The 72,089-nt window shown below is 47.9% G+C and overlaps 1 protein-coding gene across 1 annotated transcript; it reads left to right on the forward strand.

Moving 5' to 3' along the window:
- The first annotated feature begins 25,755 nt into the window (after positions 1–25,755).
- Positions 25,756–37,946, forward strand: LOC125516772 (lysine-rich arabinogalactan protein 19-like). Its single transcript, XM_048682090.1, has 3 exons — positions 25,756–25,881; positions 36,677–37,327; positions 37,483–37,946. The coding sequence occupies exons 1-3, from the start codon at positions 25,756–25,758 to the stop codon at positions 37,594–37,596; spliced, it is 891 nt and encodes a 296-aa protein (XP_048538047.1). The 3' UTR covers positions 37,597–37,946.
- The last annotated feature ends 34,143 nt before the right edge of the window (positions 37,947–72,089 follow it).

Consider the following 72,089-nt stretch of genomic DNA (forward strand, 5'->3'; position numbering starts at 1 on the left):
CCATCATCATCTCCTCCCACGAGGGCTCTGTTCAACGCATCTGCATCCCAGCATGCTACCTGCTGGACATACCCTGCATGGTGGCTGCCTGGCTGACATCCCGTCAATTCGATAAACTCGATCAGCTTGAGTTCTACCATGACTATGTATGTAACAAAGCACGAACCGATGTATATGTGCCCTCACCACCAATGTCCATCATTTGGTTTTGCTCCCCTCTCCACACCGCAACCTTTTCCCGGTGCCATCTAGCACACAATATGGTACAAATGCTTCGACCCCCACTACTAAAAAACTTGCGCTTGTGGTGGTTGATCTGTCGGAGGCCGCAGTGCACAACATCATCCAGTCCAGCTGCCCTACCTGGAATGCTAGCTGCTTGTTTTTGCAATGGAAATTTGTATCCGTTGTCTCAAAATAAAGTCGCCCACCTTGTAAGCATGGGAATTTGTTTTTTTGGACATGATCTCATCATCGAAGATGCCCCTTCACTTCAAGGTTGCTCCTTGATTCTGGTATAGTACCTTCGCAAATAACTATAGTCTCTACGCCTAAACTGGAGACCCTGGGTGCAATTCATAATCCTTTTAGATGGTTCAAGATGGTGTTTGGCTCCACATAACTTTTGTAATCTGCCTTTTTCATTTGTGCGCATAAGTTAAGTATCATCTTGGAATACACTTTTGGTCCTAATATTATGTTCTATGCTCAATGAAGAGCTTGTCCATCGTATCAGTGGTGATGGATTCTGTGAAAACCTTACATATCAGTATGTGGTGTTTTGATCTGAACATGATTATTGGCTTGATGCAATGCTTTCCATGTCTTGAGAATTTGTATATAATGGTGATGATTTCACGCACATTGAAAGCCCATATATAATGTACTATAAATAATCGTTGAGCTATCACTCTTTCAACATAATCTTTTTAGACATTAACTATTTTCAATTTTCATCTCTATTTAGCCACTAACACATGTAGAAAAAGGTATAACCAATCGATTGTTCAAGAAGCACCGGGATTTTCTCAGATCTCATGACATTTGTTTGAAGACAGTAACACTGGAAGGATATGCATCCAACAATGCAAACACTAGCTTTTTCACAGTCTTCATGTTGAATGCGAGGGCACTATTGTCCGTGAGGATTAAGTTTTTGGACAAGAAATTTCTTACGGCTCTATGTGTTGAACAACATAAAAAGAAGTTTTAGGTGGACCTAAGGGATTCTGATCATGCTCGGCTTCTATTTACAACAACTTGTCATCATGTACCAGTAGAATTTGAGGCCAAAGATCTTGATTTTATGGAATAGACTGATCCATTTGATTGTGACTGCCGAAAACTTTGGTTGAGTTAGATGTCATTGTCCTGTTCAATCTGTATTTTGTCTAAACCTGATGAGCAATTAATCCTCGTGCTTTTGTATTTTTTGTAAGCTAGGGTTAGATATTGTTTCCCTTTTCAACTCGGTTTTGACCCATATTTTATTTCATACTAGACCAATGGCTTGCCATTTCTTTCATTAAGACATAAATATTATAAACATAGGGAAAGAACATCACGCTCACGGGATCCTCGAGATCTTTGTTCATTACAAAACCCGCAAGTTTTTAGCGCCCACCAGCGCCCACAAACATATTTTCAGCTAGCACACCAAATGAGTTGTAATTCTTTATAAGAAAAGTTACATGGTAGTGATAGATTTTGATTTGTCATTTGGGACCCACGAGGAAAAAGTGTCGGATTACGGGTTTCGGCAAACCCTTGAGGTTCGAACACTGGGGCGCGCACGAAGATCTCTCTCCCCCTAGCTCACACTCTCGCCACGATCTCATAGCCTAGCATGCCGAACCCGAGGAACAAGGGACACAAGAGTTTATACTGGTTCGGGCCACCATTGCGGTGTAATACCCTACTCCAGTGTGGTGTGGTAGATTGCCTTGCAGGCTACGGATGAACAAGTACAAGGGAAGAACAGCCTCCTGAGGAGAGGTGTTCTTGAGATCTGTGAGCTTGTGTGTGTGGGCATGGTCTCATTTTTCTCCCCCTTCTATGGTGGTGGCTATCCCTATTTATAGAGGCCCTGGTCCTCTTCCCAAATATTAGGCGGGAAGGGATCCCACAAGGGCCAATTTGAAGGGGGACAACTTGTACAAGCTATCCTGACAAAAGGTGGTCTTCACCTGCCAAAGGCTCTGGTGGTGACACCGTCGTGGGCTCCGCGATGACCTTTGTCCTGCCGCCCTGCTGGTCTTGGTCTTGTTGCACCGATATGGAAACCTTTGCCTAATGCCTCAGGACTCCTCGTCTGCGCCTGGCCCTTTAGCACCAAGGAGGCAACTGGTACTCTACGCCTGGTGGCGCCCGCCTAGCCTTGTTCATCACGGCTCACATCACGACAACCTCACGAGGTGCCCCTCCCCTTGATCTCTCCACTCCTCGCGAGCCAGCCAAGTGAGGCTGCCCCTGAGGAGGTCTTGTGTCGTCCGCCTCGCAAGGATTGGCCCCTCGCGAGGGTCTTGAGTGTTTGCTGATGAAGATGGGCCATACTAGGCCGCTGGATGAGCCACGCACTAGGCCCCAGGCAGGCAAGTCTGGGTACCCCCGTTCCCAGGATGCCGACAGTAGCCCCCAGGCCCAAGGCGCGCTCATACTTGGCTTCGCGGCGAACCCAAGGGTCAAGTGCAGAGCACGGCGGGCCCCAACAACCTGTGGCCTCGATCGACACATGGCGACTGACGGGACATAGGCGCCTCCACTTCCCCACGCGGCCTCGATTTCCGCCTGGCTAGGCAACCACTATTGCCTTCGTAGCTCTGCCTCCTTTACAGGCAGCACTCTCTACCGCTCCCTCATCTTCCGGAAGGCAGCGGATCTCTTCCCCCAGTCCAGTCTGACACCAACTCTCCCCGCCGCCATGGCACCAAGACAGCAGAAGAAGGGAAAGAAGGAGCCCCGTACCTCGGCCCCCATGATGCCGGTCTTCGAGCCCGCCATAGAGTGGTCGGTGGTGCTCAACCAAGAGGCGATGGGCAAGGTGCGCCCGGCGCTTGCCACCAATTTCAATGAGTGGGGGGCGACAGTGGCCTGGCCTGCTTCCTGCGCCGAAGTTGACAGGACGGCCACCGATGTCCCCATCCATCTCCATGCGCTCTAGGCAGGCTTGATTCCCCCCTTCTCCAATTTCTTCAATGCGGTGCTCTCATATTACCAGATCAACGCGCCGCATCTCGATCCCCAATCCATCATCCTCCTTGCTGTATTCGCCTTCATCTACGAAACCAGGGTGGGCATTACCCCTTCCATGTCCTGCTTCACCACTTCTTCTCGCTGCACCTGACAGATCCTCTGCAGCACTCAGGGTGTGTATCCCTTCAGGCCGTCGCGGCAATAGCCGGTTCGGGGATCGACTTCAAGCTCTCGCCGGTCGTCGGAGGCTTCAAGAAGAGGTGGGTGTTTGTGGACGTTGGCGTGCGCAGCCCACTGCTGCTGCTCCCCCAGATTCCAGCCACTTCGAGCTCCGGCTGGGGGCACGCGAAGCTCACCGATCGGCGGCTCGCCCATGTTTGGCTCCGCTTGCTAGGCTGAAGGACCTCGGAGTGACGATGCCCATGGTGGTGAAGGAGTTCATCCGGTGTCACATCGCTCCGCTTTAGCGCCACTCTCGGCAAATGTGGACCTTCTCTGGCTATGGGGACTGCATGAGGCTTCAGGCTCCGGCTCTTCCTCCTGAGGCATGGCGCACGATGCTCGAGATCCTGATGGACGACCCGATGCCAGCCAAACTGCCAAAGGAGGGTTGTCTTTTGTACTACTGCTCGAACAAGGTGGAGTTCATTAAGCAGATGCTCCTCTTCGACGAATGGGGACCACGCCTAGTTGGCCTTGAAGGGCCTCGCAAGAGCCCTGTCTTCATGCCCCCCCCCCCCCCCCTACCGCGAGCGTGATGCCCGCCCCCGGAGCGGGCACAGGGGGGCGGGCGCTGTCGAGCGATGGCAGCGCTGCTGCTAAGGACCCGACACCACTCGGGGTTCCTGAGGTGCCGTCCCCCGGGACCTTGGAGAGTCGTCCTAAGGAAGCGGCCTGGGGGACGACGCAGTCCAATGCTCGCATGGCCGGAGCCGCCGAGGCCCTGGTGAACTGCCACGAGGCGAGTACCGAGGTCTCCCTGCGGTCCAGCACCCCTGAGGTCGCCTCCTCAGGAGTCACACAATCTGCGCTCGGCCTTGGTGACCGCGCCCAGGGCTTCAGCCGGCTCCAACTGAACTTCACGGCGCTCCACAAGAGGAAGGGCTCTCCAAGCTGCAATGGTGACGCCTACTGGCCATTGAAGCAGAGGAAGTACATTGCTATTGACGAGTGAGTACCTTATCTTTGTAATTTGTTGAGTACCGCTTCCCCTCCTGACTGTGGTTCCTCAGGGTCCCTTCTACTAAGGTGACGAATTCTCCTGAGAAGCAACCTCCTCCTGCCTTGAGTCCTCCGCTGACGTTGACCGCCCCAAGCCAGCCGACACAGTTGGCGTGAGGTCGGCCAGAGAGGCAAGCACGCCGGCTTGGCGTCTCGACCCCGCGTTCTTGCTGTCCGTCCTTCATGGCCTTGCCTGGGATGCGAGAAGTGTGCCAAGGGCTCCTCCTCTAGTTATTGATCGCGACTGGGTGGCCTCGGCTCTAGCCTCTCCTTCGGCTAATGAGCCTCTGCCCCTCAGGGCCCCCGACGGGGCCCGAAGGATGACTGGAAAGGTGCCAGCCTCCAGCCCCCTGATGGGAGGAGGCGAGCCACCTCTAACCTCTTCAACGACTCCTGGAGTGGAGGATAGACCCGGTCGTGCTTTCGAGCTTGCGCGCAGGCAGGGTGCTATCCGTCACGAGCTCTTCCAAGAAGCAATGGGTGCTCTAAGCCGACTTGGGGAAGTGCTCGTGGACATGGACGCCCGCCTTGAAACTGAGGGTCTTCGGCTAGTGGATGAATGGCGTTAATTGAAGGTGGCCATCAACCTCGGGCGCCTCCAGCGTGAGCACGCCAATGCAAAAGCGGAGGCATCCCCCGCAACCTCGCGCGAGGCCAGCGCCCAAGCCTTGGAGGAGGCCAGGGAGGCAGACCACTACTACGAGGTCGCCGAGAAGCGCAGGAAGGAGCTCCAGGCCCTGAATGCCTCCCTGGAGCAGCAAGTGGAGGCACATAGAGCTGCCTTGGCATCAATGAAGGGGGCGCTGTCCGACGAGGAGAAGATCTTGAAGCACGATGAAGCGCTAATGCTGGAGGCCACAGAGCGCGGCCTCGAGCTTGAGTGGTTGGAGACGAGGGAGCGTCAGGTCGCTCAGGTGGAAGAAGCCGCCAGCAAGCGCGAGGCCGGGATCCAGGAGGAAGTGGACCATAGGGTGGCGGAGGCTCGCGCTTGATATGTCTCCTTCGTATCTATAAATTTCGATTGTTCCATGCCAATATTCCACAACTTTCATATACTTTTGGCAACTTTTTATACTATTTTTGGGACTAACATATTGACCCAGTGCCCAGTGCCAGTTCCTGTTTGTTGCATGTTTTTTGTTTCACAGAGAATCCATATCAAACAGAGTCCAAACGGGATAAAAACTGACGCAGGTTTTTTTGGAATATATGTGATTTTTAGGAAGAAGAATCAACGTGGGACGATGCCCGAGGGGGCCACGAGGCAGGGGGCGCGCCCCAGGGGGTCAGGCGCGCCCTGGGCCCTCATGGCCACCCCGTAAGGCGGTTGGTACCCTTATTTCGCCGCAAGAAAGCTAATATCCGAATAAAAATCGTGTCCAAAATTCAGCCCAATTGGAGTACGGATCTCCAGGAATTTAAGAAACGATGAAAGGCAGAATCAGGGAACACAAAAACAGAGAGAGACAGAGAGACAGATCCAATCTCGGAGGGGCTCTCACCCCTCCACCACCATGGAGGCGATGGACCATAGGGGAAACCCTTCTCCCATCTAGGGAGAAGGTCAAGCAAGAAGAAGAAGAAGGGGAGCTCTCTCCCCCTCTATCCCGGTGGCGTCGGAACGCCGCCGGGGCCATCATCATCACCACAATCTACACCAACAACTTCACCACCGCCGTCACCAACTCTTCCCTCCTCTATGCACTGGTGTAACCCCTGTTTTACCCGCTTTAATCTCTACTTAAACATGCTGCTCAATGCTATATATTGTTTCCCAATGATGTATGGCAATCCTATGATGTTTGAGCAGATCCGGTTTGTCCTATGGGTTTATTGATGATCGTGATTGGTTTGAGTTGCATGTTTTTATTATAGGTGCTGTCCTATGGTGCTCTCCGTGTCGCGCAAGCATGAGGGATCCCCGCTGTAGGGTTTGCAATATGTTCAGGATTTGCTTATGGTGGGTGGCATGAGTGATAGAAACACAGACCCGAGTAAGTAGGTTGTTTGCATATGGGAATAAAGAGGACTTGATACTTTAATGCTATGGTTGGGTTTTACCTAAATGATCTTTAGTAGTTGCGGATGCTTGCTAGAGTTCCAATCATAAGTGCATATGATCCAAGAAGAGAAAGTATTTTAGCTTATGCCTCTCCCTCAAATAAAATTGCAATAACGATTACCGGTCTAGTTATCGATTGCATAGGGACAAATAACTTTCTTGTGTGACAACAAGCTCTCTACTAAAACTAATTTAGTTGTGTATTTATTGAAACAGCCCCTACTTTTTATTTACGTGCTCTTTATTATCTTGCAAACCAATCCAACAACACCTACAAAGTACTTCTAGGTAAAGTGAACGTCAAGCGTGTGTAGAGTTGTATCGGTGGTCAATAGAACTTGAGGGAATATTTGTTCTACCTTTAGCTCCTCGTTGGGTTTGACACTCTTACTTATCGAAAGAGGCTACAATTTATCCCCTATACATGTGGGTTATCAAGACCTTTTTCAGGCACCGTTGCCTTCGAGTTATAGCGTGGGGTGAATATTCCCGTGTGTGCTTGTTTGCTTTATCACTAAGTAATTTTTATTTTCTGTTCTAAGTTGTTCTCTATCTTTAGTTATGGATATGGAACACGAAATAAAAAAAATAGGTTTCCTTGCTACTCATGGAGATGGGGAACCTTCTAAAATCCTCGATGCTCATTATGTGAAAGATATTATGTACTACTTTGATAATCCTGAGAAAAACTCATTCAACTTTATAATGGTTGTAACGTTCGATCAATGTGAATACTTTAGGGATTATCGCTTGACTCAAAAATGGAAACTATTATGGGATCAAATTTATATGTTGCATTGGTATGCTCGGCAACTATGCTTGAGATATGATTATACTTGGTGCTCTAGGATGAAGGCTCCACACCTTCCCTTTTCATGTGAATTTAATGAGGATGAAACCTTGGCTTCTTATGCTAATGGTATATACGATTATTATGATGTGGAACAAATAGAAGAATTCATTGCTTTTATGGGTGCTTATGAAATTGAATCTTTGTTTAAAGAGTTTGAAGATTTTGGTGATTCAGTTTATAGACCTGAAAATTTATCTATCCATAAATATTGCTATGAGAATTATAAATACAATTATGATATCTAAGAACTTATTGAGAAAGTGTCCGCTGTCCGAGAAGAGAGTAATATTTTGCAGGAGTCTATGGAAGAAGAAATTGAAGAAACTATGAGCTCATTGTATGAAAAAGATGATGAGGAGAGCAAGGAACAAAAGGAGGAAGAGCGGATTTTCTACCCGTGCCCACCTTCTAATGAGAGTAACTCTTCAACTCATACATTGTTTAATTTCCCTTCGTGCTCACCGAAGGATGATTACTATTATGATTGTGATGATCCCGTTGATTCTTTTGAAATATCCCTTCTTGATGATGCTTGCTATGTTTGTGGCCAAGATGCCAATATGAATTATGCTTATCGAGATGAAATTGCTATAGTTCCTTATTTTAAACATGAAATTGTTGCTATTGCACCCACGCATGATAGTCCTATTATCTATTTGAATTCTCCCGACTACACTATATCAGAGAAGTTTGCCCTTATTAAGGATTATATTGATGGGTTGCGTTTCACTACTACACATGATGATTTTGATAGATATAATATGCATGTGCCTGCTGCTCCTACGTGCAATTATTATGAGAGAGGAACTACATCTCCGCCTCTCCATGTTTCCAGTATGATAAAATTGCAAGAAACTGTTTATACTATGAATTGGCCTTTACTATGTGTGCATGAATTGTTCTTTTATGACATGCTGATGCATCGGAAGAGAGTTATACTTTGTCATTACATGATATATGTTCCTTTGTGCTCACTACTAAATCACAAATCATTGTTAATTAAAATTGGCTTTGATATACCTTGGGATCTGGGTGGATTCATTACTTGAGCACCTTATGCCTACCTTAATGGCTTTAAAGAAAGCGCTGCCAGTGAGACAACCCGTAATTTTTAGAGTGTCATTTATTTCTGTTGAATGCTTTTATATAGTTTAATAACAAAAAAATAAAGAGGGGAACCCAAAACTTTTCAAAAAGGAAAGTGAAAGTGAGAGAGACAAGCATTGTTGAAGTGGGGGAGCTCCTTGAACTTTGTTCATGCACACAGAAACTTTGTAAATCTTGGTTACAGAAAATTTTCAACAAAAGTAATTATCCCCTTGTAAAATTCCATTGTATTATAACAATAATGTGCCAAGATTTTCCTTTAGGATGTTAACATTGCTTGTTGGTTTGTGCGGTGCAGAACAGAAACTTTGGCTGTAGTGCGCAATTTTACATTTTTTACTGGAACGTCAAACGGATCTGAGACTTTTTGCACTGTCTTTCTATACAAATTGTTTATTTTTCATAATTGTTTCAGAATTTTGGAGTACCAAAAGTATGGTGAATGTTCAGATTACTACACATTGTCATGTTTAAGATAGATTCTGTTTTTGATGCATAGTTTGCTTGTTTTGATGAAACTATCAGTTTCTATCAGTGGATTAAGCCATGAAGAAGTTATATTACAGTAGCTACAATGAAAAAACAAAATATTAATTGGTTTGAAACAGTACTTAGAGTAGTGATTTGCTTTATTATACTAACGGATCTTACCGAACTTTCTATTAAGTTTTGTGTGATTGAAGTTTTCGAGTTTTGTGTGATTAAAGTTTTCAAGTTTTGGGACAGATCGCGATTGATGAAGGAATAATGAGTGGCAAGACCCTAAGCTTGGGGATGCCCGAGGCACCCCAAGGAGATATTCGAGGACTCCCAAGCAACCAAGCTTGGGGATGCCCCGGAAGGCATCCCCTCTTTCTTCTAACAATCATCGGTAATTTTACTTGGAGCTATATTTTTATTCGTCACATGATATGCATAAATCTTGGAGCGTCTTTTGAATTTAGTTTTCATTTTTTTATCTTATGCACCATGCTGGTATGAGATAGTCCATGGTTGATTTATAGAATGCTCTTTTTACATCACTTATATCTTTTGAGTATAGCTTTATAGAATGCTTCATGTGCTTTGCTTATATCATTTGAAGTTTGGATTGCCTGTTTCTTTTCACCTATAAAACCTCCATTTGTAGAATTCTCCTTTGCTTCACTTATATTTATTAGAGCGTGGGCATATCCTTTGTAGAAAAATTAAACTCTCTTGTTTCACTTATATTTATTTATAGAGATGACAGGAACTGGTCATTCACATGGTTAGTCTTAAAATCCTACATAAAACTTGTAGACCACTGAATATGATATGTTTGATTCCTTTCAATAGTTTTTTGATATAAAGATGGTGATATTAGAGTCATGCTAGTGGGTAGTTGTGGATTGTTGAAATACTTGTGTTGAAGTTTGTGACTCCTGTAGCATGCACGTATAGTGAACCATTATGTAACGAAGTTGGAGCATGAGGTATTTATAGATTGTCTTCCTTACGAGTGGCGGTTGGGGACGAGCGATGGTCTTTTCCTACCAATCTATCCACGTAGGAGCATGCGCGTAGTACTTTGTTTCAATAACTAATAGATTTTTCCAATAAGTATGTGAGTTCTTTATGACTAATGTTGAGTCCATGGATTATACACACTCTCACCCTTCCATCATTGCTAGCCTCCTCGGTACCGTGCATTGCCCTTTCTCACCTCGAGAGTTGGTGCAAACTACGTCGGTGCATCCAAACCCCGTGATATGATATGCTCTGTCACACATAAGCCTCCATATATCTTGCTCAAAACAACCACCATACCTACCTATTATTGCATTTCCATTGCCATTCTGAGATATATTGCCATGCAACCTCCATCATCATATTCTATTCCACATATAGTGCTATATCCATGGCTCACTCTCATGTATTGCGTGAAAGTTGAAAAGGTTTTTCAACATCAAAAGTAGGAAACAATTTCTTGGCTTGTCATCGGGGTTGTGCATGATTTGAATATTTTGTGTGGTGAAGATGGAGCATAGCCAGACCATATGATTTTGTAGGGATAACTTTCTTTGGCCATGTTATTTTGAAAAGACATGATTGCTTTTTTATGATGATTGACGTATTATTGTCTTAATGTCAAATGATAGATTATGGCTTTGAATCACTCGTGTCTTAATATTCATGCCATGATTTGATTACATGATCAAGATTATGCTAGGTAGCATTCCACATAAAAAATTATCTTTTTTATCATTTACGTACTCGAGGACGAGCATGAATTAAGATTGGGGATGTTGATACGTCTCTGTCGTATCTATAATTTTTGATTGTTCCATGCCAATATTCTACAACTTTCATATACTTTTGGCAACTTTTTATACTATTTTTGGGACTAACATATTGATCCAGTGCCCAGTGCCAGTTCCTATTTGTTGCATGTTTTTTAGTTCGCAGAAAATCCATATCAAACAGAGTCCAAACGGGATAAAAACTGATGGAGATTTTTTTTGGAATATATGGGATTTTGGGGAAGAAGAATCAATGTGAGACGATGCCCGAGGGGGCCACGAGGCAGGGGGCGCGCCCGAGGGGATCAGGTGTGCCCTGGGCCCTTGTGGCCACCCCGTAAGGCGGTTGGTGCCCTTCTTTCGCCGCAAGTAAGCTAATATCCGGATAAAATCGTGTGCAAAATTCAGCCCAATCTGAGTTATGGATCTCCGGGAATTTAAGAAACGGTGAAAGGGCGGAATTAGGGAACGTAGAAATAGAGAGAGACAGAGAGACAAATCCAATCTCGGAGGTGCTCTCGCCCCTCCGCCGCCATGGAGGCCATGGACCAGATGGGAAACCGTTCTCCCATCTAGGGAGAAGGTCAAGGAAGAAGACGAAGAAGAAGCGGAGCTCTCTCCCCATCTCTTCCGATGGCGCCGGAACGCCGCTAGGGCCATCATCATCACCGCAATCTACACCAACAACTTCACCACTGCCATCACCAACTCTTCCCCTCTCTATGCAGCGGTCTAACCCCTCTTTAACCCGTTGTAATCTCTACTTAAAATGGTGCTCAATGCTATATATTATTTCCCAATGATGTATGGCTATCCTATGATGTTTGAGTAGATCTGTTTTGTCCTATTGGTGAATTGATGATCGTGATTGGTTTAAGTTTCATGCTTTATTATTGGTGCTATCCTATGGTGCTCTCCGTGTCGCGCAAGCGTGAGGGATACCCGCTGTAGGGTTTGCAATATGTTCATGATTTGCTTATGGTGGGTGGCGTGAGTGATAGAAACACAGACCCGAGTAAGTAGGTTGTTTGCATATGGGAATAAAGAGGACTTGATACTTTAATGCTATGGTTGGGTTTTACCTTAATGATCTTTAGTAGTTGCGGATGCTTGCTAGAGTTCCAATCATAAGTGCATATGATCCAAGAAGAGAAAGTATGTTAGCTTATGCCTCTCCTTCAAATAAAATTGCAATAATGATTACCGGTCTAGTTATCGATTGCCTAGGGACAAATAACTTTCTTGTGTGACAACAAGCTCTGTACTAAAACTAATTTAGTTGTGTCTTTATCTAAACAGCCCCTAATTTTTATTTGCGTGCTTTTTATTATCTTGCAAACCTATTCAACAACACCTACAAAGTACTTCTAGTTTCATACGTGTTCTAGGTAAAGCGAACGTCAAGCGTGCGTAGAGTTGTATCGGTGGTCGATAGAACTTGAGGGAATGTTTGTTCCACCTTTACTCCTCGTTGGGTTCGACACTCTTACTTATCGAAAGGTACTACAATTGATCCCCTATACTTTTGGGTTATCAAGACCTTTTTCTGGCGCCGTTGCCACGGAGTTATAGCGTGGGGTGAATATTCTCGTGTGTGCTTGTTTACTTTATCACTAAGTAATTTTTATTTGCTGTTCTAAGTTGTTCTCTATCATTAGTTATGGATATGGAACACGAAATACCAAAAAAAATAGGTTTACTTGCTACTCATGGAGATGGGGAACCTCCTAAAACCCTCGATGCTCATTATGTGAAAGATATTAAGTACTACTTTGATAATCCTGAGAAAACCCCATTCAACTTTATAATGGGAGTAGTTGGATGAACGTGAATACTTTAGGGATTATCGCTTGACTCAAAAAGGGAAACTATTATGGGAACAAATTTATATATTGCATTAGTATGCTTGGCAACTATGCTTGAGATATGATTATACTTGTTGCTCTAGGATGAAGGCTCCACACCTTCCCTTTTCATGTGAATTTAATGATGATGAAACCTGGTCTTCTTATGCTAATGGTATATATGATTATTATGATGTGGAAAAAATAGAAGAATTCGTTGCTTTTATGGGTGCTTATGGAATTGAATCTTTGTTTAAATAGTTTGAAGATTTTTATGATTCAATTTATAGAACTGAAAATTTAGCTATCCTTAAATATTGCTATGATAATTATGAGTACAATTATGATACTGATGAATTTATTGAGAAAGTCTCCGTTGTCTGAGAAGAGAGTAATATTTTGCAGGAGTCTATGGAAGAAGAAATTGATGAAATTGTGATTGGATGAAAAAGATGATGAGGAGAGCGAAGAACAAAAGGAGGAAGAGCGGATTTTCTACCTGTGCCCACCTTCTAATGAGAGTAACTCTCCAACTCATACATTGTTTAATTTCCCTTCGTGCTTACCGAAGGATAATTTCTATGATGATTGTTATGATCCCATTGATTCTTTCGAAATATCCCTTTTTGATGATGCTTGCTATGCTTGTGGCCAAGATGCCAATATGAATTATGCTTATGGAGATGAACTTGCTATAGTTCCTTATGTTAAACATGAAATTGTTGCTATTGCACCCATGCATGATAGTCCTATTACCTATTTGAATTCTCCCGACTACACTATATCGGAGAAGTTTGCCCTTATTAAGGATTATATTGATGGGTTGCGTTTCACTACTACACATGATGATTTTGATAGATATAATATGCATGTGCCTGCTGCTCCTACGTGCAATTATTATGAGAGAGGAACTACATCTCCGCCTCTCCATGTTTCCAATATGATAAAATTGCAAGAAATTGTTTATACTATGCATTGGCTTTTACTATGTGTGCATGAATTGTTATTTTATGACATACGATGCATAGGAAGAGAGTTTGACTTCGTCATTACATGACATATGTTCCTTTGTACTCACTACTAAATCAAAAATCATTGTTAATTAAAATTGGCTTTGATACCTTGGGATCCGGGTTGATTCATTACTTGAGCACCTTATGCCTACCTTAATGGCTTTAAAGAAAGCGCTGCTAGGGAGACAACCTGGAAGTATTAGAGTGTCATTTATTTCTGTTGAGTGCTTTTATATAGTTTAAAAACAAAAAAAATAAAGAGGGGAACCCAATACTTTTCAAAAAGGAAAGTGAAAGTGAGAGAGACAAGCATTGTTGAAGTGGGGGAGCTCCTTGAACTTTGTTCATGCTCACGGAAACTTTGTGAATCTTGATTACAGATAATTTTCAACAAAAATAATTGTCTCCTTGTACAATTTGTATTATAAAAATAATGTGCCAATATTTTCCTTTAGGATGTTAACATTGCTTGTTGGTTTGTGCGGTGCAGAACAGAAACTTTGGCTGTAGTGCGCGATTTTACATTTGTTACTAGAACGTCAAACAGATCTGAAATTTTCTGCACTGTCTTTCTATACAAATTGTTTATTTTTACTAATTGTTTCAGAATTTGTGGAGTAACAGAAGTATGGTGAATGTTCAGATTACTACAGACTATCCTGTTTAAGATAGATTCTGTTTTTGATGCATAGTTTGCTTGTTTTGATGAAACTATCAATTTCTATCAGTGGATTAAGCCATGGAAAAGTTATATTACAGTAGCTACAATGCAAAAACAAAATATGAATTGGTTTGCAACAGTACTTAGAGTACTGATTTGCTTTATTGTACTAACGGATCTCACCGAATTTTCTTTTATGTTTTGTGTGATTGAAGTTTTCAAGTTTTGGGAGAGATCATGATGGATGAAGGAATAAGGAGTGGCAAGAGCCTAAGCTTGGGGATGCCCGAGGCACCTCAATGAAATATTCAAGGACTCCCAAGCAACCAAGCTTGGGAATGCCCCGGAAGGCATCCCCTCTTTCTTCTAACAATCATCGGTAATTTTACTTGGAGCTATATTTTTATTCGTCACATGATATGCGTAAATCTTGGAGCGTCTTTTGCATTTAGTTTCCTTTTTTTAATCTAATGCACCATGCTGGTATGAGATAGTCCATGGTTGATTTATAGAATGCTCTTTGCATTTCACTTATATCTTTTGAGTATGGCTTTATAGAATGCTTCATGTGCTTCGCTTATATCATTTGAAGTTTGGATTGCCTGTTTATTTTCACATAGAAAACCGCCATTTGTAGAATGCTCCTTTGCTTCACTTATATTTGTTAGAGCGTGGGCATATCTTATGTCGAAAGAATTAAACTCTCTTGCTTCACTTATATCTATTTCGAGAGATGACAGGAACTGATCATTCACATGGTTAGTCATAAAATCCTACATAAAACTTGTAGATTACTGAATATGATATGTTTGATTCCTTGCAATAGTTCTGCGATATAAAGATGGTGATATTAGATTCATGCTAGTCGGTAGTTTTGGATTGTAGAAATACTTGTGTAGAAGTTTGTGACTCCCGTAGCATGCACGTATGGTGAACCGTCAAATAACGAAGTTGGAGCGTGAGGTATTTATTGATTGTCTTCCTTATGAGTGGCAGTCGGGGACGAGCGTTGGTCTTTTCCTACAAATCTATCCCCCTAGGAGCATGCACATAGTACTTTGTATCAATGACTAATAGATATTTGCAATAAGTATGTGAGTTCTTTACGACTAATGTTGAGTCCATGGATTATACGCACTCTCACCCTTCCATCATTGCTAGCCTCCTCGGTACCGTGCATTGCTCTTTCTCACCTTGAGAGTTGGTGCAAACTTCGCCGGTGCATCCAAACCCCGTGATATGATACACTCTATCACACATAAGCCTCCTTATATCTTCCTCAAGACAGCCACCATACCTACCTATTATGGCATTTCCATTGCCATTCTGAGATATATTTCCATGCAACCTCCATCATCATATTCTATTCCACCTATAGTGTGATATCCATGGCTCACGCTCATGTATTGTGTGAAAGTTGAAAAGGTTCAAGAACATCAAAAGTATGAAACAATTGCTTGGCTTGTCATCGGGGATGTGCGTGATTTGAATATTTTGTGTGGTGAAGCTGGAGCATAGCCAGACCACATGATTTTGTAGGGATAACTTTCTTTGGCCATATTATTTTGAAAAGACATGATTGCTTTATTAGTATGGTTCAAGTATTATTATCTTTTCAAATGATAGATTATTGCTTTGAATCACTCGTGTCTTAATATTCATGCCATGATTAGATTACATGATCAAGATTATGCTAGGTATCATTCCACATCAAAAGTTATCTTCTTATCATTTACCTACTCGAGGACGAGCAGGAATTAAGCTTGGGGATGTTGATACGTCTCCATCGTATCTATAATTTTTGATTGTTCCATGACAATATTCTACAACTTTCATATACTTTTGGCAACTTTTTATACTATTTTTGGGACTAACATATTGATCAAGTGCCCAGTGCCAGTTCCTGTTTGTTGCATGTTTTTTGTTTCGCATAAAATCCATATCAAACGGAGTCCAAACGGGATAAAACTGACTGAGAATTTTTTGGAATATATGTGATTTTTGGGAAGAAGAATCAACGCGAGACGATGCCCGAGGGGGCCATGAGGCAAGGGGCGCACCCCAGGGGGTCAGGCGCACCCTAGGCCCTCATCGCCACCCTGTAAGGCTTTTGGTGCCCTTCATTCGCTGCAAGAAAGCTAATATCCGGATAAAAATCGTGTCAAAAATTCAGCCCAATCGGAGTTACGGATCTCCGGGAATTTAAGAAATGGTGAAAGGGCAGAATCAGGGAACCCAGAAACAGAGAGAGACAGAGAGACATATCCAATCTCGGAGGGGCTCTTGCCCCTCCGCCGCCATGGAAGCCATGGACCAAAGGGGAAACCCTTCTCCCATCTAGGGAGAAGGTCAAGGAAGAAGAATAAGAAGGGGAGCTCTCTCCCCCTCACTCCCAGTGGCGCTGGAACGCCGCCGGGGCCATCATCATCACCACAATCTACTCCAACAACTTCACCACCGCCATCACCAACTCTTCACCCCTCTATACAGCGGTGTAACCCATCTTTTACCCACTGTAATCTCTACTTAAACATGGTACTCAACGCTATATATTATTTCCCAATGATGTATGGCTATCCTATGATGTTTGAGTAGATCCGTTTTGTCCTATGGGTTAATTGATGATCGTGATTGGTTTGAGTTGCATGTTTTATTATTGATGCTATTGGATGGTGCTCTCCGTGTCGCGGAAGCGTAAGGGATCCCCGCTGTAGGGTTTGCAATGTGTTCATGATTTGCCTATGTTGATGATTTTCTTGTGGTGGGTGGCATGAGTTATAGAAACACAAACCCGAGTAAGTAGGTTGTTTGCATATGGGAATAAAGAGGACATGATACTTTAATGCTATGGTTGGATTTTACCTTAATGATCTTTAGTAGTGGCGGATGCTTGCTAGAGTTCCAATCATAAGTGCATCTGATCCAAGAATAGAAAGTATGTTAGCTGATGCCTCTCCCTCAAATAAAATTGCAATAATGATTACCGGACTAGTTATCGATTGCCCAGGGAAAATAACTTTCTTGTGTGACAAGAAGCTCTCTACTAAAACTAATTTAGTTGTATCTTTATCTAAACAGCCCCTACTTTTTATTTACGTGCTCTTTATTATCTTGCAAACATATCCAACAACACCTACAAAGTACTTCTAGTTTCATACTTGTTCTAGGTAATGTGAACGTCAAGCAAGCATATTTGTTCTACCTTCAGCTCCTCTTTGTGTTCGACACTCTTACTTATCGAAAGAGGCTACAATTGATCCCCTATACTTGTGGTTTATTAGTGCTAATCTTGCCAATAGGTACAACCTGACGCTGAAGCTTGTGGAAGCTGAAGTTGAGGGCAGGACCACCGCCCTCAGGACAAGGTTGGCTGAGGCGGAGCAGCGCGAGAAGGCTGCTGCAACTGCCTTGATCTCCATGCAGGCCGAGTTGGCCTCCGCCCGTGCTGAACTGGTCCCGCTTCAGTAGCGAGTTACCGCTACTGAGTCCCTCGCGCAGCCGAGCGGGGAGGAGGCGATCCACTGACAGATGTTGCAGCGCGAACACACCCCCATGCTCCAGGACATTAGGGTGAGGGCCAATACCAGCCATCTTCGCTTCTTCACCGACATCGTGATGCGCTTGGAGGACCGGGCTGAGAGGGATCGCGAGCTTGCTGAAGAAAAGAGCCGTGGCCTCCTTGGGTGCGTGTTTTCCCGCGTCTTCAACCATCTTTAGAATGACGACCCCAACTTCGACGCCACCATCACCCTAGTGCCCGGAGCTATCTAAGACAAGCTGGCGCGCCGTGTGGATGATAACGTGGATGCTCTGGTCAGAGCTTTCGCTTCTAATGACGACGCAGTGGTGGTCGTGGCGGATGAAGGAGACATGGTCGATGATGGTGACAACTATGCTGGCGACAACGCTAGTAGCATGTCCAGGAGCGATTCCGAAGATGCTGCGAGCGACATGTCCGATTGAGCCTGCGCTCCTTGTTTTGAACATGCGCACAAATGCTTGGGCATGGCCCCCGAATATGTAAGTGCATTTTGGGGAGGAGGAGCCCCTCATCTAATCAGAGTATTGTTTTATTCCCTGAGCCAGACTTAAGGCGTGCTTTTGTGAGTTCTCAAGTTCCTCCGTGAGCTTCCTGCAGTAACTTACGTCAGTCTAGGTAGGCCTCAGACTAGCCTTGTATTTTTCGATGTGTAGTTCTATTGAGGGGAGTCCTCCACGGGCTCGCGAGGTTTCGGGCTTCTGAGGAGCCTGCTGGTCCACCCGAGAGGGCCTTGCGAGAGACGAGCGTTAGATCACAGTGAGATCCGCGCGCATACCACGCCTAGCCCCCACTAGTGAGGCGCTCTTAAGGGAGGGGCAGTAGGAGCTAGCCTCGAAACAAGGCACGGAGCCAGAAAACTCACGAAATCAACGTGAATGAGAAAAGATGCCCCCCATGCTTGCCAATGAAAATACGACTGCGAGTTCAAATCCAAAAGGCGGCAAATCGAGCTACAGAAAAGTGGTTGAAACCAAATGGCCGTGTCTGGCACCTAGCTATTCTTCTTTTCTTCTCACTAGCGCGGAGCCTAGTGCTATCACTGGACGTGAGCATAGTCATTGAGGGACAGTGTCGACGGCCAGTGCTGAGCATGGTTCTTCCACTAGGACGTGGGCGGGTGCCCCCGAGGCCCGAGGGTGGCTCTCCGGAGACTCCGGGGCCTGTACAGCCCCACTCATTATTATGTGAGAGTGTCACGGGCGGAGACCTTCACAGGCGCGAGCCTTGCTTCATATCGCCAGACGAGGGCCCCGCCTTGCGCCACCCTCGACCACCGTTGGGGCGTCCGGAAACCAGGATGATGCCAAGGGGCAAAGGGGATGCTAGTGGCGCCCTCGGCGACCATGGGCCCTCTGCCGGGGGGAGGGCTCGCCGGCACCTCCCTAGCAGAGGACCTACCTCTGAGCGACGCCTTGTCCCGTGGGACATGTGGGAGGGCCTTGCTCCGGACCCCTTCCGTGCAGCCCCCAGTGCGCTGCCCCTAACTGGAGTGGGGCTGCCGTGTTGGCATCGCTATTCGCCGCTGCGGCCTGGTCCACCTGCGACCCATGGTTAGCGTAAGCCTGCTCCTGAGATATCAGTGGTACCCTGCGGTGGTTGTCGTTGGTGTGGTCGGCGAGGCTCCTGGGTAGCTCATGGAAGGCCTTGGCTTCCAGCATCTCTCCTTCCCAGCCTGGCTCGAGGAACGTGCAGGGGTCGTCCTCTCGCATGTACTCCTGATCCACCATGCGGGGCACATAGGCTTCCTGAGCTGCCTCTCCGGAAGCTCCACCGAGGTGCCCTATGCCCCACGCCGCCGAGCCCGGTGCGCCTCCTAGGTGGCTGTAGGGTGGCACTCGATTGGGACTGTGAGAAGCAACTCCCGCACCTCCGCCCACCAGGGAGAGGCAAGGGCGCGGCTAGATGTCCGGCCCCGCTAGGCATGCTGGCACTGGCGAGCCCTCCTGGTGCACCTGGGAGCAAGCGGGCGTAGCAAGGCCCGTCGTGCGACATGGCCACAACTTGAGATGTAAGTAGGGAGTAGAAAGGCGGCGTACCCCTGGGTGCAGCATCGAACAGCTCGGCGACATGTTCCAGCTACACATCACGGCCGCTCTCCATGAGACGGCACCGCAGAGCTCCCGCGCCACCACGAGCGCGGCTCGCATGTTCGCCTGTTCCCGTCGAGTGTCTGGCGCCGTCAGTACTGCGTAGCTTGAGGATCTTGCGGCGGCCCACGGACGCCGCGGTGTGAGGGTGGAAGGCATTGATCTGCGCCGCCCGCGTCCCGTGGAATTCAGCGGTGTGCGGGCCGCCTGGAGCGCGGAGTTGAGGTCTCCTTGGGCGGACGGTGCCGCACTAACGGGCCAAGTAGCTCACTGGTCGGCGTTGGTCCTCGCGTCGCTGGACATCGAGAACGCAGGGTGTTGGCGGATCAGCTGACGGTAGAGATGCTTCAGCGCACCCCTACATGGCATGCCAAATGTTGGATTACAGGTTCTGACAAACCCTTGAGGTTCAAACACTGGGGTGCGCACGAAGATCTCTCTCCCCCTAGCTCACACTCTCGCCACGATCTCAAAGCCTAGCACGCCGAACCCTAGGAACAAGGGACACAAGAGTTTATACTGGTTCGGTCCACCGTTGCGGTGTAATACCCTACTCCAGTGTGGTGTGGTGGATTGCCTTGCAGGCTGCGGATGAACAAGTAAAAGGGAAGAACAACCTCCTGAGGGGAGGTGTTCTTGAGCTCTATGAGCTTGTGTGTTTGTGTGGATGGTCTCATTTTTCTCCCCCTTCTATGGTGGTGGCTAGCCCTATTTATAGAGGCCCGGGTCCTCTTCCCAAATATTAGGAGGGAAGGGATCCCACAATAGCCAATTTGAAAGGGGAGAACTAGTACAATCTATCCTGACAAAAGGTGGTCTTCGGCTGCCAAAGGCTCTGGTGGTGAAGCCGTCGTGGGCTCCGCGATGACCTCCGTCCTGCCACCCTGCTGATCTTGCTCTCGTTGCACCGATATGGAAACCTTTGACTAATGCCTCGGGACTCCTCGTCTTTGCCTGCCCCTTTAGCATCAAGGAGGCAACTTGTACTCTGCGACCCCTGGCGCCCGCCTGGCCTTGGTTATCATGGCTCAAGTCACGGGAACCTCACGAGGTGCCCCTCGCCTTGATCTCTCCGCTCCTCGTGAGCCAGCCTAGTGATGTTGTCCCTAAGGAGGTCTTGTGTCGTCTGCCTCGCGAGGCTTGGCCCCTCGCGAGGGTGTTGAGTGTTTACTGATGAAGATAGGCCGTACCAGGCCGCCGGATGAGCCACGCCCTGGGCCGCGGGCAAGCAAGTCTGGGTACCCCCGTTCCCAGGGCACCAACAAAAAGCCTATCCATGGCGGTGCCGACTCGATAGCAAACATTGAGAAACCTGGTTTTAAAATTACTGTAAATCCAAAGCTCGCCTCAAAATCATGAAACATTGCATGGTGTTATGACATTGCAGCAACATGTTGTGGTAAAAAATTAGTCCAATTTGGGACAAGTTTTGGTACAAACTTCGTACAAACCGGAGCTTCTCTCAAAAAGGCTCATGGTTCCGAGACAGACCTTGTCACCTATGTGTGTGAAACGACATACGCTGTCTCTTCCCTCCTTGATTTATTTTACAAAGGCAACATGCAACTATATATAGTAGTGTCGTCCTAAAAATATGAAATTATTCACGGTTCGTTTTGCCTTTCTATAAATTATTTGAGTTTCCTAGGCATTTTGGAACGTACTTTCGTGTGTGCAAAGGTCATGTGTGTACTAGCAACATATGTAATTCGATGTTCGATCTATTTATGGAATCAAGTCCTTATAAGTTATAAGTAAATATGTTGTTGTTCTGTGTGCAATGACATCGCACACGGACAATACTGGGGAACCCGTTGGTGATGATTTCATCAATTGCTGACAATTGTATACCACCAAGCGTTTGCCCACAACACACACGGCTTATTAGTAGCAATCGTTTGTTCTATTATCGATCTTCGCACACATTTCTGATTACAGACCTCTTTACCATGTATCACACACATCTTGTTATATTGAACCATTTCTATTCTCTTGGCTCAAAGAAAATAGTTCATCCGAGTGAACCGCATGCTGTATATCGCACACACCTTCATCTGGCTGACCGTTTCTTTTGTGTTACCTAATCACAAACAGTTCATCTGAGCGAGTCGTATGCTGTATATCGCACACACACCTTCATCTAGCTGCCCGTTTCTTTTGTTCCTCATCATCACAAACAGTTCATTGAACTAAACTGTATGCCTTGCATCGCACACGCAAGTAAAATCTGAACCGTGTTTGATGCATCCTCCATCGCAAACGTTTGCACCTTTTTTGACGAGTTTTTTACATCCCCGTTTGTGATTAGTGCATCGAACACAGTTTCGTGAAAGGGTCTCTGATCGTAGTGTCGCGTTAGCAGCATCCTGCAGTAGTGACATCTCGTAATGTGTTTCAACTTGAAATTTTGTGTGGCAATAAAACATCAACCTCTTAACATCCCTCATTTTTTTTCAAAATTTTTTGAAACTTCAAAACATCTTTTTCTCGTGGTTTTCACCAGTTTCAACCTAATGTTGGTTTCCGTATGATATTCTCCCCCCCTGCTGCACGCGTGATCTGAGTCATGCATTTTGATTGGCCAGAACCCAAATCCCACAGATCGTACGTGTGCACCATTGGATGCTCCTAGATCAAACGTCAACCCCGAGCCCTTTCAACGGCACATGAAGTACATGGGTAAGCAATGTGCGCATGCGTCGTGTAGCTCACGCCTCCTTCTCTACTAGGTTTTCATTCAAAACAGCACATGCAGTTCATCTCATCCAAAATCAATTAGTTTCATAAAAAATCTATTTTAAGATTCATGGAATTATCCATTGTAAAGGTAAAAACAAAAAGTGACAATTCATTTAGAAAAAAAAATTGGGCAATTAAGATATGGAAGATTCTAGAGAACAAACGAGAAGTGCTTGTGTTTTGAGGTTTGTGCACTATGCTTAAGTTCAACCATGGAGTCTTCTAGATTGTACTTGTGGTAGAATCTGGTGGAATGTAGATGATATCCAACGGCCAGTAGTGCTCGGATTTGCCATCTATGTACCGTCAGATTGGTTTCATCGAACGACCAACTTTCAAAGTTATTCACACACTATATAGGTGTATAGGTGTGTGTGTGTGTGTGTGTGTGTGTGTTTGTCACATGCTAGACAAAATAAAGTTTGAGCGCATGCGTGGGATGACCCCGTGCAACATCCTGGATGTAACATTCCATAATTGTAACTCCAACTCTTGCCATTTCCATCTATGTTTTATGTTTGTCCTGCGTGGTTGGGTTTTATCTTCGTTTTGCATTTTGTTCATGCCATGCATTTCATATCATATCATCATGTGCATCTCATTTGCATTCGTGTTCGTCTCATGCATCCGGTCATTTTCCCCGTTGTCCATTTCGGAATCCGACACTCACACATGCACCCGTTGCACCTCTCAGATCTCGTTTCATGAGTGGCAGAAAAATGTTCTCGGAATGGGCCGAGATTTGTCAAGTGGACTTGGTAAATCACCGATAGGCCGCCTGTCAAATTTCGTTCCATTTGGAGGTCGTTTGATGCCCCAACGGTTAACCGTGTAACCGCCGAAACCCCTCTCTCCTTGCAGCCCAACACCCCTCCACAACAGCCCACTAGCCGATCTAAACCCCCTCCATGATCTCCGTCGTTGGATCATGATCGTGTGGCGAAAACTACACCGAAAAACTACTCTCCTAGCTCCCTCTACCTATAAAATGGCCTCCGCCATCAAAATCCTGGAGCAAACCCTAGTTCCACCCTCTCCCTCCGCACCGGACACGTCGGTCGGTGTCGGACGCATCCAGCCGCCGCCCCAGGCCAACCCCGTCACGCCATGTGGCCTCCGCCTGCTCCCACCGCCGCCATCCCAAAACGCCCGCGCGGGGCCCTCCCGGCCTGCGCGCCCGAACCGCCGCCCGCCGCCCTTCGCCGCCCGCGCCCGCCTGCGTCACCGCCTCACCCCGCTCCGGCCACCGCCCGCCGCCTCGCCAGCCGCCGCCCGCGCCCTCCTACACCGCCGTCCGCCACAGCGCCCCTCGCCGGCGTCGCCTCCGGTTAGATCCGAGCCGGCGCCGCCCGAATCCGGCGAACCGGACCTCCCCGGCCATCTCCGGCCACCCCCTCGTCGTCAACCTCTGCATCGGCCGGCTCCAGTGAACTCGGCCTTGCCTCGGTTCGCAGGCCTGGATGAACCCTAGATCTTGGGGTAGTTTTTCTCTCTAAGTCCCTAGGAAACCATCTCATGCGTGCCCCTTTGACATACCATAACTTCGTGCTCGTAGCTCCGTTTTGTGCGTATGATATGTCAAAATGTTCATCATGTGATGCTCTTCATACTAGTGTCATTTGGATGCATGTTACTGTCCATATTGATGTCCTAATCATCCTTGCAAAAGTGCTAAATGATGTTGTCTGCTGGAATCCATCATAACTTGCTGATTTGTCTTTTTCATAGCATTTTGTGCGTGCTTCTTTTGAGCATCATGTCTACATGTTTTAGGAGCATCTTCATGCCATCTTTACAGTGGTGCAATCCTTGTATTTTTATGTGCCCTGTGGTGACTAGCAAAAGCATGTAAAGTAGGCCACTTGATGTTGTTGTTTTCAGCTACTTAGTTTTTCTGCTATCTTGACTTGTTGCCACAAGTAAATCCGTGCATTTTTGAATGAAGTTCAATGGTGGAGTTTTGATGATATGGTTATGCTCTATCCATTCATGTCTCTATTTATAATTATGGGGTACTGTAGCTTGTCATTACCATGGTCTCCTTTTGCTAAATATTGTTGCTGTCAGTTTGTTAACAGGAAGTGCATTTTTCCATGTGTTTTTGCTAGTGATCCATGCACCCTATGACTATGCTCTTACGATGTTTAGCTTCATAGATGTGTCTTGTTACTGTTACTTACCTTGTGATGCCATGAAATGCTTTGTGGTGAGTTCCATGAGCTTCCAATGTTGCTATCATGAATCTGTTTCTGCCATGTCTTGTTTTTCCACTGTCTGAATCTGTTCATATCACTTGCCATGTTTGCATTGATGCTACCATCTTTCCTATGCATCTTTGGATCATGTTTAGTAAGGGATTATTTTTCATTGCCTTTAGTACTAGCATGCCGTGCTCAAGTTTTCCATGATAGGTTCTTGTAGCATGTAGTTTACTAGCTCTAAACTTTGCTACCTGATGCTGTCTATGCCATGTTCAGGATTTTCCTTGGGCCTGCAAACTATTGCCGAAGATTTGTTGAGAATTTCTCAAAGATTTCTAAGCCTCTTTCCAACCTCCTCCAGAAGCATGTCAAGTATTCCTGGACTCCTGAGTGTGACGTTGCTTTCAACACTCTCAAAGAGAAACTCCTCACAGCTCCTGTCCTAACTCCTGATGAGTCCAAGCCATACGAAGTTTTCTGTGATGCCTCGTTGCAAGGTCTCGGTGCGGTGTTAATGCAAGAGAAGAAATTTGTGGCCTATACTTCTCGTCAGTTGAAGCCGAATGAAAGGAACTACCCCACTCACGATCTTGAGTTGGCGGTAGTTGTCCATGCATTAATAACATGGAGACATCTCTTGTTGGGAAGGCAAGTGGACATTTTCAGCAATCACAGGAGCCTCAAATATATCTTTAATCAACCCAACCTCAACCTCCAGCAAACTCGTTGGGTCGAAATGATTCAAGAGTACAATGCAAGTATTGAATACACTCTAGGCAAGGCTAATGTGATTGCAGATGCTTTGAGCAGAAAGGCTTATTGCAATAGCTTAATTCTCAAGCCATTCCAACCGGATCTTTATGAAGCATTTCGAAAGCTCAACCTCCAAGTTGTTACTCGAGGTTTTCTTGCCAACCTTCAAGTCACTCCAACTTTGGAAGATCAAATTCGTGAGGCACAACTCCTAGATGGCATGGTGAAGAAGGTGAAACAGGGTGTTGCCAAGGGCTTACCCACATACATGTGCTATCACATTGATGACAAGGACACCTTATTCTTTGAGGACCGGATTGTGGTTCCTAAAGGTGATCTAAGGAAGGTCATAATGAACGGAGCACACAGTTCTATTCTTTCCATTCATCCAGGCAGTTCGAAGATGTACCATGACCTCAAGCAATCGTATTGGTGGACTCGAATGAAACGAGAGATTGCTCAATTCATGAATGAATGTGATGTCTGTCGAAGGGTGAAAGTAGAACATCAACGACCAGCTGGTCTCCTCCAACCTCTTGCTATTCCGCAATGGAAGTTTGATCATATCGAAATGAACTTTGTCACTGGATTTCCCAAGTCCAAGCGTGGGAGTGATGTTATCTTCATTGTCATTGAGAACGTTACTAAAGTGGCTCATTTCCTTCCAATCAAAGAATCTATCACGGCAACTCAGTTGGCAGAGCTATATAACTCTAGAATTGTCTCGTTGCACGGAATTCCGCAATTGATCTCTTCAGACCGTGGAAGCATTTTCACTTCCATGTTCTGGGACTCCTTCCAGAAGGCCATGGGCACCAACATTCGCTTCAACAGGGCTTTCCATCTCCAACAAGTGGCCAAGTCGAGAGAGTCAATCAAATCCCCGAAGACATGCTCAGAGCTTTTGTCATCTCTTTTGGTATGAAGTGGGAAGATTGCCTCCCATATGCCGAGTTCTCCTACAAAAACAGCTTCCAAGCAAGTACGGGCAAGGCCCCATTTGAAATTCTTTATGGCAGAAAGTGTCGTACTCCTCTCAGTTGGTCTGAGACTAGTGAACGCCAACCTCTTGGCAATGACTTGATCACAGAAGCTGAAGAAATGTGTAAAGTCATCCGTGAAAATCTCAAAGCCACGCAATCGTGCCAGAAGAGCTACTATGATAGCAAGCACCGTGACTTGGCTTTCAAGATCGGAGAGCATGTCTACCTCCAAGTCTCTCCCATGAAAGGCACTCAAAGCTTTGCTATCAAAGAGAAGCTTGCCGCGAGATACGTGGGTTCTTTCAAGATCATTGCCAAAAGAGGCGACCTCGCCTATGAACTTGAGCTTCTGTCCAACTTCTCAAATGTGCACGATGTGTTTCACGTGTAACAGCTTCACAAGTGCTTCAAGACGCCCGAGCGCACTGTCAACTTCAAGGAGATTGACCTCCAAGAAGACTTGTCTTATCATGAGCATCTCGTTGCCATTCTTGAAGAAAACGAGCGCAAGACTCACAAGAAGTCAATCAAATTCCTGAAAGTTAAGTGGTTCCACCATTCCGACCAAGGAGTTACTTGGCAGCGCGCGGATCACCTCTGTTCTGAATATCCGAAGTTCTTTCAGTCCTAGATCTCAGGTCAAGGTCCTCTTGTAGTGGTGGAGAGTTGTAACATACTGGATGTGACATTCCATAATTGTAACTCCAACTCTTGCCATTTCCAGTTAGGTTTTATGTTTGTCCTCCGTGATTGGGTTTTGTCTTCGTTTTGCATTTTGTTCATGGCATGCATTTCATATGATGTCATCATGTGCATCTCATTTGCATTCGTGTTCGTCTCATGCATCCGGTCATTTTCCCTGTTGTCTATTTCGGAATCCGAAACTCACACATGCACCCGTTGCACTTCTCAGATCTCGTTTCGTGAGCGGGAGAAAAATGTTCTCAGAATGGACCGAGATTTGTCAAGTGGCCTTGGTACATCACCGGTAGGCCGCCTGTCAAATTTCGATCCATTTGGAGGTCGTTTCATGCCCCAACGATTAACCGTGTAATCATCGAAACCCCTCTCTCCTTGCAGCCCAACACCACTCCACAACACCAACTAGCCCATCCAACCCCCTCCATGCTCTCCATCATTGGATCAAGATCGTGCGGGCATAAACCGCACCTCAAAACTCCTCTCCTAGATCCCTCTACCTATAAAAAGTCCTCCCCCGTCAAAATCCTGGAGCAAACCCTAGTTCCACCCTCTCCCTCCGTGTCGGACGCGTCCAACCGCCGCCCAGGGCCAACTCCGTCGCGCCACGTGGCCTCCGCCCGCTCCCACTGCTGCAGGCCCGCCAGGCTCGCGCGGGGCCCTCCCAGCCCACGCGCCTGAGCCGCCGCCTCGCTCCGCTTCGGTCTCCGCACGGCCACTGCCCGCCGCTGACTGCGCCCTCCTGCACCACCGTCCGCCGCAGGACCCCTCGTCGGCATCGCCTCCGGTCAGATCCGGGTCGGCGCCGCCAGGATCTGGCGACCCGGACCTCCCCGGCCTTCTCCGGCCACCCCCTCATCGTCCACCTCCGCACCGGCTGGCTCCGGCGAACTCGGCCTCACCTTGGTTCGCACGCATGGACGAACCCTAGATCTTGGGATAGTTTTTCTCTCTAAGTCCCTAGGAAATCCATCTCATCTGTGCCCCTTTGACATGCCATAAGTTCGTGCTCGTAACTTTGTTTTTGTGCGTATGATATGTCAAAATGTTCATCGCGTGATGCTCTTCATGCTAGTGTCATTTGCATGCATGTTACCGTCCACATTGATGCCCTAATCATTGTTGCAAAAGTGCTAAATGATGTTGTTTGCTGGAATCCATCATAACATGCTGATTTGTCTTCATAGCATTTTGTGTGTGCATCTTTTGAGCATCATGTCTACATATTTTAGGAGCATCTTCGTGCCATCTTTACAGAGATGCAACCCTTGTATTTTTATGTGCCCTGTTGTAACGCCCTCGATGCGGCTATATCTCCCACGTGTCGAAGCACGAGTTAGAGGCATAACCGCATTGAAAGCAATGTCGCAAGTGAGGTAATCTTCACACAACCCATGTAATACATAAGGGAAAGAGATACATAGTTGGCTTACAATCGCCACTTCACACAATTACATGAATAAAGCATTACATCATCCAAATACAATCAAGGCCCGACTACAGAGCCAAAATAAAAGAAGAACCCCAAATGCGACAAAGGTCCCTTATCGACCCCAACTAGGCTCCACTACTGATCAACTAGAACAAAACAACACAAAGGACAAGATCTTCATCGAGCTCCTCCTGAGCTTGGTTGCGTCATCTGCACGGACTCATCGGCACCTGCAAGCTGGTTTTGGAAGTATCTGTGAGCCACGGGGACTCAGCAATCTCACACCCTCGCGATCAAGACTATTTAAGCTTATGGGTAAGGTAAAGGTATGAGGTGGAGCTGCAGCAAGCGACTAGCATATATGGTGGCTAACATACGCAAATGAGAGCGAGAAGAAAAGGCAAAGCACGGTCGATAAAAGTATGATCAAGAAGTGATCCTAGAACAACCTACATCAAGCATAACTCCAACACCGTGTTCACTTCCCGGACTCCGCCGGAAAGAGACCATCACGGTTACACACGCGGTTGATGCATTTTAATTAAGGTCAACTTCATGTTTTCTACAACTGGACATTAACAAATTCCCATCTGCCCATAACCGTGGGCACGGCTTTCGAAAGTTCAAATCCCTGTAGGGGAGTCCCAACTTAGCCCATCACAAGCTCTCACGGTCAACGAAGCATATACCTTCTCCCTAGACATTCCGATCAGACTCGGCATCCCGGTTCTACAAGACAACTTCGGCAATGGTAAAACAAATCCATCAACACCGCCCGAATGTGCCGACAAATCCCGATAGGAGCTGCACATATCTCGTTCTCAGGGCACACCGGATGAGCAGTCCGTACAACTAAAACCAGCCCTCGAGTTTCCCCGAGGTGGCGCTGCAAGGGGCTCTAGTTTGGACCAACACTCAGAGGAGCACTGGCCCGGGGGGGTTAAAATAATGATGACCCTTGGGCGCGCGGCCCCCAAGGGAAAAGAAAAGGCTAGGTGGCGAATGGTAAAACCAATGTTGGGCATTGCTGGAAGAGTTTTATTCAAGGCAAACTGTCAAGGGGTTCCCATTATTACCCAACCGCGTAAGGAACGCAAAATCCGGGAACATAACACCAATATGACGGAAAACTAGGGCGGCAAGAGTGGAACAAAACACCAGGCATAAGGCCGAGCCTTCCACCCTTTACCAAGTATATAGATGCATTAATTAAATAAGATATACTGTGATATCCCAACGAGTAAACATGTTCCAAAAAGGAACAACATCTCCATGTTCCAACAAGGAACAAACTTCAATCTTCACCTGCAACTAACAACGCTATAAGAGTGGCTGAGCAAAGCGGTAACATAGCCAAACAACGGTTTGCTAGGTCAAGGTGGGTTAGAGGCTTGGTTCAACAATATAGGAGGCATGATAAGAAAGTGGTAGGTATCGCAGCATAGGCATAGCAAAAGCGCAAGCAACTAGCAAGTAAAGATAGAAGTGATTTCAAGGGTATGATCATCTTGCCTGAAATCCCACAAGGAAGAAGAACGAGTCCATGAAGAAGACAAATGGACGCAGTCGAACGGGTCCTCACAAATAACGACGTTATCGGAACCAACCCAAAGAAGCAAACACCGGAAAGAAGCACACAACATAGTAAACAACCAACACATGAACATGGTATGATATGCGGGATGCGGTATGCGATGCATATGCATGATTTGCAAGGGAAAGAATGAACCTGGACTCAACTTGGAAATCCAAGAGTGCCACTGGAAAGAGGAGATGATTTCGCTTGAAATCGATATAAAGATCACCGGAATCGGATGCACGGCTTGGGAAAGGCAAGCAAAACAAATATGGCACCGATCTGCGATAAACCGCAAGTAGCCATCTAAATGCATCAAGATAATTATGCTACATCACTCAAACATGGCAACAAAATACATGGCATGGATCCACTCATAATGCTTGACAAAAGATGAACACTGAGCTACGGCCAATTCATCCATTAACAGGTTCAAACATGCTTATGTGATGGTTGTTTGCTATGTTGTTTGCTTTTTCCGGTGTTGCTTCTTCGGGTTGTTTCCGATAACGTCGTGTTGTGAGGATCCGTTGGCTACGTCCGTTTGTCTTCTTCATGGACTCGTTCTTCTTCCTTGCGGGATTTCAGGCAAGATGACCATACCCTTGAAATCACTTCTATCTTTGCTTACTAGATGCTCGCTCTTTTGCTATGCCTATGTTGCGATACCTACCACTTGCTTATCATGCCTCCCATGTTGTTAAGCCAAGCCTCTAACCCACCTTGTCCTAGCAAACCGTTGTTTTGGCTATGTTACCGCTTTGCTCAGCCCCTCTTATAGCGTTGTTAGTTGCAGGTGAAGATGAAGTTTGTACCTTGTTGGTACATGGATATGTTGTTCCTTGTTGGAACATGTTTACTTGTTGGGATATCACAATATCTCTTATCTAATTAATGCATCTATATACTTGGTAAAGGGTGGAAGGCTCGGCCTTATGCCTGGTGTTTTGTTCCACTCTTGCCGCCCTAGTTTCCGTCATATCGGTGTTATGTTCCTGGATTTTGCGTTCCTTACGCGGTTGGGTTATAATGGGAACTCCTTGACAGTTTGCCTTGAATAAAACTCTTCCAGCAAGGCCCAACATTGGTTTTACCATTTGCCACCTAGCCTTTTTCTTTCCCTTGGTTAGGCCTGCCCAAGGGTCATCTTTATTAAACCCCCGGGCCAGTGCTCCTCTGAGTGTTGGTCCAAACTGAGCGATGTCTAGAGCTACCAGGGGCAACTCTGGGCTGGCCCACCCGACGTCTGGCTCATCTGGTGTGCCCTGAGAACGAGATATGTGCAGCTCCTATCGGGATTTGTCGGCACATCTGGGTGGCTTTGCTGGTCTTGTTTTACCATTATCGAAATGTCTTGTAACCGGGATTCCGAGTCTGATCGGGTCTTCCCGCTAGAAGGAATACCCTTCGTTGACCGTGAGAGCTTGTGATGGGCTAAGTTGGGACACCCCTGCAGGGATTTGAACTTTCGAAAGCCGTGCCCATGGTTATGGGCAGATGGGAATTTGTTAATGTTCGGTTGTAGAAAACCTGAAGATGACCTTAATTAAAATACATCAACCGCGTGTGTTGCCGTGATGGTCTCTTCTCGGCGGAGTCCGGGAAGTGAACACGGTGTTGGAGTAATGCTTGACGTAGGTTGTTTTAGGATCACTTCTTGATCATAGTTTCTCGATCATGCTTTACCTTCTCTTCTCGCTCTCTTTTGCGAATAGGTTAGCCACCATATATGCTAGTCGCTTGCTGCAGCTCCACCTCATACCTTTTACCCTTCCTATAAGCTTAAATAGTCTTGATCGCGAGGGTGTGAAATTGCTGAGTCCCCGTGACTCACCGATACTTCCAAAACCAGTTTGCAGGTGCCGATGATACCGTGCAGATGACGCAACCAAGCTCAAGGAGGAGCTCGATGAAGATCTTGTCCTTTGTGTTGTTTCGTTCTAGTTGATCAGTAGTGGAGCCCAGTTGGGGTCTATCGGGGATCTGTGTACCATTTGGGGTAGTCTTCTTTTATTTTGGTTCCGTAGTCGGACCTTGATTGTATCTGGATGATGTAATGCTTTATTCATGTAATTGTGTGAAGTGGCGATTGTAAGCGAACTATGTATCTCTTTCCCTTATGTATTACATGGGTTGTGTGAAGATTACCTCACTTGCGACATTGCTTTCAATGCGGTTATGCCTCTAAGTCGTGCTTCGACACGTGAGAGATATAGCCGCATCGAGGGTGATACAAGTTGGTAATCAGAGCCTTCCCCGACCTTAGGAGCCCCCTGCTTGATCGAATCACTGGCGTTATTGAGTCTAGAAATGTTTTGAGTCATTAGGAATTATATATCGGATATTTTAGGAATTATTTTTACTCCTCAGTCCCTTCGTCGCTCTGGTGAGGCATCCTGACGTAGAGTTTTGACTCTTCTCTTCTCAAATTTCAGTAAAAAAAATTTAGAATCACGCGGGTATCTTGGAATCGTTCCGATGGTTTTGTGACGAGAACATTGTTCTTGGTGCCTCCTGTCATTTAGGGGTTCTGGCAGTGTCCCGGGGAGTTGAGCTCCGAGGTGTTGTCGTCACAATTTTATCGTTGCAGTTCTGGAATACCTGAGTTTAGTTTTGCGGACATCGAAAATCTCTTTTATGCAGTTGTTGGTGAGATAACCTCGACGCCACCCAGTACTGGGGCGGGAGTTCGGGAGTATTGCCATAACTCGTATAACGGATGCTTTTCGAAGGTTGAGGTAGATGATTTCTGAAGGTTTCTTGGTTATGTGTTGAAGGATGGATACAGCTGGATGTAGGATTTGCTAGTTTTGGGTGAGATATTATGCTTCCCATGTATCCCCAACATCTGATTACATAACCGGAAAAGTTTCGGGAGTTTATAAGTGGGAATTCAAGTAGCTCTTAGGATATCTTTCCGACAGATGTATGATATGAAATTGGGGTTCGACGTCTAGTGGTCCGCCTATTCACGGTTGGTTTTACAATGGTCTCATTGTGTCTTAAAGATTCCTTGGCTATGCCGACTCGGGGACGCTTCGTATGTCATGTGCACTGCCTTGTACATGATGGTGATGTACGATCGAGCCCGTGTAGGCCCCACCATGAAAACTTCGGACGAAATCTCTATCATATGTTTGTTCCGGCTTATTCTGCAAGCCAATCCTTTGTTTTTGTTTTGAGTTATGGGATTCGAGTTGCTTCGAAGTCAAATGTGGATTCCATACCTTTCCTAAATGGTGTTCTCATATTCCTATGTGAATACTAATCCTTCTCGATCATCGAGTTTTTCATGTCAATCCTTTTCACAGGTGTGCTTTTCTTCAAGTGGATCTGATCATTTCAACATCCGCAAGATCAATTATCAGTTCTTCTCAACGGTATTTGTTTCAGCCGTCTCCAAGTTTCCTTTGTTTTTTCCCCCCCCCCCCCCCCTTGTTTTTTTCGAGGACTCAGAATTTTTACTCAACTATCATTTTATTGATGGGAAGCCTCTCCACTCTTTTTCCGTCAATGTTCTTATCCGGCTATTCTCATGAAGATTCTAACGGAGCTTCCAGTTCGTCACCCTTCACTCGTTTTCTTCTCCGGTGAATTCAATCCAAGTTTTGGTGTTGATCATATCCCTTTTTCCTCGTTTCAAATACCTCCTCATGCCTGTGCACCTCATAATCATTCATTTCTCGCTATTCAATTGTTCCGGAGTGCTCAAGATATCCCGAAGATTCGTGCTTACACTCTGCTTTCGTTCAAGCTCTTTCGAGGATGTTATCTCATTCAAGCCATTTAAATTCAACCGGTGCAATCTCTCTTTGAAATCGTTCTATGGTGTATCTTTTCAGTGGGCCCTAACCCACAGGTCTTTTCCCAGGATCTTACCTGACTCTTCTTATTCTCCCGGAATTATTCTCAAATCTTCTAAAGTTTGACGTAAGAATGAATTATCATCAGTCAAATGTCTCTCTCCAAGATCTTCATTTCTTTTCATCATTGGTTCAACTTTTCTATTCTTCTTTATTCCGGAGTGTCTCAATAATTCACGATGGTGTTTCTCGTCGTCTTTCTCATCATTTGAAGACCGAAGAAGGGTTTTACCTCCATATCTTATCCGTTCTCTCAGAGATTCGTGGTTCTAGTTCAAGGCCATCCTCTCATAATTGTTTTGATCACGAAAATTCTTTTCCTTCCTCCGGAGCCCATCATTTTAGAAGACTTATTCATTCTCAACTTTCAGCTATTGTTCTCCAAATCTTACCGGTGCATCAGTCAAGTATTCTCTAATCAGTTCATGAACTATTCGTCCTCTTGTATCTAAATTCTCTCAAGTACCTTCGTTCATTTGCTAATTATTCCCGGTGTTTCTTTATCTTCTCTTCATTCATTTTCAATTCTTACGGTGGTTCGTTCAAGATTCTTCTTACCTTGTTATCATATCAATTCATTTGTTGTTTTCAATCCTACCGGTGGATTCGTCGAAGACCTTCCCAAGTTTATGTTATATCTCTCTTAATCTTTTCTATGAGAATAAGTAATATGTCAAATCCATTGATTGTCATCAATTTAATTGATGAAGGATAAGCATAATGTAATTCTTATTCTTGTTTCATCCAAGAGATTAATTCCTTATTCCGGAGTCTTATCAAATTCTCAGTTTCATTTGTTTCATCTTTTCTTTCCCGGAGTTCCAAGCTCTAATTATCACGGAGATCCATCTAAATCATTGCAAGGATTCACCTTGTGTTTTCAATTTCTCTTTCTTTTCATTCCTTTGTTACCGGAGTTCTTCATGGAGGCTCAACATGGTGTTTCATCAAGGATTTAATTCCTTCTCGAAGTTTTCATCGAGATTCATTTCTAGGGAGCTCAAGCATTCTTCATCTTGCAATCCGGAGTGCAATTTCTTTCTACCGTATATTTGGAGGTGGTATTATGTCATTCTTGATAATTTGAGTTCATGTTTCATGATTCACATGTTATTAAAAATGAGGTATTTTAAATCCATCAATCTCTTCTTTGGAGTTATCTTGGGTTTATACTTCACCTAAAGCCTTCTCTAAGGTTTGTTGCTATTATGGTGCTTATAAATGACCCAAGTTCTTCTTTTATCCTCCCGGTGATATAGCTTTCTCGTCTCCTTGTTCTTATCAATCCAATTCTTTTCCCGTGAGTGGCAGGTTGTCACCTCATAATTTGAGATGTATTCCTTAAGACCATATCAAGCTTATTCTTTTCGTTGTTGGTTTTCCAACAACTCCGTGCGACCCTTCTCTTTAAAATGCTTTTCAAGCTCATCGGAGGTAGAAGATGTTGTTTTCTTCTCCGTTCTTTTGTTCCGACGATCCAACTTCTATTCTTTCATTTCTTCCAGAGGCTTTGTATTGCTGCTATATTCACCCATCATCTCGTTTGTGCAAATATCATGTTCTTTTCGTGCTTATCCTTTTAACCGGATTGTGTGCTCGCTGCTCAAGTTCTTTATTTTATCAAGCCTTGCATATCTTTCCAACCGGAGAGCTGTTCGAATTTGTTCTTCCTTATTTTCTTTAACGGAGTGTTTTTCAGCTTCGTTCTTCTCCATTGTATTATTTTCTTGAAATGGCTTAACCTTTTCAAGGTTCGTTGGTTTCACTCATTTGTCAAAGGAGCAACTTAGTTTTACCTCTTCTTTATCTCTTGCGTTGTCCCTCCGGTGCCATTCTAGATCTCGGGCCGAGATCCTCTCGTAGTGGTGGAGTGTTGTAACGCCCCGAGACCGATGTGCCAGGTGTCCTCCTGTTATTCGCTGTTGTTGCCTTGTTATTTGCTTGCGTGTTGCATTTTGCCATGTCATCATGTGCATTGCATCATCATGTTTTAAAACCTGCATTCGTCCGGGTTCTCCGAGTTCTCTCCGTTGTCCATTCTGAGCCCAACCACACTCGCACGCTCCCGCGACACGTCCGAAAAATTATTTTATAAGTGGCCGGAAAATGTTCTCGGAATGGGTTGAAAGTTGGCGTGCGGTCTTATTTTAGTGTAGACAGACCGCCTATCAAGCTCCATCGCATTTAGAGTTTGTTTGATAGCCCAACCGTTAAACTATAGCGGCATTATAGCCGGGCACACGTCGGACGTTTTCGGTCTCCGAAAACAGTCGCCGGGCCTTCCTCTCTTCTCTTCTCTCAGCTCGAGACCGTCTAAACAGCTCACTACCTACCGCCAGGCCCTACCTAACCTCTCTCGTCAGACCGCGGACCTCCCCTCGCGCGCGTCCGAAAGTTGTCCCCGAACCCGACCCGGGCAGTCGTCACCGTTGGATCCGGATCAACCCCAAACATCTACAAAACGTCTCCGTTTTGTTAATTGGACTTCCTAACCTATATTTTCTCAGCCGTCCGATTTAGATCGAAGGGCTTCCATTAGTCTGCATATAGACCCACTCACTATATAAACCAGCAACCCTAAATTTTAGGGCCTTGTCCCATCCATCCTTTCCCACCGTGCCGCCACTTCACCTGGTTCCTCGGGATCCCTCCCGGACCAACCAGCTCAAGCCACTTCTCGCCATCGATCCAACCCGCAGCCAACCTCCACCTTCCCGATCCGCCCGTGCACACAGGAGCCCGAGCTCCCAACCGAGGAGACCGCGTCCCACCTCGCTGCTGTTTGCCTCCAGCAGTTGCGCCGACGAGCTCTGCTGCCGGACCACCGGATCTCCTTCCCCTCACCTCGTTCTCCCCTTCCTTTCTCTGCCTTATTTTTATTCCCTACTCTCAAACTCCCTCCCTGTTTTGTTCTGGACAGGGAACCAAAGGGGGCGCAATTGCCTGAGCTCGGCCTCGAGGTTCCGTCGCCGTCACCGGGGGAACGCCGGATCCAGCCGTCCCTGGCATCTGCCTCCCCCGCCTCGGATCTGGCCATTCCCGTGTCAACTTCGCCGCCTCCACTCCCCTGCATCTCTCCTCCACCTCCCCTGTTTCTGCGAGCGCTCGAGGACGAGGGCCGAACCCCTGCCTCCTCGCCTCCCCGACTCAAACTGGCCCGAACCGGCCATCTCCGACGCCTCCTCGCCGGATCCCACGCGTCAAGTCCGCCGGCCGCTGCTGTCTTCCCGGCGATCCTCGTGCGCACCCCTGCCTGGATGCTTCTGCTGCTGTTCCCTTTCTTCAGAAACAGGCAGAACAGCATTGCCGCCCTCGTTTCCTGTCGCCCCTGCTCTGTTTCTTTCCCTTCCGCACAGCTCCTCTCGCGCTCACCTTTCTCCCTCTCTGAAACCAGGTCCCCGCCGCCATGGCCTCGAACACTGCCGCCCTGCGTCGCCTGAAGCCGCCGTGCCATGCCCGAGTCGAGGGCGAGCTCGAGGTCGAGCCGTTGAACGCGCCCATCCTGTAGCTGCATCCTCACTGTTTTCCGCACCCCCGCCGTTAGCCTGTGGTCGCGACGGTCGCCGTCTTGCTCGCCGGCGTCGTCACCCAGTTCCTTGGTGATCCACGAAGAAGAAGGCCTAGTCTCTGGTTCTGTTCAAGTAGAGCGACGCCCTTGATTTGCACAACATGCAGCAGCAGCAGCGCAGTGGTTAACGCCCTGCTCCTCTATTCAGGAGGTCGTGGGAACAAGTCCCAGCCGGTCCTAGTTTTTGCTCTGTTTTTCCTGTACTGTTTGCACGCACACAAATCTGCTACTGGGCTTGCACAGTGCGTTGAATCCGGCCCGTGCATATTTTTTTCAGTATGTGCATTTTACCATTTCCCAGTGCATTCTTATTTACAGTAATGCCATCAGTTTAAAATGCTCATAACTAAATATCCATGCATCCAAATGAAACATGTCATATATGCATCTTGCTCAGTTTTTCGTGTTGTTTAACAATATGCAACTTTTATCCCTACTAAAACTGATTAAAATTGTTGTTTGCATTGTTTTGCACAAATGACATGTTAAAATGGTTTAATTCATATCTAAATGACCTTAGCTTGGTTTTAAATAATTTTTATATGTAAATGGGGTAGAAAAATGCCTAGTTTAACATGGTGTACTCACTTTGCATGTTTAATAACTCTAAAATATGGTTTAGGGCAGAACAGTACCAAACCTAATATATGCATATGGGGATTTACCGGAATTGTTGTTCGTTGCTTCCGGCCTCATTTAAACTTGCCTAGATTAGATAGTTTCATCATGCTTCCCCTCTTGCCATGTTTAACAACATTTAATATTGTTGGGTACATAACCAAGAGAGAACTAAATAATTGATGTGGTGTTCCGTCAATATGCATCCCGGTGCATATTGGCCTCCATTTTACTTGTAGTTTTGTTTGTGCACTCTGCCATGCCACGCTTCATTAAACCGGACATGCGTCATACTTGATTGTGCATCATGCCATGCTTATATGATGGTTGTTTACTATGTTGTTTGCTTTTTCCGGTGTTGCTTCTTCGGGTTGTTTCCGATAACGTCGTGTTGTGAGGATCCGTTGGATACGTCCGTTTGTCTTCTTCATGGACTCGTTCTTCTTCCTTGCGGGATTTCAGGCAAGATGACCATACCCTTGAAATCACTTCTATCTTTGCTTGCTAGATGCTCGCTCTTTTGCTATGCCTGTGCTGCGATACCTACCACTTGCTTATCATGCCTCCCATGTTGTTAAGCCAAGCCTCTAACCTACCTTGTTCTAGCAAACCGTTGTTTTGGCTATGTTACCGGTTTGCTCAGCCCCTCTTATAGCGTTGTTAGTTGCAGGTGAAGATGAAGTTTGTACCTTGTTGGTACATGGATATGTTGTTCCTTGTTGGAACATGTTTACTTGTTGGGATATCATAATATCTCTTATCTAATTAATGCATCTATATACTTGGTAAAGGGTGGAAGGCTCGGCCTTATGCCTGGTGTTTTGTTCCACTCTTGCCGCCCTAGTTTTCGTCATATCGGTGTCATGTTCCCGGATTTTGCGTTCCTTACGCGGTTGGGTTATAATGGGAACCCCTTGACAGTTTGCCTTGAATAAAACTCTTCCAGCAAGGCCCAACATTGGTTTTACCATTCGCCACCTAGCCTTTTTCTTTCCCTTGGGTAGGCCTACCCAAGGGTCATCTTTATTAAACCCCCGGGCCAGTGCTCCTCTGAGTGTTGGTCCAAACTGAGCGATGTCCGGAGCTACCAGGGGCAACTTTGGGCTGGCCCACCCGACGTCTGGCTCATGCGGTGTGCCCTGAGAACGAGATATGTGCAGCTCCTATCGGGATTTGTCGGCACATCTGGGTGGCTTTGCTGGTCTTGTTTTACTATTGTCGAAATGTCTTGTGACCGGGATTCCAAGTCTGATCGGGTCTTGCTGCTAGAAGGATTATCCTTCGTTGACCGTGAGAGCTTGTGATGGGCTAAGTTGGGACACCCCTGCAGGGATTTGAACTTTCGAAAGCCGTGCCCGCGGTTATGGGCAGATGGGAATTTGTTAATGTTCGGTTGTAGAAAACCTGAAGATGACCTTAATTAAAATACATCAACCGCGTGTGTTATCGTGATGGTCTCTTCTCGGCAGAGCCTGGGAAGTGAACACGATGTTGGAGTAATGCTTGACGTAGGTTGTTTTAGGATTACTTCTTGATCATAGTTTCTCGATCGTGCTTTGCCTTCTCTTCTCGCTCTCTTTTGCGAATAGGTTAGCCACCATATATACTAGTCGCTTGCTGCACTTCCACCTCATACCTTTTACCCTTCCTATAAGCTTAAATAGTCTTGATCGCGAGGGTGTGAAATTGCTGAGTCCCTGTGACTCACCGATACTTCCAAAACCAGTTTGCAGGTGCCGATGATACCGTGCAGATGACGCAACCAAGCTCAAGGAGGAGCTCGGTGAAGATCTTGTCCTTTGTGTTGTTTCGTTCTAGTTGATTAGTAGTGGAGCCCAGTTGGGGTCGATCGGGGATCTGTGTAGCATTTGGGGTAGTCTTCTTTTATTTTGGTTCCGTAGTCGGACCTTGATTGTATCTGGATGATGTAATGCTTTATTCATGTAATTGTGTGAAGTGGCGATTGTAAGCGAACTATGTATCTCTTTCCCTTATGTATTACATGGGTTGTGTGAAGATTACCTCACTTGCGACATTGCTTTCAATGCGGTTATGCCTCTAAGTCGTGCTTCGACACGTGAGAGATATAGCCGCATCGAGGGCGTTACACCCCAGTACATCCAAAGTCAGAGATGGAAACGGGAAATTACGGCGCAGCAAAAATAATAAGCGCTGGAATAAAAAGATAGCCTGAAGATCACGGCGGTAAACGCAGGATTCAGAAGTTCTCGGCCAGGTCAGCAAAAGCCACCCTCTAAAGGCTCCAGAGATGAACTGTCCAGCCTAAACAAAATTCCGGACCAAATATGTCAGATCCATAGCACCCCCGATAAACCTGCAAATCATACCCACAGAGAATGTTGGGTCTTCAAGCAGTCCGGCAAGCTCAACGCCGTACACAAGGGGAAGGATACACCAAGCGAAGACGAGGATGAGCCTCTCAAGCATGACACTGGGGAACAAAACAAATTTCCACTAGAAGTCAAAACAGTGAACGTATTACACGTGATCCAGGGGAGAAACAAAGCAGCACTACCAGAGAAACATGCCCAAGGGCCCATCACCGCGGAGTCCTGCCACTAGTCGTCTCAACCGATCACTTTCGACCTTCGGGATTACTCAGCAAGTATCCGGCGTGCAGGATGGGCTGCCTTGGTATTAGACCCAATAATTGACGAATACCATTTTCACACGAGTCCTGATGGACGGTGGCAGCAGTCTAAACCTGATATATCAGGACACAATCCGCAAAATGGGGGTAGACCCAACGAAAATTTGCCACCGCAATACTACCTTTAAAGGAGTAATGCCAGGCCCAGGGGCTCATTGCATGAGCTCCCTGCTACTAGAGGTTATATTCGGCTTCCCCGATAACTTCCGTAGAGAAAATTTAACATTCCAAATTGCTCCGTTTCAAAGTGGCTATCAAGCAGTACTTAGACGCGAAGCTTTCGCTCGCTTTAATGCAATACCGCATTATGCTTCCCTCACGCTTAAGATGCCCAGGATTAGGGGGTCTACGGACAGCCAGACTATATCCTTTGGCCAGACTATTAGACTATCAAGATACAAGATTGAAGACTTCGTCTCGTGTCCGGATGGGACTCTATTTGCGTGGAAGGAAAGCTAGGCAGTACGGATATGGATATCTCCTCCTCTGTAACCGACCTTGTGTAACCCTAGCCCCCTCCGTTGTCTATATAAACCGGAGGGTTTTAGTCCGTAGGACACAACAATAACATACAATCATCCATAGGCTAGCTTCTAGGGTTTAGCCTCTTCGATCTCGTGGTAGATCAACTCTTGTAATACCCATATCATCAGGAATAAATCAAGCGGGACATAGGGTTTTACCTCCATCAAGAGGGCCCAAACCTGGGTAAAACATCGTGTCCCCTGCCTCCTGTTACTATCCGCGTTAGACGCACGGTTCGGGACCCCCTACCCGAGATCCGCCGGTTTTGACACCGACATTTGTGCTTTCATTTTGAGTTCCTCTGTGTCATCGCCGTTAGGCTTGATGGCTCCTTCGATCATTGTTAGCGGTGCAGTCCAGGGTGAGACTTTTCGACCCGGACAGATTTTTGTATTCAGCGTTTTGCACTGCGGGCCAATTCGCTTGGCCATTTGGAGCAGATTGAAAGCTACGCCCCTGGCCGTCAGGTTAGGTTTGGAAGTTTAAACTACACGGCCGATATCTGTGGAGACTTGATCTTCGACGGATTCGAGCCTCTGCCCTGTGCGTCACACGGTCACAATGAGTACGATCTAGCCCTATCATCAGACAGTGTTCAAGAGATCGCACCGGCAGCCGCTCCGACCCCCAATTCGGAGCCAGTTGCGCCGTCCATGGACGGGTGGATAGACCCGGCCACGGAGGCCTTACCCTCTGCGGCGATCGAGTCGGATATCGACCTTATCCTTCATGAGAGCCATGTTGTCAAACTGCCGGATCCTTCTCCGGTCACGCACTCCGAACCGCCCTCGCCCGTTCCTAGCGAATCCGACTGGGCACCGATCATGGAGTTCACCTCCGCGGATATTTTTCAACACTCGCCTTTGGCGACATACTGAACTCGTTAAGGTCTCTCTCCTTGTCAGAAGGATCCTGGCCGAACTATGTCTGGCAGGATTGGGATGCGGATGACGAAGAAATTCACCGCCCACCCACCACCCACTTAGTAGCCACTGTCGATGACTTAACCAACATGCTCGACTTCGACTCCGAAGACATCGACGGTATGGACGACGATGCAGGAGATGAACAGGAACCACTGCTCGCAGGGCACTGGACGCCCACTTCATCACATGACGTATACATGGTGGACACACCAAAAGAAGACGACGACGAGGAACGGAAGGATGCAACAAAGGGTTGTCCCCTCGAAAAGCAGTCAAAGCGGCGGCGTAAGCGCCGCTCCAAATCCCGCCTCGGCCGAAACAACGATCATATAGACCCAGCGTTAGAGCAGGGTGAACCATCGCCGAACGACGACAACACGGAGAATCAGACCGAACAACCCGACTCTGTCAAAGATAACAGTCCGGACGACATCACACCGGACAGACACCCGGAGCAACAGAATGCCCATCAAAGGCTCGTTGCCACCGCGAGGCGTCTAAAAACGCAGAAGCAAAGGCTCAAGGCTGCGCAAGACACACTCAGAATTAGATGGAGTAAAGTGCTCAACACAGCAGCGAAGTACGGCGGTAATCACCCAACCAAGAGCTACCTGAAGCGGAAGTTGCTACTTGAATTCGATGAGGAGGCCTTAGATCCCCCGCAACTAAAAATTAAAACGACCATCTGGCCGGATAGACGACTTCACGGCCAACATAGAGCGGCAAACAACCCCGCACATAAGCCAATACGCGATCCACGCGAGGGCTCGCATCAAAAGGACGGCGCAACCAGATCCATCTATGGACCATGCAAGCGCGCTCCAGCATACGATGTAACACAACAAACATCTGAACAACGCGGTACACCCAGATACAGGGGTGCCGCACACCCCCTATGTTTCACCGACGAGGTGCTGGACCATGAATTTCCAGAGGGATTCAAACCCGTAAACATAGAGGCATACGACGGAACAACAAACCCAGGGGTCTAGATTGAGGACTATATCCTCCATATCCATATGGCTCGAGGAGATGATCTCCACGCCATTAAGTATTTACCCCTCAAACTCAAAGGGCCAGCACGGCACTGGCTCAAAAGCCTCCCCGAAAGCTCCATTGGAAGCTGGGAAGAGCTCGAAGACGCTTTTCGGGCAAATTTTCAAATGACTTATGTCTGACCTCCAGACACGGACGATTTGAGTCGTATAACTCAACAGCCCGGAGAGTCAGCCCGAAAGCTTTGGAACAGGTTTCTTACTAAAAGGAACCAAATAGTCGACTGTCCGGACGCCAAAGCCTTCGCAGCTTTTAAGCATAGCATCCGCGACGAATGGCTTGCCAGACACCTCGGCCAAGAAAATCCAAGAACAATGGCAGCATTAACAAACCTCATGACTCGCTTTTGCGTGGGTGAGGATAGCTGGCTAGCCAGATGCAGTACCAGCGACCCCCGTACATCCGAAGTCAGAGATGGAAACGGGAAATCACGACACAGCAAAAATAATAAGCACCGGAATAAAGAAGACAGCCCGAAGAGCACGGCGGTAAGCGCCGGATTCAGAAGTTCTCGGTCAGGTCAGCAAAAGCCGCCCTCTAAAGGCGCCACAGATGAACTGTCCAGCCTAAACAAAATTCTGGACCAAATATGTCAGATCCATAGCACCCCCGACAAACCTGCAAATCATACCCACATAGAATGTTGGGTCTTCAAGCAGTCTGGCAAGCTCAACGCCGTACACAAGGGGGAGGATACACCAATCGAAGATGAGGATGAGCCTCTCAAGCAAGACACTGGGGAACAAAAGAAATTTCCACTAGAAGTCTAAACAGTGAACGTATTACACGTGATCCAGGGGAGAAACAAAGCGGCACTCCCAGAGAAATATGCCCAAAGGCCCATCACCGCGGAGTCCTGCCACTGGTCGTCTTAACCGATCACTTTCGACCATCGGGATTACTCAGCAAGTATCCGGCGTGTAGGATGGGCTGCCTTGGTATTAGACCCAATAATTGACGGATATCATTTCACACGAGTCCTGATGGACGGTGGCAGCAGTCTAAACCTGATATATCAGGACACAATCCGCAAAATGGGGGTAGAGCCAACGAAAATTTGCCACCGCAATACTACCTTTAAAGGAGTAATGCCAGGCCCAGGGGCTCATTGCATGGGCTCCCTGCTACTAGAGGTTATATTCGGCTTCCCCGATAACTTCCGTAGCGAGAATATAACATTCCACATTGCTCCGTTCCAAAGTGGCTATCAAGCACTACTTGGACGCGAAGCTTTCGCTCGCTTTAATGCAATACCGCATTATGCTTCCCTCACGCTTAAGATGCCCTAGATTAGGGGGTCTCCGGACAGCCGGACTATATCCTTTGGCCGGACTGTTAGACTATCAAGATACAAGATTGAAGACTTCGTCTCGTGTCCGTATGGGACTCTATTTGCATGGAAGGAAAGCTAGGCAGTACGGATATGGATATCTCCTCCTTTGTAACCGACCTTGTGTAACCCTAGCCCCCTCCGGTGTCTACATAAACTGGAGGGTTTTAGTCCGTAGGACACAACGTTAACATACAATCATACCAAAGGCTAGCTTCTAGGGTTTAGCCTCTTCGATCTCGTGGTAGATCAACTCTTGTAATACCCATATCATCAAGAATAAATCAAGCAGGACGTAGGGTTTTACCTCCATCAAGAGGGCCCAAACCTGGGTAAAACATCGTGTCCCCTGCCTCCTGTTACCATCCGCGTTAGACGCACAGTTCGGGACCCCCTACCCGAGATCCGCCGGTTTTGACACCGACATTGGTGCTTTCATTGTGAGTTCCTCTATGTCGTCGCCGTTAGGCTTGATGGCTCCTTCGATCATCGTTAGCGATGCAGTCCAGGGTGAGACTTTTCTCCTGGGACAGATTTTTGTATTCAGCGGCTTTGCACTGCGGGCCAATTCGCTTGGCCATCTGGAGCAGATTGAAAGCTACGCCCCTGGCCGTCAGTTCAAGTTTGGAAGTTTAAACTACATGGCCGATATCCGTGGAGACTTGATCTTCGACGGATTGGAGCCTCTGCCCTGTGCGTCACACGGTCACGATGAGTACGATCTAGCCCTACCATCAGACAGTGTTCAACAGATCGCACTGACAGCCGCTCCGACCCCCAATTCGGAGCCAGTTGCGCCATCCATGGACGGGTGGATAGACCCCGCCACGAAGGCCTTACCCTCTACGGCGATCGAGTCGGATATCGACCTTACCTTTCATGAGAGCCGTGTTGTCAAACTGCCGGATCCTTCTCCGGCCACGGACTCCGAAACGCCCGCACCCGTTCCTAGCGAATCCGACTGGGCACCGATCATGGAGTTCACCTCTGCGGATATTTTTCAACACTCGCCTTTGGCGACATACTGAACTCGTTAAGGTCTCTCTCCTTGTTAGAAGGATCCTGGCCGAACTATGTCCGGCAGGGTTGGGATGCGGATGACGAAGAAATTCGCCGCCGACCCACCACCCACTTAGTAGCCACTATGGATGACTTAACCAACATGCTCGACTTTGACTCCGAAGACATCGACGGTATGGACGACGATGCAGGAGACGAACAGGAACCACTGCTTGCAGGGCACTGGATGCCCGCTTCATAACATGACGTATACATGGTGGACACACCAAAAGAAGACGACGACGAGGAAGGGAAGAAAGCAACGAAGGGTTGTCCCCTCGAAAAGCAGTCAAAGCGGCGGCGTAAGCGCCGCTCCAAATCCCGCCTCGGCAGAAACAATGATCATATAGACCCAGCGTTAGAGCAGGGTGAACCATCGCCGTACCAAGGCAACACGGAGAATCAAACCGAACAACCCGACTCTGTCAAAGATAACAGTTCGGACGACATCACATCGGACAGACACATGGAGCAACAGAATGCCCATCAAAGGCTCGTTGCCACCGCGAGTAGTCTAAAAATGCAGAAGCAAAGGCTCAAGGCTGCGCAAGACACACTCAGAATTAGATGGAGTAATGTGCTCAACACAGCAGCGAAGTACGGCGGTAATCACCCCACCAAGAGCTACCCGAAGCGGAAGTTGCTACCTGAATTCGATGAGGAGGCCTTAGATCCCCCGCAACCAAAAATTAAAATGGCCATCTGGCCGGATAGACGACCTCACGGCCAACACAGAGCGGCAAACAACGCCGGACATACGCCAATACGCGATCCACGCGAGGGCTCGCATCAAAAGGACGGCGCAACCAGATCCATCTATGGACCACGCAAGCGCGCTCCAGCATACGATGTAACACAACAAACATCCGAACAATGCGGTACACCCAGATATAGGGGTGCCGCACACCCCCTATGTTTCACCGACGAGGTGCTGGACCATGAATTTCCAGAGGGATTCAAACCCGTAAACATAGAGGCATATGACGGAACAACAAACCCGGGGGTCTAGATTGAGGACTATATCCTCCATATCCATATGGCTCGAGGAGATGATCTCCACGCTATTAAGTATTGACCTCTCAAACTCAAAGGGCCAGCTCGGCACTGGCTCAAAAGCCTCCCTGAAAGTTCCATTGGAAGCTGGGCAGAAATCGAAGACGCTTTTCGGGCAAATTTTCAAGGGACTTATGTCCGACCTCTGGACGCGGACGATTTGAGTCGTATAACTCAATAGCCCGGAGAGTCAGCCCGAAAGATTTGCAACAGGTTTCTTACTAAAAAGAACCAAATAGTCGACTGTCCGGACGCTGAAGCCTTGGCAGCTTTTAAGCATAGCATCCGCGACGAATGGCTTGCCAAACACCTCGGCCAAGAAAAGCCGATAACAATGGCAGCATTAACAAGCCTCATGACTCGCTTTTGCACAGGTGAGGATAGCTGGCTAGCCAGATGCAGTACCAGCGACCCCAGTACATCCGAAGTCAGAGATGGAAACGGGAAATCACATCGCAGCAAAAATAATAAGCTCCGGAATAAAGAAGAAAGCCCGAAGAGCACGGCGGTAAATGAAGGATTCAGAAGTTCTCAGCCAGGTCAGCAAAAGCCGCCCTCTAAAGGCGCCAGAGATGAACTGTCCAGCATAAACAAAATTCTGGACCAAATATGTCAGATCCATAGCACCCTCGATAAACCTGCAAATCACACCCACATACAATGTTGGGTCTTCAAGCAGTCCGGCAAGCTCAACGCCATACACAAGGGGGAGGATACACCAAGCGAAGACGAGGATGAGCCTCTCAAGCAAGACACTGGGGAACAAAAGAAATTTCCACCAGAAGTCAAAACAGTGAACGTATTACACGTGATCCAGGGGAGAAACAAAGCGGCACTCCCAGAGAAATATGCCCAAGGGCCCATCACCGCGGAGTCCTACCACTGGTCGTCTCAACCGATCACTTTCGACCATCGGGATTACTCAGCAAGTATCCGGCGTGCAGGATGGGCTGCCTTCGTATTAGACCCAATAATTGACGGATACCATTTCACACGAGTCCTGATGGACGGTTGCGGCAGTCTAAACCTGATATATCAGGACACAATCCGCAAAATGGGGGTTGACCCAATGAAAATTTGCCACCGCAATACTACCTTTAAAGGAGTAACGCCAGGCCCAGGGGCTCATTGCATGGGCTCCCTGCTACTAGAGGTTATATTCGGCTTCCCCAATAACTTCCGTAGCGAAAATTTAACATTCCACATTGCTCCGTTCCAAAGTGGCTATCAAGCACTACTTGGACGCGAAGCTTTCGCTCGCTTTAATGCATTACTACATTACGCTTCCCTCACGCTTAAGATGCCTGGTCCACGTGGCATCATTATAGTGAATGGAAATATTGAGCGATCCTTGCGCGCCGAAGAGAGTGCGACTACCTTGACAGCCGCACACTAAAAACGGCCTCACCAACTAAAGCATTTGATAGGTTGTCAAGACCACGGACACGGTTCGACGAGTCCGGCGCAGCTATATGTAATTCATACAGGTTTGATGGCCATACCCCTATTACAAATACAAGGGGCTCAACGCGCACAGAGAAGTGGCAGTTTTTACTCATATTGAATTGTACATGGTTTCTTTAAACCTACCTTTTTGCACGACAACTTTTCACCTAAGTTTCTCTCTTTTACAGATGACCATCATGCTACACCTGTCCAGGATACGGCACAAAGGAGACACAGGCGCAGACGTGCAGCAGGGACCCGTTCCAAGGATTCTTTTTAGATTAAGACCCTGTGTAAACCTTTTTTATTGTCTATTGTTGATACACATCCCTCGGATTCTCAGTACAATTGAGAAGGATGCTGACGTCTTGGCATGTGGCAACGTCAGAATAATGCACGTACCTGGACACCAGGGGCTTCTTACAAAGGGCACTGTTTAGGCCCGGTTTACACCATAAAGACCGAATACCTTAGGGAGTGTTCGACATCGTGAGTTTGGCCTTATATGCATCAGCTCCGAATCATGTCTTTGGTCAAATGTTGGGTTTGCCCGGCTCCTGTGTTTTGCTGCCTTACGTTCCACTCTATCGGCTAAGGCTGCTAAGGGAGTCCTGGATTAGGTGGTGTTCTGGTAGCCGGACTATACCTTCAGCCGGACTCCTGGACTATGAAGATACAAGATTGAAGACTTCGTCCCGTGTCCGGATGGGACTTTCCTTGGCGTGGAAGGCAAGCTTGGTGATGCGGATATTCAAGATCTCCTACCATTGTAACCGACTTGATGTAACCCGAACCCTATCCGGTGTCTATATAAACCGGAGGGTTGTAGTCCGTAGGCAATCAACTCCATACACAACAATCATACCATAGGCTAGCTTCTAAGGTTTAGCCTCCTTGATCTCGTGGTAGATCTACTCTTGTACTACCCATATCATCAATATTAATCAAGCAGGAGTAGGGTATTACCTCCATCGAGAGGGCCCGAACCTGGGTAAAACAAAGTGTTCCCTGCCTCCTGTTACCATCTGGCCTAGACGCACAGTTCGGGACCCCCTACCCGAGATCCGCCGGTTTTGACACCGACATTGGTGCTTTCATTGAGAGTTCCTCTGTGTCGTCGCCTTTAGGCCCGATGGCTCCTTTGATCATCAACAACGATACGTTCCAGGGTGAGACTTTTCTCCCCGGACAGATCTTCGTCTTCGGCGGCTTCGCTCTGCGGGCCAGTTCGCTCGGCCACCTAGAGCAGATCGAAAGCTACGCCCCTGGCCATCAAGTCAGGTTTGGAAGCTTAAACTACACGGTTGACATCCGCGGAGACTTGATCTTCGACGGATTCGAGCCACAGCCAAGCGCGCCGCACTGTCTCGATGGGCATGATATAGCTCTGCCACCGAACAGCGCCTTGAAGGCCGCACACACATCGGTTTCGACCATTGATTCAAAGCCTACTGCGCCGATCGAGGATCAGCGATTGGACGCTGCCTCAGGGGCTGCGATCTCAGAGGCGATTGAGCCGAACTCCAGCCCCGCACTCCGCATGGCCCGTGACTCCGAGGAGCCGGATTCCTCTCCGAACTCCGAGCCCCCCGCGCCCCTGCCAATCGAATCCGATTGGGCGCCGATAATGGAGTTCACCGCCGCGGACATCTTTCAGCACTCGCCCTTCGGCGAAATCCCGAATTCTCTAAAGTCTCTCTCTTTATCAGGAGAGCCCTGGCCGGACTACGGTCAGCGAGGGTGGGATACGGACGATAAGGAAATTCAAAGCCCACCCACCACCCACTTTGTAGCCACTGTCGACGATCTAACCGACATGCTTGACTTCAGCTCCGAAGACATCGATGGCATGGACGACGATGTAGGAGATGAACAGGAACCAGCACCTATGGGTGCTGGAAGGCCACCTCGTCATATGACATATATATGGTGGATACTCCAAAAGATGGAGATGGCGATGGAACAGTGGGGGATGACGCCCCCAAGAAACAGCCAAAGCGCCGGCGTCAGCGGCGCCGCTCTAAATCCCGCCAAAGCAAAAATGGTGATTCCGGCATGGGAGATAATGCTACCCCGGATAGCGCCGAAGAACACCCACCTCAGCAAGATTCGGCACAGGAAGATGGAGAAGCCATCCCTCATGAGAGAGCGGCAGACTGAGAGGTCGAGGATGATAACTATACGCCTCCCTCCGAAGACGAGGCAAGCCTCGATGACGATGAATTCGTCATACCATCAAACCCCGCCGAACAAGAGCGTTTTAAACGCAGGCTTTTAGCCACGGCAAGCAGCCTCAAGAAAAAGCAGCAACAGCTTAGAGCTGCCCAAGATTTGCTAGCTGACAGATGGACTGAAGTCCTTGCGGCCGAAGAGTATGAACTCGAACGCCCCTCCAAGAGTTACCTGAAGCGCAGGCCGCTACCCCGATCAGAGGAGGAAGCACCTACATCACCAGCGCATGACATGGCAGACCGGCCACCTCGCGGCCGTGACAGAGAGGCCTCTCGGCCCTCCACCCAAGCCATGCCCCGACGCCGCTCAACTAAGGCACGGAAAAATGCGCCCGACCTGCGAGACTTACTGGAGGATAAGGCAAGACAAACAAGATCGATCTACAGATCGCGCAGGCGCCCTACGGCATGTGACAATGATCTTCACGCCGGATACAACAAATCTGGCCGGGCGAACACAACAGACATAACTCTTCCGAGCTGCGTCGTGATATAGCCCAGTACAGAGGCGCCGCACACCCGCTATGCTTCACGAATGAAGTAATGGATCATAAAATCCCAAAGGGTTTCAAACCCGTAAACATCGAATCATACGATGGCACAATAGATCCGGCGGTATGGATCGAGGATTATCTCCTTCACATCCACATGGCACGCGGCGATGATCTACACGCCATCAAATACCTCCCGCTCAAACTTAAAGGACCGGCCCGGCATTGGCTTAACAGCTTGCCAGCAGACTCAATCGGTTCTTGGGAGGACCTGGAAGCCACATTCCTCGACAACTTCCAGGGCACTTACGTGCGACCGCCGGATGCCGACGACTTAAGCCACATAATCAAGAAGCCAGAAGAATCGGCCAGACAATTCTGGACACGGTTCCTAACAAAGAAAAACCAGATAGTCGACTGTTCGTACGCAGAGGCCCTAGCAGCCTTCAAGCATAACATCTGCGATGAATGGCTTGCCTGGCACCTGGGACAGGAAAAGCCGAAATCCATGGCAGCCCTTATGACACTCATGACCCGCTTTTGCGCGGGAGAAGACAGCTGGCTAGCTCGCAGTAACAACTTATCAAAGAACGATGGTAATTCGGATACCAAGGACAAAAGTGGCATGACACGTCGGAATAAGCAAAAACACCGCGTTAACAGCGACAGCAATGAAGATACGGCAGTCAATGCTGGATTCAAAGGCTATAAATCCGGTCAGCGGAAAAAGCCATTCAAAAAGAATACTCAGGGCCCGTCCAGTTTGGACCGAATACTCGATTGCTTGTGCCAGATACATGGCACCCCTAAAAGGCCAGCCAATCACACTAACAGGGATTGTTGGGTGTTTAAGCAGGCAGGCAAGTTAAGGGCCGAAAACAGAGACAAGGGGCTGCACAGCGACGATGAGGAGCCCAAGGCGCCGAACAACAATGGACAGAAGGGCTTCCCCCCACAAGTGTGGACGGTGAACATGATATACGCAACCCACATTCCCAAGCGGGAGCGGAAGCATGCGCTACGGGACGTATACACGATAGAGCCAGTCGCCCCAAAGTTCAACCCATGGTCCTCCTGCCTGATCACTTTTGATCGAAGGGACCATCCCACTAGCATCCGTCATGGCGGCTTCTCCACATTGGTTCTCGACCCAATCATCGACGGATTTCATCTCACAAGAGTCCTCATGGACGGCGGCAGTAGCCTGAACCTGCTTTATCAGGATACAGTGCGGAAAATGGGCATAGATCCCTCGAGGATTAAGCCCACAAGAACGACCTTTAAAGGCGTTATACCAGGTGTAGAAGCCAACTGTACAGGCTCAGTAACACTTGACGTGGTCTTCGGATCCCCGGACAATTTCCGAAGCGAAGAGTTAATCTTCGATATAGTCCCGTTTCGCAGTGGCTATCACGCCCTGCTCGGACGAACCGCATTTGCAAAGTTCAATGCGGTGCCGCACTACGCATATCTCAAGCTCAAGATGCCAGGCCCTCGAGGAGTAATTACGGTCAATGGAAACACCGAACGCTCCCTCCGTACGGAGGAGCATACGGCGGCTCTCGTAGCGAAGGTGCAAAGTAGCCTTATCAGGCAATTCTCCAGTCCGGCCATTAAAAAGCCAGACACAGCCATGCACGCCCGGAGTAACCCACAGCAGGACCGCCTGGCACACTCTGAGCAAGCGTAGCAATGCGGCCCCAACCCCAGCTGTCGCGACATAGTGAAACCAGTACCTCGCGTACATAACTACGCCGTTGAAATACCATGGGCACAGGGGAAGGGGCACAATAACGGCACGCCCAAAATACGGCTTAAAATGTACTAGGGGCTGCTAGATTCTTTTTTTAATTTTTTCTTACTTTCAGGACTCCATACTTCGGACAACCTGTTCGTCAATTCGACTGCCGCACAAACGATGCAAGATCCAGGGAGGCAGACAAGCCATGCCGCATTATGGAACTCCCAGGTGGTCTCTGTTACGAGCGGTATACCTGTTTTAAATATAATTCCGCGGCCTGCCCCTGGTCAGGACATACTGAATAGTCCAATATCTTTTGCTTACCGCACTATTTGTCTATTTTCTACATTACTCTCTTTTATATATGTTCATTAATGACATGTTGCACCCGTACACTGTGGTACGGCAAGTACGCCAGGGGCTTCAGTACCCTTTAATATGGTGTGAGAACTCCGTACACTTTCACAAGTGCGGCACCCCGAACTTATAGCACTATATGCATCGGCTCCGAATCATGATTTGGGTCAATAGTTGGGTTTGCCCGGTTCCTATGTTTTGGTGCCTTACGTTCCGCTATATCGGCTAAGGTAGCACTAGGAGAACCACTGCGATTGTGCCCCGGTTGAGCTGGGTTAAGCACCTCAGTGGAGAAAGCTAAAACTGACTGTCATGATGAGGCGAGAGACCGGTCGCTGTTCGAGAGGTTTTTCGAGTCCCTAAAGACTTATGCCGCTTCGAGCGAGGAGCCGGATTTTGTCCGGCCAAGGCATGGATAGCGCCCCGAACTCGGTCTTCCGAACTAGGGGCTTCGCCAAAATTTAAAATTATAAAGTTCTATGGCTAAGTGAGAGTGTTCAAGCATTATTGTCCGATTGCCTGGTTCGTTGTGCTGAGCGCCTCCCTCGAAGGACCCAACTATGGGAAAAAGAGCGCTCAGGTTTATCCCGAACACCCCAGCACTAGTGGCATGGGGGCAGAAGCCGACAACTGGCCATCTCTCAATTTCTTGATAAACGGCCGCACAGAAAATAATATTTTAAATTCAACAAGCATTGCTTAAAGTGCCTATGAACAAGTTTTCAGCGCACAGGATAAAAACGAGCGAGTTTATTCAAAAATTACATCCTTGGTACATTCATCTGCCACAAGGCGGGCACCTACAAGAACATCCTTGTAATAGTTCTCGGGCTTGCGATGCTCCTTCCCCGGTGGCGGCCCGTCCCTCACAAGCTTCTCACCGTCCAGCTTACCCCAGTGCACCTTTGCACGGGCAAGGGCCCTACGGGCTCCTTCGATGCAGACGGACCGCTTGATGACCTCGAGCCTTGGACAGGCCTCCACCACCCGCCGCACCAGCCCGAAGTAGCTCCCAGGCAGGGCCTCTCCGGGCCACAGCCAAACTATGAAGCCCTTCATGGCCTGTTCGGCCGCCTTGTGGAGCTCGACCAGCTGTTTCAGCTGGTCGCTCAAGGGCACAGGGTGTCCGGCCTCAGCATACTGAGACCAGAACACCTTCTCCGTAGAGCTGCCCTCTTCAGCTCGGTAGAATGCGGCGGCGTCGGATACGCTGCGGGGAAGATCTGCGAATGCCCCTGGAGAGCTCCGGATTCGGGTAAGTAACAAGTAGTTTACTTTTGTATTTCTGCTTTGCATAAAGAATGCCTTACCCGCTGCTATCTTTTTCACCTCCTCCAACTCTTGGAGGGCCTTTTGGGCTTCAGCCTTGGCAAACTTGGCAGTCTCAAGGGCCGCCGCGAGCTCGGACGCTTGGGTCTTTGACTCAAGCTCCAAACTCTCATATTTTTTCATGAGAGCCTGAAGCTCTTGCTGCACCTCGCTGACCTGAGCCCCAAGTTTCTCTCGCTCGGTGCGCTCCACGGCCGTTTTCTTTTCGGCCTCGGACAGCGCCTGCTTGAGGGTCGCCATCTCAGTCGTGGCCCTTATAATAAGCAGTGCAATCCTGTTATTTTTTGCAATCACGCCTCTCTATAGGCACTTTTTCTGTAGGGTATTTTCTTACCTTCTTTCTCCTCGAGCTACCGTTTGGCAAGGCCGAGCGCTTGCTCGGTCCACTCGAGGTCCTGCTTTAGGACACCCACCTCCGCAGTCAGTGCGGCGGTGGATAGCAGCGAAGCCTACATACGCATATTGACTCTTTTTGTTAGACTCCTGCGAAATTTACTAAATCCTCTATTCGGCTTTTCTTTCCGAACGCCAAACAGAGCATCAGGGGCTACTGTCTATGCGGTACTACATATTTTTACTTACCTCGAAGCCTGTTAGAAGGCTAGCGCAAGCTTCAGTCAGTCCGCTCTTGGCGGACTGAACCTTCTGGATCACCGTACTCATAATAGTACGGTGCTCCTCGTCGATGGAGGCGCCTTCAAGCACCTCCAACAGATTGTCCGGCGCCTCCGGTTGGACGGAGGCTGCCGGCTCAGAAGGCTTGCTCCTCTTGGAAGGAGTTCGCCTGCCGCGGTCCGGAATTGTTGAAGATTCCGGCACGGGGTCCGGCTCAAAGCTGGACTTGGAGCCCTGGGGGTCTTGTCCCCTTTACTCCTGGAGTCTGGGAGGTTGCCTTGCGGCTCCTCCAGGACCACCTCCTCCTGCCCCGGAGCTTGTCGCGACGCCACTTCAGCGTCGTCCGCAGTGCGGGGGGAGACAACGGGCGGAACTGAGTTCACGTCCGATGAATCCAGGGAGCCGCTCGACGACTCGTTGAGTTCGGCCCGGGGCGGGCTGCATGATTATATTCGACATTAGGGAAAGCTGTGCAACAAAAGGAATATCATGAGTTACTCTGGTATCCGAACACTTACGATTTCGCCGGACGCCTGGCCCTGTCCGGCCACTCCTCTTCGTCCTCGTCGGCGTTGGGGGCGTAGTCCGACGGAGGGGTTTTCCTCTTCTTGGACCCTTCGCCACCCCCTACTGGGGCGGCCTTCCTCTTCTTTCCTCCCCCCGCTGGAGGGGGAGAGGTTTCTTCTTCCTCCTCCTCGTCTCCACGGGAGGAGTGCGTCTCGGACTTGTCGGACAACGAGTCCGACACCACCATATGCCGGGAACTCTTTCGAGTCCCCGTGGCCTTCTTCTTCTTGGCCTTCTTCTCCGGCACCACATAAGGCGCCGGAACCAGCAGCTTCGCTAGTAGAGCTGGGGCTGGGTCTTCGGGCAGCGGAGCCGGATAGTTAATCGATCCGGACTTCGCCCGCCAAGCCTGTCAAAGGTAAGGGAGTTTAGATCCCGCATAGAGTTAAACTATGAAAAAACTTAACATTCTGTAAAAGGTGAAAATAGCTTACCTCGCTAGCATGACGCTGCGAGCTGTATCCGCGGTCCTCGGAAGGGGATGTGGGAGCCTCGGTGCCTTTGGTTAGCACCCTCCAGATGTCTTCATACGTCGTGTCGAAGAACCTGTTAAGGGTTCGGTGCTGCGCTGGGTCGAACTCCCGCAGATTAAAATCCCGTTGTTGACAGGGGAGGATCTGGCGGACGAGCATAACCTGGACTACATTGACGAGCTTGATCGGCTTGCTCACCAGGGACTGGATGCATGTCTGCAATCCGGTCAGCTCTTTTTCGTCGCCCCACGACAGGCCCGTCTCTTTCCAGGACATAAGCCGCGTGGGGGGTCCGGATCGGAACTCGGGGGCTGCGATCCATTTTGGATCGCGTGGCTCGGTGTTTTAAAACCACCACGATTGCCACCCCTTCAGGGTCTCCACGAAGGAGCCCTCGAGCCATAGGACGTTGGCCATCTTGCCCGCCATGGCGCCTCCGCACTCCGCCTGGCTGCCGCGCACCACCTTGGGCTTGACGTTGAAGGTCTTGAGCCAGAGGCCAAAATGGGGGCGGATGCGGAGGAAAGCCTCGCACACGATGATAAACGCCGAGATGTTGAGGACGAAGTTCGGGGCCAGATCGTGGAAATCCAGGACATAGTAAAACATGAGCCCCCGGACAAATGGGTGGAGTGGAAAACCCAGTCCGCGGAGGAAGTGGGGAAGGAATACTACCCTCTCATGGGGCCTTGGGGTGGGGAGAAGCTGCCCCTCCTCGGGAAGCCGGTGCGCGATGTCTTTGGACAAGTATCCGGCCTTCCTTAGCTTTTTGACATGGCCCTCCATGACGGAGGAGACCATCCACTTGCCTCCCGCTCCGGACACTGCTGGAGAAGGTTGAGGTGGGAAGTGCGGGCTTGGTCACTGGAGCTCGAGTGCGCAGGAGATGGATAGGCAAAGGAGGAAGAAGGCGTAGGTAAAAAGGTGGATCCTTATCCCCTTATATGGGCGGATGCGGTTGTGCGTCCCCACCTGCCTAGTAAAACTCGCTTGCCTCCCAAGCGCCGCGATAAGTGGCACGGTTAGGGTTACCCACGTCCGTATTGATGAGAATCCTGTAAAGGGGGTACACGATCTCTACTTTGACACGACGTGCCAAGGAAACCGCCTCGCGAAACATGCTGAGGTGGAAAAGTAAAAACGATTCGAGTAAAGGACTTGGCCGTAGTGTGATGACGCACCGCGGAATATGTCGGCAGATTTGATTTGTGTTAATATTATTCTCTATGGCAATATGTGGAAATTTATTTTGCAGAGCCGGACACTACTATTGGTGTTTACAATCTTCTATGAAAGACTTGGAGGAGGAACCAGCCTTGCAATGCCGAAGACAATTTGCGCGCCGGACACGTCGTCATTAAAGCCTGGTTCAGGGGATACTGAGGGAGTCCTGGATTAGGTGGTGTTCTGGTAGCCGGACTATACCTTCAGCCGGACTCCTGGACTATGAAGATACAAGATTGAAGACTTCGTCCCGCACAGGCCTACCCTGAAAGGAACCGCACCTTCCGTTCGAACCACTACACCTATAAGTTCTAGAGGATGGTAACATTGGCTGAACTACATTGGGCTTGGGATAGGCCACAGATATATTTGGCCTCCCAACATCAGGCATCCGTTAGTTGAGGTATGTGTTGTTAGTATGGTATCCGATCGAAGATTCCAAATCGGAGGAACTAGAGCACCATCTAGATGAGAACATGATGGGTATAGTAGTTATAATTAGTTCGTCCTCATCCCATAATGGAGGTAGCTCTCCCGGGCTTGGACCCATTTTGTTTCACAAGGGACGGAGGACAATGGTAGCCGGCCTAGACGCACAGTTCGGGACCCCCTACCCGAGATCCGCCGGTTTTGACACCGACAGCGGCAATAGGAGAACAACTGTGAGGGCCGATCCTCAAAGGTAAGGTAGTATATCTCCGCTATTAAAGTACCTTTTGATTACTTACAGCTCGTTGGAGGGCCAGCACCCACCGAGGCAGGACCCTCTGGTGGTGACTTCTTCTCTCGTTTGGAAACCTTGGTTTCCGGATCTTCAGAGGCAGTCCTCTTCCTTCCCTGAAGCGAGAAAAGGTCAGATTCTTCCCCTTGGTTATCCTCCTTCACGGAGACGCTCATTCCCTCGGTTGGAATTGGTAGCAATGGGGGCCCGCTTTCAACCTCATTATTCCCCCCTTATCTTCCCTCGAGGGCTCCGGGCAAGGTGCTAGCTCAAGCATCTTTTCCAGTACCGGATTCTCCAAACCCTCAGGAAGGGGGGCCGAACACCAAATCATCTTCGCCTTTGTTAGCCAGTCCTGGTTAAAGAGTGATTTTTCAGAATAACATCATGGTAAATGAAAGACGGTGTGTTCGGCTAGAGGATTACTTACTTGGTCGGCGGTACGGTTGCTGCTCAGGCCCACGTCCTCAGTAGTATCCGGACACTCTATTTGGGGTCCAAAGAATGATTTGTACATCTCCTCGTGCGTCAGGCCGAGGAAATTCTCAATAGTGCGCGGCCCTTCTGGGTTGAACTCCCACATACGGAGGGGCCGGCGTTTGCATGGCTGGATTTGTCGAACCAGCATGACTTGCACCACCGTAACCAGACTAAAATCTCCTTCAAAGAGATCTTGAATGCGGCTCTGCAGTACAGGCACGTCCTTGGCTGGAGCCCAGCTCAGCCCTCTGCTAATCCATGACTTTAGTTGTGGTGGAGGGCCCGAGCAGAAAGCAGGAGTAGCCATCCACTTGGCACTTCTGGGAGCTGTGATGTAAAACCACTCCCGCTGCCATAATCTGGACACCTCTGGAAAGGAACCCTTTGGCCATGGAGCTCCCGCGATTTTACTTATTAATGCGCCTCCGCAGGCTACGTGCTGCCCCTCGACCATCTTGGGCTTCACGTCAAAGGTCTTGAGCCACAGTTCGAAGTGAGGGGTAATGCGGAGGAAGGCCTCACATATGACAATAAATGCCGAGATGTGGAGAAAGGAGTCCGGGGCTAGATCGTGGAAATCTAGCCCGTAATAGAACATCAAACCCCTAACAAAGGGATCCAGGGTGAGGCCTAGACCTCGGAGGAAGTGGGAGACGAACACGACGCTCTCGTCGGGTTCGGGAGTAGGGATGACCTGCCCTCGGGTGGGCAACCTATGCGAAATTTCAGCGGTCAGGTATCTGGCCTCCCTCAACTTCTTGATATCCTCTTCCGTAACGAAGGAGGGCATCCACCGGCCTTGAAGGCTAGATCCAGACATGATTGAAGTTCCGAAGCACCTGACCTGGGCTTTGGGTGGTAGAACTCGGGGCGGGGGAAGGATTCGATTGAGCACGGGAGGAAAAAAATTAAAAGCCTTGTCCCTTTAAAGAGGTTGAATATCAAGCGTCCTCTCCATAGCTGTTTGGGACTTGCCTATAATCTAGGAGTCCTAGACACGGTTGGGTTACCCACGACCGTATTGATGAGAATCCCGTAATTAGGGGAACATGATCTCTGCTTTGACAAGATGTGTCAAGAAACCGCCTCGCGTTATGTGTGGAGCTGGTTAAAGAAAAATGGTTCGAATAATCACCGAGCCATGCCATGATGTCATGTTGCCGAAACGTGTCAGCAGATTAAGATTTGTGGAAATATTATTCTCTCTACGGTGGTATGTGGAACTTATTTTGCAGGGTCGGACACTATCCTTGTATTCAAATTCTTCCGTGGTGTATACGGAGGAGGAACCCGCCTTGCAATGCCGAAGACAATACTGCGCGCCGGACTCAACGTCATTGAAAGCCTGGTTTAGGGGCTACTGAGGGAGTCCTGGAATAGGGGGTCTCCGGACAGCCGGACTATATCCTTTGGCCAGACTGTTAGACTATGAAGATACAAGATTGAAGACTTTGTCTCGTGTTCGGATGGGACTCTACTTGGCGTGGAAGGCAAGCTAGGCAGTACGGATATGGATATCTCCTCCTTTGTAACCAACCTTGTGTAACCATAGCCCCCTCCGGTGTCTATATAAACCGGAGGGTTTTAGTCCGTAGGACACAACAATAACATACAATCATACCATAGGCTAGCTTCTAGGGTTTAGCCTCTTCGATCTCGTGGTAGATCAATTCTTGTAATACCCATATCATCAAGAATAAATCAAGTAGGACGTAGGGTTTTACCTCCATCAAGAGGGCCCGAACCTGGGTAAAACATCGTGTCCCCTGCCTCCTGTTACCATCCGCCTTAGACACATAGTTCGGGACCCCCTACATGAGATCCGCCGGTTTTGACACCGACAATGATCTTTATATCGAGTTCAACTGAAATCTCCCAATCTTTCCAGTGGCATGCTTGGTTTGCCAAGTTGATGCCATGATCATTTTCCCTTCCAGAGTACCCATATGCATTGCACATCATACCTTGCATTCCATGCCATGTCTTGCATCTAGTTTGTTGTGCATTGCACCGTGATTGATTGTTCTTTCGTTGCTCATGTTCTTGCTTTGGGTAGAGCCGGGAGACGAGTTCATGAACGAGGATCCTGTCGAGTACGTTTACGAGGAGAAAGCTTTCGACAACCCTGAGAACTTTGCAGGCAAGATGATCATTACCCCTAATATCACTTTTATCTTTGCTTGCTAGTTTTTCGCTCTATCACTATGCCACGCTACCTACCACTTGTTTATCAAGCCTCCATTATTGCCATGTCAAGCCTCTAACCCACCTTCCTAGCAAACCATTGTTTGGCTATGTACCGCTTTTGCTCAGCCCCTCTTATAGCGTTGCTAGTTGTAGGTGTAGTGCAGGTTATTCCATTTGGGAACATGGATAATTTTGGGATATCACAATATCTCTTATTTTAGTTAATGCATCTATATATACTTAGCAAAGGGTGGAAGGCTTGGCCATTTTCTCAGTGTTTTGTTCCACTCTTGCCGGCCTAGTTTCCGTCATACCGGTGTTATATTCCTTTATTTTGCGTTCCTTACGCAGTTGGGGTTATGGGACCCCCTTGACAGTTCGCTTTGAATAAAACTCCTCCAGTAAGGCCCAACCTTGGCTTAACCATTTGCCTAATAACAACTAAAATTTTCCTAGGGAGTAATTAACCTGAGGATTTCTTAATCAACCCCCCCCCCCCGTGCCAGTGCTCCTCTAAGTGTTGGTCCGAACTAGGCAGCCTGCGGGGCCACCTTGGGGAAACTCGAGGGTTGGTTTTACTCGTAGCTTGTCCCATCCGGTGTGCCCTGAGAACGAGATTTGTGTAGCTCCTATCGGTATTTGTCGGCACATTCGGGCGGTCTTGCTGGTCTTGTTTTACCATTGTCGAAATGTCTTGTAACCAGGATTCCGAGACTGATCGGGTTATTCTAGGAGCACCCCTGCAGGGTATAAACTTTCGAGAGCCGTGCCCGTGGTTATGTGGCAGATGGGAATTTGTTAATATACGGTTGTAGAGAACTTGACACTTGACTTAATTAAAATACACCAACTTCGTGTGTAACCGTGATGGTCTCTTTTCGACGGAGTTTGGGAAGTCAACACGGTTGGGTTATGTATGAATGTATGTAGTTCAGGATCACTTCTTGATCACTTATAGCTTAGGACCGTTGCGTAGTTTCTCATGTTACTCTTGTAATCGTATGTTAGCCACAATATTTGCTTAGTGCTTGCTGCAACTCCACCTTATAACCACTTCCTACCTATAAGCTCAAATAGTCTTGATCTCGCGGGTTTTGAGATTGCTGAGTCCTCGTGACTCACATATACTACCGAAACAGTTGCAGGTGCTGATGATACCAGTGCAGGTGATGGCACCGAGCTCAAGTGGGAGTTCGATGAAGACCTTGGCTGTTACTATGTTTCCTTTCCGGATGATCAGTAGTGGTGCCCAGTTGGGATGATCGGGATTTACTATTTGGGGCTGTCTTCTTTTCATTTGGATCCGTCCGTAGTCGTACTTTGTGTGTACTCTGAATGATGTATGAATATTTTGATCATTGTGTGATGTGGCGATTGTAAGCCAACTATTTACTTCCCTGTTCATTTTAGATGGGATTGTGTGAAGATGAACCTTCTTCCGACCATACCAAAATGCGGTTATGCCTCTAAGTCGTGCCCCAACACGTGGGAGATATAGCCGCATCATGGGTGTCACACCCCCCCACCCCGCCGCTGCCGCCTCAAAGTTGGGAAACGGACATCGTACGTATTGAACCAGGCTTGGAGTCAGGTACGGTGTTTGGTTTGTAATGTAGTTGGTGGAAAATTGAAGTTGTGCATTTGGGATTTAAACACATCATACACCATTGTACCCATACATATTTTCAGGCCGCATGTATTGTATACGGGGTCTTCTAATTGACCACGTCTCCCTTGTGCGGTTTTTTGGGAGGACACACATATCCGTGGGCTCCCCGAGTGTATATATATCATCCCTTTGACCGATAATGAGGGGTATGTGTTGTCCATGAATGAATTCCTCCTAGTTCGTGTTAGGGCCGGTCACCATCAACTATCGCTCAACCAATGCTCGAGCTCATGCGTTGTCAGGATTCCCTCCCAGATGCTCGGATTGCTGGGTTCAACCTACTTCAAACCATGTGTATCTCGTCCTTGACTACATTACCTTCATGGTTGTTGTTTGTCTCGATAGGTAGGCACCACATGTAAATTGTACATTATTCTATATTGAAAACACACATCACCCCTTCCAACCATACATCATTTTGGGCCGCATGCAAGAAGTGCTGGTTTTGTGGTCCCTCTCGTGCTATTTTTATGATGGTTCAATCTATTGGCCCAAGCTGTTTATCAACAACAACAACTGTCGTTTGACCAAATGATAGATTCATTGGTCCGTCCTATGGTAGGTCATGGCGACATGCATGTATGATCAAATTATTGATCATTATGTGCATCCGCCCCACTGACACAAAGTGGGAGGTAGTGGGCCAAGCATCTTAGCTAGGTACGACATTATGTCATTATACATATATCCTAGCTAGGTGGTTGTTAGGGTGCTTTCAGGTTTGTGAGGCAGGTGCCACCAAAGTTATGCATTGTGTATTTACAGTTTTAAACATCCCCAATATTCGTACATATATTTGGCCACTTCCAAGTGGTTCTTGACTTCTGGCCCCTCTCATCGATCTTCAACGACGCTCCCAACCTTTTCACTCATATATATTTGGGCCACATGCTGGTGTGGCTGTCTTTTGACCCTCTCTAACGTTATTTTTTGCTGCAAAGACTCTGATGATGCTCAACGGACACGGGGTATAATATCTTAACCGTGTGCGATACAAGTGCAATGTGAATCACCCCGCCTGCGCACGCATGAGCAAATTAAGGTGAAGGTACTGGCTCAAATGTGTGCGATGCAAGTCTGCTGAAATCACCACGACCGCGCAAGCGCGAGCAAATTAAGGTGGAGGTACTGGCTCAACCATGTGTGATGCAAGTGCGCTGAAATCACCACGATCGCGCAAGCGCGGGCAAAGGGTGGAGGTACTGGCTTAACCGCATGCAATGCAAGTGCGCTGTAAAACCACCACCTGTGCAAGCTAAAGGCGGGTAAGTTTATTTGGAATTAGGACGAACCGTGTGTGATAGACCAACTAGCTAGAAATATAAAAAACAAACTACCCACCTTGAGCGTTGCAAAAATCGGCTAATCTGCGCCACTTTTCCTTATTATCATACACGCATATTGTAATTGGACCGTGAGAGATCTTGGGCATTCCCGCGCCGCATCAATTCCTTTACCCAAATGTTAGTAGCCGCCGTACTTCAACTGTTGCCCACACTCCTCCAGCACCGACCCTTTGGTAAAATTGCAGTAGCTGTGGCATTTGAACCGTCGCCCTCCCTCGTCCACCACCATCTCCACCCAACATTACTAAATTTTTCAGTAGCCGCGACGTATCTTGAAACACCAACCCCCCCTCCCCACTTGAAGCCTAGCTAGAGGCCACCGCCGGCGCCGCCGCCAACCCCTGCCGGTCTACCCGTTCCTCCTAGCTTAGATAATAAAGTTCAGGTTACCCAGCGATTCCCATACTGTCGCCCCATTCCCCTGTATTTTTAGATGAGGCCTGCGGTGTCCCTCCCCGCCAGATCCACATCCCCTGCTCCAGAATGTCGCACCCTAAGCTCGACCACGTATCCCGGGGAGCCCGACGAGCATTCGGCCAAGAAGAGGTTTATCATAGCCTCTCCGGTGAACATTGGCGAGGTGGCCGCCATTCGCCCTGACCTTTCTATCCCACAGCAACACGTTGCCACGGAAGCCGGTGAAGATGTTGACTATGTTGCAATGCCGAAGGCTTCATGTCAGCGGGCTAGAGTATTACAGTATCTCGGGAAAGCTGGCTACGACATCAAGCTCGTCACACCAATGGCTTCGTGCGAGCCATGTCACAAGTTAAGTGGTCCATCCCCAACAACTCTTGTTCACCCACCGTCGCTCTCTTCGATGGCCTTGCTACTGATCTCCTCCGCCAAGCGGTCAAGGATTTGCGAGCTTTATACGCCATCGAGCCCATTTTGTCCTTTCTGGAGGACATGTTCCATGGCGGCTGCTTGGGATCCTCAATTGCCAAGTCATATCTCATCGACCATGACCATGACCACGAGGAGGGCACCCACAAAGGTTCTTCCAAGGTGAAACAGCCCATCTGTGACATCAGAGGGCGCACCATGGGTCTATGCTCTTCCAACTGGAAGGATCCCATCCATGAAATGTGAGACAACATTCTATCAACAAATCTTACCTTTTCTAGCTTGCGAACCCATACCCTTCATTGTAGTAGCATTTGTCGTGCGGTGCTTTAACTGTGTCATGTTTAATTATTTCAGTTATGCAAAAATGTATTGTTCAATAGGCCTATGTGATTTGTCCACTTCAGTTTCACGAATGGCTATATTTGGTTTCTTATAGTGAGTAGATGCCTTTTTTATCTGTATTTGGTTGTTAGGTTGGTTGGAGTGAGCATTTTTCCAGTTATCGAGCAGATGCCTTGTTTATCTGTATTTGGTTCTTAGTTTGGTTGTAGTGAGCATTTGTCCAGTTATCAAGCAGATGCCTTGTTTATCTGTATTTGGTTGTTAGGTTGCTTTTTTTATCATTTGTCTAGTTATCAAGCAGATGCCTTGTTTATCTATATTTGGTTGTTAGGTTGATTTTTTATAGCATTGTCGAGTTATCAAGCAGATGCCTTGTTTATCTTTATCTGCTTGTTAGGTTGGTTGAAGTGAGCGTTTGTCCAGTTTTCAAGCATATGCCTTGTTTATCTATATTTGCTTGTTAGTTTGGTTGCAGTGAAACTTCGTCCAGTTTTCAATGGCTATATTTGGTTGTTATACTGGTCATTTATGCCTTGTTTATTTCATTCATTCACAATGTGTTCTTCATTATGTGCAAGTCGGTATTATGCCGCTCGACTACATCAATACCAATTTGAACAGCTATATTTGGTTCCAGTTATTCCTGGTGTAGTTAACACATGCCCTTTATTTCAGTTTTACACAATTATCCAGTGTGATGTTTAAGCATTACCTATGTTCTATTCATTTTCAACAATACTAGTTTGAATTGAAATATTTGATGGCTGTTAAGCCTGCTGTCGGTAACATTGCCTTCCACTTTATATCTTCTTTAACAGCACGCTGAAACCAACACATTCAAGCTATCATTTGGAGATGATATTGTTTACCTTTGCTATATTTGTTTGATGTTAAGGTTGTTGTACTTATCATGCGTTTCCACTACTTATGCAGGACAACAATGGGAGTGGCAACCATTTTCCGCCGAGGTTAGCTTCATCCCTCAGTTTGTACTCCCCCCGTCGTTCCATAATGTAGTGCATATAGATCCAGGCCTGGACACTAGTTAGCTTCTAATATTGACTTGTTGCTTGCAGGTAAATATGCCCTTGGCAAGGATCCACGCATCGACCCTTTTTGCGTATGGGGCAATGAAATATTGATGAACAAGCATCAAGTGAGGAAACTGATAAGGATTATTAGCAAAAAGATACGAATGGCGCCAAGCAAATTATTTTTTTATGCTCTATCCAAAACAACAGTGAGCTGTAGGATGGTAACTACAAACTTTGCAACCTTCTCTTTTTACTGCCCATAATGAGTTGTTAGACAACAATGTCTGAATCTTTTTCATTCCAAGTGGTTCCCGAAGCAGTTCACACAAGATTACTTCGCAAAGTACATGATTGGTGGACATGCAATGAAGGTTAAAGTATTTCATCCAGACTACAATGAGCATCGAGAAGTCCTAATGAAGAAAGTGCAGGTTGGACGGCAGCCATCACAAGTGGTTGGCCTAGAGTCGTGCGCGCATTACGCATGGAGGACGACACAATATGGGCATTCCGCTTCACCTTCTCCAGCAACCAGAATGCCTTTCGCCTCTCTCTTTACAGTCTTTAGTACAACTGTGGTTCATCATTCTTTACTTGGTGCTTATGTAGTTCTTTAGTGTATGTACCTGTGCTTCTAATTATGCATTCGTGGTTGAACCTATATTTGTAATAAACATGGTTGGATATGAAATAAGTGATTGCCTACTTTCAAATTCAAAACATGTGATTTTTAAATTAGAGATTAATTAGGGATTACACTGCACATGGTTTGCGAAAGCGAAACGTCTGCGATATACGTGGAGATCAGAAACGTTTCTAGGATCCACTACGTGTGCGATCAATCTCCACTGCACACACGACTTTCTCTTGAAAACTGTTTGCGTTAGACAACCTTGCGCAAATGTTTACCACATAAAAACTATGTGTTATGGACAGCCTTTGCCACATAGTTTCTTCTACGCACCGTGTGTGATGCATTCAATAACGCAAACGATAAAATTATTAATATCGTGTGCAATGGCAACGCTATCACAAACGATTTAACAGGAAAAATTATGTTTGATATTCCTGTGAACGGAAACGTTTTGCTTGCAGCGACTGTATGGGTTGTACATACAAATGGAAAAGTTTAGCGGGGACTGACTGTGTGGGATGTACTTGTGACCGGAAACAATTTCGCCTACAAAATTGTATTTTTTAGCTCTACTGTACGTATTTCCGTATTTGAGCACTCGCCGGTCGCACACGACCTCATTTTGCCGAGCGTGTGTGCCAGGAGGGCATATCCCCGACGGTTTCTGGGTCATGCGGGAAGGACCCCAATATCTCCCACACTCCCTTGGCGACGGTTCCAAATGCTGTTGCGGAAAGGGGTTAAAAACCGTTTGTATACAACCGACGCGTACCAGTGGTAGTCCGCTACTTAAAAGTGTTACCTCATATGATTACATGGCCTCTATTTCATAAAATGTGTACCCGTTGAATTCATATGTGAATATACATATATTACTTCATAATAGAACCTTAAATCATCTAATAGTAATGGATTTGAATGCAAAACTAACAATGGTGCATCTACATGATAACTACAGTGGTAGTTTGAAGAAACATCACTCAAACTTTGGCATGCACAATTGAAAAGGACTATTTGAAAAAAATGCGATATGTGAGTGTCCATTCTTTATAATGTTGAATTGATATTGTATCTTTGTCCACGATACAAAGTAGATATTGATTTATTTTTGTCGGTCCAAAAAACCTTAGGTCCGTTGCCCAGACTATGCATAGGCACGATAACAAGATTACAGCACCAAGGTCAGATTGGAGCACAAGGGATCAGTTTTTCAAAGAATAAGCGTGCAACGCAAGAGGACCAAGACTAGTCAGAGAAGCTAGATATTGCAAAGGGAAAAACCTCCCTTCCCAAGAAGGCGAGCCTGGAGAGGATGGGGTTACCCCCAGAAGCAAACCTTCGGGACGTCCTGGCAGGCCTGCCGGGGCTCACAGAGGCAGAACCACCTCACCACACCACGTCATCACGACACATGTCGCCGATTGGTGCGGTGTCAAGCTCCAAAGTGAGTAAGTGGCTACTATTCGCCACATGGCAGCCACATCCTATAGGAAATGCCTCCAAGCGACACCCGTCCTGTGACGTGTCGAGCGAGAAGATGTGAAGCTGGCAAAATAGCCCGACTGAGCCTGCCGGGCAAGCTGTGATGTGACGTAGAGCGGTGCATTTAATGCACCCTCTCAGCCTACATGGTTAGGTATGATAGCACTGTTTGCTCTCTAATCACTGCATAATGACTGATTTACCACTATGGTGACCCCTTTGTCTATAAAAGGAGGCCCAAGGCAACCATAGGAAGGGTTGGCTAATCCATCCCTATGCACACTCATATGCCTGTAAACCTCTTTCGCCATGAGGCCACCCTGCCGGGCAAGCATGTTGCGCTCACCACCATTTTTCCACCATCAATCCACCAAAGCAGGAGTAGGATTTTATGCCTCATGACCGCCCGAACCTGGGTATAGACTACTCGTGTGATCTCTGCCATGCTGTTCCACGCTCCTCTGCTCTTTGTGCAACGTGCCGTTCCCTCGCCAAACCAGAAAGGTGCCCTTGGTCCCATAGGTGGCCGTGGTTTCCCTTGAAATCTTTGGCACGCCAGGTAGGGGGGTCACTTGCGCGAACATTAAAGCGTGAGCAACGCATCATCTAAATCGCCATTTTCATCATCGACGGCTCTATCAACTATGGCGCCCAAGAAGAAACTCGGTGCTTCAGCTCACCCATCCACCTCGAAGGCTCCCCCGCCCGCAGCCACCAACGTCGCGGGGGATGTGGGGGCACACGAGGATGTTGGTACTGCGGAGGACGCGGTCAGTGCAGGCGTCGTCGTCACCACCTCCCCCGCGACCGCAGCCGAAGCAGGAGGCACCGAAGGAGAGCAGCATCAGCAACACCCGAGTGGTCATGCTCCACGAGGTACGAACAAAGGGGTTATACCATCTATTCCTCTTCCCCTCGTCGAAGGGCACAACCACAATGGTCGCGCCCGGTCTAGGGTGAATCACCGCCCTCAGGCCGCCCCTGCCACAGGCGCGACCGCAGCGTGCACGCCTCCCCCATAGCGGGTTGACCCAGCCACTATTCCCAATGGAGCCACTGGTCCTCAACCGCCTTCGGCATGCCACCATGCCATCCAAGTGGCCGGCTCGCAGCAGTGAGGGCACGCCGCAATCACCGATGGCACCGTCAGGAGCCGGGCGACGGTACGATCTACGTCATCATCGCCAATGCCAAACACCGCTAAGGAGGCCATCATGTGGGCCCAGCTACTCTCGATGTTCCCACCGGCGGCTGGTCAGATGTACGAATGGAGAGCCACCATTCAGAGTCTGATTGGCTTCGCCGAGGCTGGAGGCCAACAACGAGCTGGCCCGCCCCGGCCTCCCCCAACGACGACAACGGCGCACGCTGCTGGTCGTATGGGAGGGGCCACCCCCACGATGCAGTCCCCACCACGGGAACCAGCGCGGGCGGTGCATAATCAAGAACCTGACAATGTCTCGATGGCCTCATCGAACCCTCGAGCATGTCTAGGCCAACGGTGAGCCCCAAAAGATAGGTGGAGCGGAGGCATGCACGTCGTCGTCAAGCGACGACGCGACGACTACCGTCGGACCAATGGGTGCGATGGTGCTGATGTCAACAATCCCGCGCTCGAGGACAGCGGATGCCTGCCTTTCGAGGTTGGGTGCCCTGCCTTTACTCGTGAGCTACGACAAGTCCGTTGGCCATACGCTCGCACGTTCATGCCAGAGATACCCGAGAAGTATGACGAAAGGCTGAACTCGGCAGTGTTCTTGAGAATCTACACCATCGTTGTTCAAGCTGCCAGAGGAAGAGATGATAAGATGTTTGCGAACTACTTCCCTTTGGCACTCAACTCCAATCTGAGGTGTTGGCTGATGCGCCTGCCAGAGAATTCCATTTCGTCATGGGCTAACCTATGCCATGAGTTCATTGCCACCTTCACGGGCGGCCATCAAGAGCCAGGGCAGCCTAGTGACTTATAGCTTCTCCAACAGAAAGAGGGAGAGACTCTCCGCAAGTATTTCCACAAATTCAGCAAAGTCCACATAAATATGTCAAATATCCACCCGGCGGCTGTAATAGCTGCCTTCTAGTCCAATGTGTGCAACCGCAGGATACGTTCCAAGATGAATTTGTGGTTGCCCAAGATTGTGAAGGAGATTAACACCTTGGTGGACAAGTGTGCTCGGATGGAGGAGGGAAGTAAATTCCCTTGAGAGGAAGATTGCATCGACATCGACTACCCTAGATAGGAAGTCTTGGGAGTAGCTCAAATGGTCACGCACGCCCACCATTTTTTCCGAAGAGGACCATCCTGACCGCACCATCGTGGTAGGATGTTTGCTATTGTTGGTGATGGAGTCCTGGATTGCGTGGTCTCCGGACAGCCGGACTATATCCTTTGGCCGGACTGTTGGACTATGAAGATACAAGATTGAAGACTTCGTCCCGTGTCCGGATGGGACTCTACTTGGCGTGGAAGGCAAGCTAGGCAATACGGATAAGTATGTCTCCTCCTTTTGTAACCGACCTTGTGTAACCCTAGCCCCCTCCGGTGTCTATATAAACCGGAGGGTTTTAGTCCATAGGACAACATACAATCATACCATAGGCCAGCTTCTAGGGTTTAGCCTCTTTGATCTCGTGGTAGATCAACTCTTGTAATACTCATATCATCAAGAACAATCATGCAGGACGTAGGGTATTACCTCCATCAAGAGGGCCCGAACCTGGGTAAACATCGGTGTCCCCTGCCTCCTGTTACCATCCGCCTTAGCCGCACAGTTTGGGACCCCCTACCCGAGATCCGCCGGTTTTGACACCGACATTGGTGCTTTCATTGAGAGTTCCACTGTGTCTTCACCATAAGACTTGATGGCTCCTTCGATCATCGCTAGCGATGCGGTCCAAGGTGAGGCTTTCCTCCCCGGACAGATCTTCGTATTTGGCGGCTTCGCACTGCAGGCCAATTCGCTTGGCCATCTGGAGCAGATCGAAAGCTACGCCCCTGGCCGTCAGGTCAGATTTGGAAACTTGAACTACACGGCCGACATCCGCGGAGACTTGATCTTCGATGGATTCGAGCCCATGTCGGACGCGCCGCACAGTCGCGACGAGCAAGACGTAACTCTGCTGTCGGACAGTGTTCGGGAGATTGCATCTGCAGCTACTCTGGCCGTTAATCCGGAGAAAATCGCGCCGTCCGATAGCGGAGGGATAGACCCCGCCATGGAGGCCGCACTCTCAGCGGTGATAGAGCCAGATACTGACTTCACCCCATTCGAGAGCCGCGTCGTCGAACCACTGGATTTATCCCCAGCCATGGACTCCGAGCCGCTCACATTAGTGCTCGTCGAATCCGAATGGGCGCCGATCATGGGGTTCACCTCCGCGGATATCCCCTATGCTCGACAGCTTAGCTGCACACCCGTAGCGTAAAGCGCCTTCGAACAAAAGCTTATGATAATGCCCTCGATTGTAAATGAGACATTCCTCTAATGAGGCCTTGTGCAAAGTGAAAATACCCACCAATGAACTAGCCCCCCCTTTGACGAACTAGCTGTCTAACTCCAAAACACATATTTTCAGATGATACCTGAAATGGCCCTTCCTAAAAAGTTCACCCTACTTGTCTGTAGCAGTTAAGTAGACCTCTGCAAAACCTTTAGTTGCACCAATTTTCCTCGGTACCACATAAGTCGTCATTGTATTAAATCCTAAGCCAATTGAAGCTTGGCATTTAAGTACCTGCTATAAAACAACCAAAATAATCTAAATCTCAAATAATTTGGAATTAATGTTCCTTTCCGAAATTACTCTAAGACAGAGCCACTACTTTATCATTATCGCTGATATTTTCGACATAGTTATTAGCATATTTATTTAAAGCTGAACTATGCAAGTTAGAATCACGTGAAGAACAAAACTAATAAAACACAAGGAACGAGGACCCCCCAATTGACATATACCGTAACTGACAACTGCCACCT

Source organism: Triticum urartu, chromosome 6, assembly GCF_003073215.2.
Source record: "Triticum urartu cultivar G1812 chromosome 6, Tu2.1, whole genome shotgun sequence".
NCBI lineage: Eukaryota > Viridiplantae > Streptophyta > Magnoliopsida > Poales > Poaceae > Triticum > Triticum urartu.

Excerpts from the sequence above, each read along its gene's own strand:
- LOC125516772 (XM_048682090.1), top strand. The coding sequence starts at position 25,756 with ATGGTGAAGAAGGTGAAACAGGGTGTTGCCAAGGGCTTACCCACATAC. Across the intron at positions 25,882-36,676 it reads CTAAAGGTGATCTAAGGAAG|GGCCTTGTCCCATCCATCCT; the intron begins GTCATAATGAAC and ends CCTAAATTTTAG. Across the intron at positions 37,328-37,482 it reads CTGTCTTCCCGGCGATCCTC|GTCCCCGCCGCCATGGCCTC; the intron begins GTGCGCACCCCT and ends CTCTGAAACCAG.